Source organism: Trachurus japonicus, chromosome 13 (assembly GCF_045865225.1).
Source record: "Trachurus japonicus isolate A0001 chromosome 13, Traja_1.0".
NCBI lineage: Eukaryota > Metazoa > Chordata > Actinopteri > Carangiformes > Carangidae > Trachurus > Trachurus japonicus.
The window spans coordinates 33813693-33874560 of NC_140919.1; the positions used below are offsets into that span (position 1 = coordinate 33813693).

Sequence of the window (60868 nt, forward strand, 5' to 3'; positions counted from 1 at the left end):
GCGTTAGAGGTCTGTTCACCCAGATGACAAAAAGACAAAGAAAAACAAATCACTCATAAGATATTCCTCATGCAGATTTGATTTTGATGATTTTTTTGCACAGATTTCTCCCGCCATCATGGAAGTGAATGGACTGCCATATCTATCTATCTATCTATCTATCTATCTATCTATCTATCTATCTATCTATCTATCTATCTATCTATCTATCTATCTATCTATCTATCTATCTATCTATCTATCTATCTATCTATCTATCTATCTATCTATCTATCTATCTATATATATGAATGACAGTAACTGAATTAAAGAAACTACAGAATAGTCATTACTTTTCAAAACTAGCAATTTCAAAACTTCAAAGTCAGTTCAATAAAGGTATTACTGTAAAGCAAATATTTAAAATCTAGGCTATATAAGCCACCCCGTTGTAGCTGTCTTTTATACAGATTATCTGAATTTCAATATCTTCTATCAGATTACAGTAAAACCATTTTACTACAATCCTTTTACAGAAAAAAACTCCACCTACAGAAATATGCGCCGTCACAAAGGAAAAGGCGAAGGATTGACTCCAAGTCTCTAGAAACTAGCTTTGGGAGGTTCATACAGATACAACTGATCAATCCAGGCACCCTGTGTCAAAAGGTGGTGACAAATTAGGCAGTAACACTGTAATAGCCTTGAGTGGGTATAAATCTGGATCAGCTGAGAGGACGAAGGACCTGATGTTGGAAGGTCACAAACTGTCTTTATAAGTTTTGTGATGACAGATGTAAAGACAGATGACAGGTAGAGCTGGTGACTCACTCCTCATTCTATCTGCTGTTATTACTGTATCATCAAAACACACTCAGTTTTCTTTGTTAGCCATGTGCACAAGTTTTAGTTTAGTTTATTTAAAGTGTAAAATCACCATGGTGCAACATGGTCTCGGTACACTTTACAAAATTAATTACAATAATAGAAATAGCAAGTCACTTTACACAACAGTTTACAATAGCTAAATGATCAGAAAAAATACAGGCCAAATAGGCGAACATAGCCTACTGTGGAGGACAAGCAAAGAACATACAGGGAGATAAATAGGACACTCAAATTTTGCCAAAACATTGTGTAAGAAGGTGCTTCTTAAGAAGTGTTTTAAAAGTTACGGTGGAAGTGGATTGTTTGATATGTAATGGGAGACTATTCCATAAGTAGGGTGCACGGTAGGAGAAGGCCCTATAACCAAATTATTTTTTATTGACTGGGGGAACAACCAGAAGATGAGAGTTTACAGAGCGGAGAGGACGGGGTGGAGTATAGGGTATGAGTAATTCAGACAGGTATGATGGAGCCAGGCCATTCAATGCCTTATATGTAAGGAGAAGGACCTTGAAATCAGCTCTGGCCTGGACCGGTAACCAGTGGAGAGATTTCAGGACTGGAGTTATATGGCTGTATCTATGGGTTTTGGTCAGTATTCTAGCGGCTGAGTTCTGTACAAGTTGATATGAGTTGTAGAGGCGGGAAGACCGGAGAGGAGAACGTTGCAGTAACCTAATCTGGAGGATACTAGAGCATGAAGGACAATTTCAGCGTTGTGACGGGACAGAACGGGGCGGATTTTGGCGATGTTACGAAGGTGAAAGAAAGCTGATTTGGTGATTTCCCTGATATGGGGCTGAAATGATAGGGAGGGGTCCAAAGTAACTCCTAGATTTTTTACAAGTGGACTTTCCGTAATCGTGCAACCATCAACAGTACAACAGAAGGATGAAGACATCTGCTTATTATTATATGGTTTGAACACAACTAAATCGGTCTTGGCAGTGTTTAACATGAGGAGGTTTTGACTCATCCATGTTTTAATTTTGCAAATACAAGCCTCAAAATTACGGGACTGGGAGGTGTCATTGGGCCGTAAAGGCATGTACAGCTGAATATCATCCGCGTAACATTGATATTTAATGCCGCATTCTGAAATGATCCTTCCTAAAGGAAGCAGGTAAATACAAAACAAAAGAGGGCCAAGGACAGAACCCTGGGGTACCCCAGACCTTACGCTAGAGCATTTGGAGAGAGAATTATTATAGTTAACACACTGGGTTCTGTGGTAGCGGTAGTGAAAGCGCCGTCCCCTGGACACCAGCACAGTGTTCCAATCGATGTAGAAGGATGGTGTGGTCTATGGTGTCAAACGCTTCGCTTAAATCAAGCGTAAGAAGTATAGATGCTGACCCAGTGTCCGCTGTGATTAGCAGATCGTTAACGACTCTGGTCAATGCTGTTTCGGTGGAGTGACAGGAGCGGAAGCCAGATTGAAATTTATCAAAAAGATTGTTAGTGGAAAGGTGATCAGTCAGCTGGCCGGCAACAACTCTCTCAAGTAATTTAGATGCAAAGGGAAGAGTGGAGATGGGTCGATAACTGGCAAGAACCAGTGGGTCAGAGTTGGGTTTTTTGAGTAGTGGCTTAATGACTGCAGAGAGAGACTGGTTCAGGATGGTGCGTATGGGACCATTTATAAAATATGAAAGAGTTCCTTAAAGAGGGGAGATGGGATAGGGTCAGTGGGCTTGGAGGCTGCCACAAGAGAAGCTAAAGTCTCGGAGGAGATTGGTCGGAACTGTGGAAGAGAGTAGGAGAGCTGGGTCTCAGGACCAGGACTGACAGTGTTGCTGGGGGCCTGCTGAGCAATGATTACATTTCGGATTGATGATATTTTATCGGTGAAAGATTTTAGAAAATCGTCTGCTGTAAGAGATGAGGTGAAAACAGGGGGGGACTGAGTCAGCTTAGCCACAATGTTAAACAAGACCCGTGGATTGTTCTTATTCATTTTAATTAAATTGGAGAAATAAGCAGCCCTGGCAGTGGAGAGTGCTTGTTTGTACACTTTAAAACTGCTGGACCAGGCAAGCTGCGAAGACTCAGATTTGGTGACACATCACCTGTGTTCAAGCCTGCGGCACGTCCGCTTAAAGCAGAAGTAAGCGTGTCATGTGTTAATATAAGTCTTAAATAGTTATATCTTCCGACAGCAATCACTTACATAGAGTGTTTGGACCGAAACACGGGTCTCTCAGTCACTCTGCTCTGCTCTGAGCCGAGGAGAAAACTTTTCTCGTATCCTACAAGTTTTATCCAATGAGGAGAGAGAACGGCATGAAGGGCTGTGTGTGCAGCCAAGGGATGCGTGTGAATGTGGTGACGTAGGGACGAGGACCAATAGATCCATGACGAGGGCGGGGGCTGCTAACTCCATCGGCTGACAAGACGTTATGGTGCGTTCAAGGCAACCCGTAACTCATGTATTTCCGACCTGTGAAGTCGTACCAGTTCGATCTGGTATGAGTTCACGGGTCGGAAGTTACGAGTGGCCCTTATAGTGCACTTTCACAGGTAAAACAGGTCGGAAAAACACGAGTGGGTTGCCTGGAACGCTACAAAGTCGTAAGTTGTGACTTGAAGCTGTAATTTACGGTTTCAAAAGCCTGCCTGGAACGCAGCATTAGCCAAAACGACCGGATCGCTTACTTCTGCTTTAAGGGAGCAAGTGTGGTTTGAGAACCAGGGGACAGATTTAGATCGCGTGCCTTTACTAGTTTTAAGAGGGGCTAGAGACTCGAGTTATTCTAGCAATGCACTGTTTATGTTATCGGTAAGGCAGTTGAGAGACACGCTCATAGAGGAGGCAGATTCAAGTTTGTCAGGCAGGCAGTTAGTCAGAAGGGACTTAACGCGATCATCTATGTGGCAAAAGGAGCGGGGGTTTGGTTCACAGCGGACACCCAGCCCACTGGAAGCAACACAAGAAGGGTCAGAGACAGGGACCTGTAAAATGGATGAGATGCCTGCAGTGATGCCTTTTGTGAAAACCAAATCCAATGTGTTCCCAAGATTGTGGGTGGCGCTTTTAACATGTTGGATGAAATCAAAACTGGACATGAGATCTAAAAATTCATTTGCTTTTGAATCAGAGCTATCGTTAACATGGAAGTTCAGGTCACCAAGAAGAACAATATTGTCATATCTAGTCAAGGCAGTTGACAGAAGGTCAGAAAATTCAGAGAGGAAACTGGGATTATGCCTAGGCGGCCTGTAAATATTCAGCGCCAAGACATGTTGGTGGGTTCCAATAACCATAGCTAAGTATTCAAAAGATGTAACAGCACCAAGAGGACATACAGAACATGGAAATGAATTGGAGTAGATGACTGCAAGACCACCACCTGATCTGTCTTGCCTAGCAGAAAATGAGAAACTGTAGTCAGAGGGGGATGCTTCAGTAAGGACAGCATTTGCAGTGGAGGATAACCAGCACTCGGTGAGAAAGAGGAAATGCAAGCGATATTTAGTTAGTTATTACCAACACCAAGCCTCTTAGCAGGAAACATTTGAAAAACTCACCCAGCTGCTCACGCTGTAAACATGCAGCCACGTTTGAACAATAGAGGCCAGGGAGAGAGGATGGAGAGTCGTAACCTAAGATGTTGGTTTGACTTCTGCCTACAGATGGACACAGCCCTCTGTAACACTTCTCTCCTCTGACTGGTAGGGAGGGCGCTGACCTTTCACCCCAGCTGGATGCCTATTCCTGGGGAGGGGTTCCTCCCTGCTGCTGCTTTGCTGCTGTTTTGACAACATAAGGAAAAAGTCTTTCGTCAGGGGAAACAACCTTATGTCTCTATCCCTAGCAAAATGGGGAATACCTCACACCTCCATCTGCTCTTCTCAGAACAGTATTGATTCTCCCTGAGGAGATTTACATCATTTTTACATCATTTACATAAATACATTTCACAGAAAGACTCACATGAGTTGAGGGTCTCTGTAATCTGCAGGTGAAGTATTGAACAAAAGGGTTGGGATTGAGGAGATAATGCTTCGACCTCAGTTTTAATCCCCACCTGCAATTTTTAAATCCACTCAACTCCTGATAATCCTGGTTTAAATGCAGAACTGAGGGGTCATGTAAGCACATACAATATTGGCATCGGCTTTATGTGTTGCATCATGTAGCCTGTCCTGAACAAAGATCAAAGCTCCTATAACATTTTTTTTATCTGAGATTGTCAGTTAGATTTATTAACTTTCATTTTTATTTTTTTCTTTCTGAGAAAAAATCTTCAACAGATTCAAATATCTTTGTAAAAGAGACTTGCCAAATCCGGAACATTACAACATTTTTACAACAATAAATACAAAACAACAGAGAGACAACAATCAGACACTAAAAAAGGGGCGCAAACAGCTATGATTTGTCCAAACTACAAGCCAAAACAATGATGTGAAAAGCAAATCCACACAGCAGTTACTTTTGAGAACGAGTTTGCGATTAAATTCATCTGAATGATGCCACTTTCCTTGGATATTGTTTGAGGATGGGGCACACAGACATATTATCACATTTAAAGTTAATATATGGATAAATTGTTTTAAAAAGTTGCTTATTTACATATTCAGCACATATGGAGCAACATTATCACTCATTTGGACTCATGGCCAAATAGAGAATAAGTCCAATATTATGTTCTTTTTGTCTCCACCACATCCTGAAGGAAATATCTTGGTCTTTTTTTTTCTTTTTTTCTGTTTTACCACCTATTGCCAAGAGACAACACAGTAAAATAATTTATGGCTAAACATGATTAACAGGCGACCTGTCCAGGGCAGGGTCTGCCCTTGCCCAATGTCAGCTTGGATTGGCTCCAGCACCCCTGGAAATGCAGTTCGAAAATTGATGGATGGATGGATGGATGGATGAATGGATGGATGGATGGATGGATGGATGGATGGATGGATGGATGGATGGATGGATGGATGGATGGATGGATGGATGGATGGATGGATGGATTTTAAAAATACATTATAATTGCTTTGAAAATTAAAATATCATAAATGATGATCATGATGGTTACCTGATTACTAATCCAATGATTTCCAAACTGAATGCCATCCCAGGATGTGTTTTCATAATCTCTCTGTTAGTTTTCTGAGGGCCTGGAGCTGCCACATGAGCTCTCTCCCTCTCTGTGAAGCACCACTTGCACACATGCACTCAGGCCAAGTGCAGAAGGTGTCACTGAATACCATCACCATTCATGGACGGCAGCAGAAAGAGCAGACAAGTAAGCTTTCACACAAAAACCCACAAGCTCCATGTCAGCAGCTGCCAACCTAACATGTATCTTTTTTCCCTTCTTTTTTTTTGGGGTGAGTGCTTTTTTTTTACTGTGCACTTATGTCATCGACTCTTCAGTGAATAATTGAGGCGAACATACTTTGGCATGTAGTATGGGAGTTGCTTTTTCTCTGATACATTTAACGTGAGCATCGAAGCATAGACGGGAATTGTGGCCTCTTTGTGAATTAAACATTGTGCCATCAAATCCCTGAGGGGGTGTTACCTTACTCTCTGCAGCAGTACAGGATCAGCTGGGTCTGTCTCTACAAGAGTCCCTCAACTTTAAAGATGGAGATAGCACTTAAGTTGCATCATCTCACCAGCTTTAGTATTTATAAACCGCTCTAGAGCATCCTAAGGCTGATTTGAAACATTAGGCATTAAGAGCTAACTCAGCATTTCTTCCCCCTTGATTAAGACACAAGATCAGCACTTTTATACCACACACTAAGTTTTGGCAATGTTTCTTTCTTTCTTTGTTCTTGCAGAGAGTTTGAGAGACTATAGCTAAGTGTGCTCTGGTGGAGGTGCCGCTGGTGGTCCTGGTAGACCTGCAGCCTTTTCCGGATGGCCCAAAACCACACGGTCCCGATGATAGCGATTGCTGCGAGGCTAAAGAGGAAGAAGTAAACAAAGACATGACACACAATGGGAATGTGTATTCACATCATAGGGGAGCATGGACACAGACAGATAAAGGTCCCTTGTGCCTCCTACAGGACCTTCAGACCATAGTCATTTTGTGTTTTGTTTTTGGAGGGTTTTTTTTGCATTTCTTCGCAGTAGTTTTGTGTCTCTAATTCCCTGTGGACTCTTTGGTAATTTGTGTTTCTGTGCTTGTTTTATGTCAATTTGTGGTTGCTCTGCATCTCTCTGCAGTTGTTGTGTGTGTTTTTGTGGTTGTTTGTTTGGCATTTCTTTGGGATAGTTCTTCCTTGTGTTCATTTTGTGTCTTTAACTGACTTTTAAGCAAGAAAAAGCAGGTTGACCGAGGCTCTGGTCTGTACGGTAACACATTCATGTGTGGTAGAATGACAAGAGCACAAGATAGTATGATAGAAAGGTTTAAAAAACAGTTGGGTAGAAGAGTAAACAAAGTACATGTCATGACTCATTGCTAGCTCAGCACTGGTGAGAGTTATTGCTTTACTGTAAGTTAGTGAGTATGTCTGCAAATTATGCACCCTTTGAAGTTTCAGTCATCTTTGAACATTTCTGTGTCTCAACCCTATATTATATTCTTATTTTTTCTCATCAGACGCCCGCAGCATAAGGTTTGGTACAATTGGGGACAATAGTTTTTGCGTTTCACAGCAGAGTGAAAATCTCGGATGCCCCAAATTTGAATATGTCGTTAGGCACACAATGAGGTGCCCTCTGCAGAAAGTTTGGCTCAGTTCGCACCGCTAGTTTTTGCGTAAAATGCCGACAACCCATGAAAAATCTCTCAACGCCAGGGGTCAAAAAAATCACCTTTCAGGTGACCCACCGGGATCACACCCACATTTTACTGTAATGTTACGTATTAGGTGCGCCATGAGACATATTTTGAGCAAGTTTTTTTTTTTTTGCCTAAAATGCCATCAACCCAACCACCAAGGACAGAGAGAAACTTGACCCTGGGCGTCAAAAAATCATCTTTCAGGTGACCTGCCCCGGATCTGTCCCAAACTTTACGTAATATGTTGTAAGGTGCATGATGAGAAGCCCTTTCACTGTGTTTGGTTAAATTCACACCGGTCGTTTTTGTGTAAACTGCTGACCCAACCGCAGATGGCGGAGTAAAAACATGGACCTCAGACCCAGCGGTCCAAAAAAAAATCACATTTACTGTAACAGTTACATCAGTCAGACAACTTTGAAATTCTATGACAACATGAAAGTGTGAACTGCATGAAATGTGTGTAAATACTACAGATAGGACAATCTGATCTGAAAACAGCTTCTTGATATAAGGAATATGAGTGTGTGTGTGTGTGTGTGTGTGTGTGTGTGTGTGTGTGAGACCGTTAAAGCTTGAGTCAATATTTGTGTCACATTGTGCTGAGCAGATAAGAAGGCTGTTGAAAGGTTCAGTTCATCCAGACAGTTGTGAGGGAAGTCCTTTGGCCCATACAGGAAGCATGTAAACGGAGCTGGAGTACAAACAGGAAGTGAGTGATGGATTGTAAGTTTTGTTGCAGCGCCGGGAGGAAAAACTTGAGAGTTCCTCAATCGCTTCAGCACATGGCCGTATTGTTAGAAAGCTGTTAAGTTGTTGCAATGCAGGAAAAGGAGTTTCTGTGGTTGACTGAGGGAGTCACAGGGTCATGTGTCATGTCATTCAGCTTTTTTGTCTGATCAGACTTTGGCATTTAATTGTGATTCAAAACCAACTAAATCACAGAATTAATCTCTTTTTTTTTAAAGCAGTACATAATGCAATTATTATGTTTACTATTGATTAATCTATAATCTATCAATTCATCTTTAATTGCTCAAAGGTTGTGTTTATTGCATTATTTAATTATCAAAATAGATTCTGATTAATTACAACTAATCAATTAAATTAAGTAACTGTTGCAGTTCTTGCTGAATAAAGTATAGAAGAAAATGCATTCCCCTGTACTTCTGCTAGAGTGGTGTTTGCAGTTCTTGGTGGTCTCTGGGTCGTGACCTCTGTACTGCAGGAGCGACAGGTGCTGTCAAAGTTCTCTCATCCCGCTCTCATCTGCTGCAGACATTCGTCCTCAAATTCAAGCAATGTGCCTGTTGTGTGAGGAAGAAAAATTGACAAATAAAACCACAGATTTGTGACGGAAAGTGTGATAGATTATTTTTAGTTTGACAGTGAAGTAGACTAAGAGAAGTGAAGTAAAATGCAACATAAGGTCACAGAGGTTAGATGCCAAGGCACCACAAAATCTGCATGGAAAGAATTTGTAGAAAAATAACCTGGTGTTTTCATACACTGACAGATATGTATTTCATGTATTTCTCATTAGGTCATAGCTGCATTATGCTGCCCTACTGACCTGCACTGTACATGACTCCTCAATATACAAAGTGCTGGGAATAGTTGCCTTCTTTAGATGTTAATCCGACCTCTTAGTTGTATTGAATATAAATTGATGTACCCCATTCACCCCCACCTCCTTTTTGGTGAAATCAATACAACCATTTTATCTTGACTCAACTCCAAATAATATATTTTTTGCACCAGACAGCTTCCTTTCGGTTTCAAGGAGGTGATTGTTAGTAATAATACAATAAATGTTGCTTCCTGTGAGCCTGAACAGAGAGCAGGAGTTTTATGGGAGGGCTGATGGTGTCTCTTTACTGTCAGTGAATGAAAATGCGTGAGCTCTGTTTCATAGGATCAACAACTGAGCCAAACCTGCTGATGAGACAAGCAGGGAGCCCGGAGGTGGCTGGAGGCTCTCGATAACAGCAGCGCTCTCATTCTGTGTAGTGGTAAATGCATGCATTGTATTCCTACACATTTCCATATCCCTTGACATTTATTGTACTTCTGTATTTACCCTTTTGCACCGGTAATCCATCTGGAAGAGAAAGGCACATGTACTGCACAGTCTCACTTTCTCAGGCCTGCAGGCAGACACCTGTGTGTCCATGTAGTAGGCTACATTAACTCTTTGAGTGGTGCTCCTCTACTCTCAGCCACAGAGCGAGTTCATAGGTCAGATTCATACCTCTCTTTTACTTGCCTGCTTCTGATGTCACATTCCCCTGAAACAGATACAGCCGTCACAAAAGACAGACTCACTTTCCTGCCACTTTTCTGCCAGCAGCTGCAGAAGCTCAGAAATAGCACTCCCAGTCTCAACTGACACACTGACGCCAAAGTGGAAACCACTGATTCGGATTCTTTGGGCTTTTGATGCCATTGGCTTCGGTATGGAGTTTCTTTCCTATCTTTATTCAAGAGTGTGGTCTTTTATTTTGAGAGCAGCATTTCTTCACTTCACCTTCAGATTGTGTAATGCATTCCTCCAAATCTCTGCCCTCTCTCTCAGTTAGACCCTTCTTAAGCACAAATTTACTCTGCTCCTGCTTCCAACTGTTTGTCCACACTCTGATAAACTGTTGCTGCACAAATGCACTGTAATGCACTTCAGTTGGACCATTTCACTTTGCTTATGTGCACTTGCGAAACTTCTGCACTTATCAGATTGCCCTCAGATTTCTGCTTTTTTGAGAAATAGCATAAAGTATGTGGACTTTTTTGTATTCTTGCATTGTGCTCATTCCAGTTCAAAATAAAGTGATGATCATAAAGCTGCAGCAAGGTAAGAGGTTTATTTAAAAGATGGAGATGTTTAAATTTCTCCATGTTTTTATGTACTGAAATGAGAACCCCCTCAAAATGGAGTATAACATAGATTATCTCCGATGAGAGATATTACTAAATAGTCCGCTCAGCCACTTATTGTGAAAAACGTATCATTTTAAAACAACATTAAAGTATTAGTATTTCATTTATTTATTTCGTAAGTGACCATGCCTGACGAGGTGTCCATTATCAGCCTCCGCGTCATCCATTCATTTCTGATAATGGACACCTCGTCGGGCATTATCCCTTACTTCATTTACAGCTCTAGAAATTCTAGAAATGAACTGTTTCTATTTTTCTGCTGACTTGTTGTTTTTAGTTAAGCTCTACAGCAACAAACAAACAGCTGACTGCACAAACTTAGGGCAAAAAAGAGTCAGTATCACAGCGGCTTTTTCAATGTTTGAAATCATTTTGATCATTTGACCTGTTCCCATCACAATCCAAGAAAGGAGTATGCAGCAACAACACTTCAGCATGCCTCTGCCCACTATCCTATTACACTGAGTGGCATAATAATGACTTTGAGCATATCTGCGGTGCAGTGGAGGCAGATGCACAGCCATGCTGTCTCTGACACAGAGCAGGATGTATGTGCATGCCTGTGCAGCCTCCCTGTAATCAGCATCCTGGCTGCTGGAGATAAGACACGGTGTCTCAGTGTGAGGCTTTCTGCCAGGAGACTTCAGGGCAGAACTTCCAAACCAGCAACACCACCATGAACCAAACCCCTATTTTACCACCATCATTATCCAACACAATATACCACCTTAGCATCTACTGTGCTGACTACAAAAGAGCCTTGCAAAAGATAACAAAAAGTTGTTGTTTTTTAAATCAACCATACAGGGATCTATCTACTTGTGTAGTTTCTAAAGGCACATGGAAAGACTCTTTGGTAAAACGTCAAAATTCTGATTGAAAAGTCAAGAGCTGGAAATACTAAATGGTTAAAACTCAGCAGTCAAACAGAAAAATGCTGAATTAATGGATAAAAGGTTGAAACTTAGCTCTAAATAGTAAAGTAGATACAAAGCTGATACAGCTAAAATGACTGGTAAAGAGGATGAAAAAGACAAATTAACAGTAGCAACATCAATTCATTGCTAAAACTAAACAGTTCAATGAAAGGTTGAAACTCGTTCTAAACATTAATTTTGCTGTACAGTAAGACGTCCACAAACAGTTAGCCTACACATACTGGTTGGAGATGGAGATAATTGTTATCTGAATGGATTGACAGCAGCCAAAAGATTTGGGGGAACTTTGGATGTAGGTTGCTCTTCTCCCTTTAATAATCCCCACTTGTATCTGCACACAGACACAGTCAATACAACCTGGAGATATTGGGATCTGTTTGCCCTGTTTATATCAAGGGAATCAATTTCATTATTTTTTTTAAAGTAAGAACATTCAGCAGCAGAGGCATGAAGGCTTAATTAAATTTTGTCAGTTTCTGTCAGCAGTGGTACGTGGGTTTTGTGTTTTCATGTCAGTGTGCACATTATGTTATGCTGAGTTTTCTGTCAATCACCTGACAGCCTGAGGCAGAAAGACAGTCCCACTGCCAGAAGTGAATCCCTCAAAAACATGCCATCTTATAAACCTTTGTCTTGTGGCGTTCTTACAGGGCATTTGGAAAATTGTGGAAATACAAACCAGATGCAGACAGTTGGCCTATTACAGAAGATTAGCTAAAACAGTTCAATTCAATTAGTTCTCAGGACAAAGTTTTGAAAACTTTTTAAAACTAATAATGCCTCTTTACAGAATCCTTTAGCACTTCTAAACAGTCATCTTTCTATATCTTTCTATATAGCCTGGACCATAATTTACTTTTAATAACTTCCATTCTTCTGTGATTGCTGCTGGAATGTCAACTCAAAGATGGCTTTTAGAAAACAAAGCCCTGCTCCTCTATATTCATTTCAACAGCAGCGCTGTACTATAAATCAGCTCCCAAACCTCTTACTCAGGGAAAATACACTCCATGTGGAAGTTGTACTACGTTGCATCAGCCAAGCGAGTGGGGGAAAAAAATGTTTTTAACATGCAAAGAGGTCTCTGTGTGGCTGTGTGAGCCAGGGGCAGCTCTTCAGCCAGAACTCCATCTTTATGAGCCCACAGACACAATCACACTGGAACATGTGGTTTTGATCGGCTCACGTGCAAGGCCGAGGCCAGTTAAAGCACTAGTACACAGTGATCACTCACTATGCTGCGGCAATGAGAACCACATGCCAGTTTAAACCCAAATGCCCTGATCCTAGTCCCTGTTTTCAGTCATGTCCTGTCCCGTGAGAGCCCTGTTCCCAAGCTTGCAAACAATGGCTCTGTATTCATTCAACTTTTGCAGCCAGTCGTGAGACTATGGAGCCCCTCCCAAACATCATTTATCATTTTACTGTTTTATTGGATGATGAGTTAAATCGTTTGAGTATAAAGGAATTTTGTAATTTGTATACCACATTTTCAGTATCCAGATTCATTAAGACATTATGATAGTACTTAAAGCTTAAAAGCTACATCAGTTTATCTGTTCACAAACGCCTTCCTATCATGTGGAGCAAACTTTTCAAGTCATAGATTGAGAAAAACAGCTTTACTTTGTTTGTCTGTGTTTGTATTTTCATGCTGGCAGTACAAGATCAGACCTGTTGTATGCAGATCTGACAGGCCCAGCAACCTTCTGCTCCTCACGCAAACAAACATGATGAAACCATTGCTCACCTACTTGGCATACATCTAATTCTTTAGTCCACATCCTGTTTTTTGTTTTGTTTTGTTTATGTTCAATTTAACATTTGAAATATTATTTTCATTAAGTGTCAGTTATAGCTAATTTCAACACAGGGAACCTGATATGAAATTCCTTTGGAGATCCCAAAGTTTCCAAAGAAACCAGATATTTGGGGAAATGTTTAGAAAACGATGCACAAAACATCTGGAATAGTTCCAGTGGATGAAAGTGATGGAAACAAGGAATCTTGGCTTGAATATTTATGCTGAGTAACATCATACAGCGTCAAAGAGAAGTTGTAACATACTAAAACCAAATCCACACATGACTCTGGCAGACAGTCTGGAGTAAGATTAGTTTTCCAAACCTAGAGCCACTTAAGGGTAAATAAAAATGGAAAACTGGATGTTAAGGGATTTTAACTCAGGCCCAATGCCAGGTATTCTGTTTCCAGCTTCTCAAATTCGAGGATTTTCTGCTTTTTTGGTTTTAGATGTGCTATTTTCTTCCATATCCTACAGCTGTGTGGATGACCTTTGTGGTTTGGTATCAATGCCAGAAAAAGATCATTGTTGCAGCCCTAAAAGCACACACATACCAATACTGTGTAACAAACTGGTGTAAGACAGCATTTCTTTTTTTTTTTTATTTACAAGTGATTTTAATTAGGTTTCAGTCACTTGTCTAGCCAGACTTATCACACCTTCTCACTGACTGTCCCACTGGTATGTACTTGCAAATTTAACCCATTTGTCCCCTGTCTGGTCTGTGTTGTCTGCAGACTATAGCCTGATGGCTGTGTCGCTCTGCTGTTCGTTGTCATTACACTGCATCCACTGACCATGAGAAGATTGTTAATGTCACACTTTCTACTCTCATGAATGCTCAATTGGGGGAAAACCCAGTGAAACTCCACCACTCAACAGCTGGTTAATCCCCTTCAGTGGTGTGGTCCCACAGTGGACACCCAGACGGAGGTTAGTGATTTCTGCTGTGCAGTGGAAAGTGGCGAAGTGGACAGGTCGTAACCCTTGATGGTAGGATGTGGGAAGACTGGCGACGGCCAAGCAACATGAATGTGTCTGTCTCTGTGTGTCTCTCTTGTGCTGTTGCCACTGCATTCCTGCTCTGACCCTGACAGCCATTCACTGCTCACATGTGCTCCTCCACACAGTCACTTCTAAAGAGCAGGTGACACCCAAGAATACTTTCTCTCTGTTGACAGTCTACATACCACCCTGAGAGAGTACAGTGATGACATGACACATTTAGGCCACATAGCTACAGTGTCGGTGTTGCCAGATTAGCTGATTTTCTGTTTTACAATTTGGGCAACTTTTGTGTTATTACAGCAAGTTCTAGCCATGAAGGAAAGCTGGATGTCCCAGACGTTTTTTAAACTGTAAGCGAGGTGTGAAGGGAGAGGTAGGGGCAGGTACATGCAGGTGTTGTGAAAACAGGAAGTTGGTGTTACTGTACTTTATAAACACAGAATGAGCTGGAACCAGAGACTAATGCACTAAAATATACATGTAATAGCAGCACTGATCAATTTTTTGTGAGATGAAAAACAATTTAAATAGCCAGCACTGTGTCATAGGTGTGACAGAAATAGTAAATACTAAGTAAAATACTAAAAGAATAACTAAAACCATTACCTTGTGCATGTGCTTAAACTCACACAGCATTCAAAACAGAGATTGTTGTTAATTAAACCTCCTGAGGATATCTTTGGAATAAGTGCCATCATGAATAAACGTCCAAAAAGAGCTTATAAATCACCGAGAAAATCCTTATTAATGAAAATAAAACATTAAAAATAATATAATTGGGAAAATGTCCTATTTGTTTATGAAAATTGAAAACTGAACTACTTCTACAACAACAACTTAGGTTACATTATGCACATTGCACTTAGTAGAAAGAAGATAATATAGGTTATTGTGAGGCGCTGTCCAATGAGGTCATCCAGTCACGCTCTGAGGATATTATTCTTCTCACAGGGCAGCAGAGGCTGTAGCTTGAGGGTTCAAGACAATTTATGCTCTGGCTACAACAGCCCAGCCTTTAAAAAAAAACTTTAACATTGTCCCGCATGACCCCCCCTCACTGTTATTTCTGTCCATTCTCCCAAACGCCAGCATAGATAATGCATAATGCACGTCATCGTTCTTTCCCCAGATTAAGCTGAGGGCGTATTGTGTTAGGGAGCCCTCTCCAATGTGTAGGGACCTAGGCGGGCTGAATGGACTGCTGGGAGCAGGACTAAAGCAACAGGCCTGCGGTGTCTCTCCAGGGCGGCACTGGGAGAGCCCGAGTGTGGAAGCCATCAAGGCTCCAGCAGCTGATGTGTTCTGACAGTGTTGTGGTAGATCCACTCTGCTGTAAGAGGTACATAGGAAACACTGTGTGGTTCACATGGGGATATCTCTTTCCATGCACAGTTCGCCCTCAGTGGGGTACATCATCTGTGTGTGAGAGTGTGTGTATGTGTGTGTGTGTGGCCACGTTTCCTGCTTTGGCCACAGAAATCTTCTCACAGTTCTCACAATATGTTCCCACTCCCACTCTGGCTTCATCGTAATTACTCCAGTCGTGGTGGGTACAGTTTTGTGGTACTTGTATTTTGTTTGTGTGTTTTCCTTTTGTGCTACTTTTACTATAGCAGATGTGTTAAACAATCAAATAATGTGATCTGACAGTATAGTTGTGGAATAAATTCCCTTATGCAACCATAGATGCCTCCTGCAACACACCCACAGTTGACCTGTTGGCAGTAAGAGCTGCTTTGTGGGTAATGAAAGTGGCAGGTTTTGACAGTAAAGAGGAATGTGTGTCATAAAAATACGATATCTCTGGTTATGCTATATTTTCTTACCTTTTTATTTGAATTATCTATCCGAGTCTGATAGTTATAAAATACACAGTTATGTTTTATTGACCTCTATATTATATTATTCCTATACAAAAAGAAGCAAAGGATGAAATCAGGTCATGCTGTATACATACCTAGTGTAAAGGTAAATGTAAGGGTCAGTAAAGCAATAGATTTTAACATGAGAGACCTGTTTTAAACTGACAGTCACTGTTTTAACCATGGCCATGATGATAACCTTAACCCTGTATTTATTATTGTTACCATGATGACAAAGCTCCTCTGACCTTGATTACAGTAACTACCCTGGAGATTATTTGATGTTTGCTTGCCAGTCTAGAAAAAAAATATTGCAAGTTCAGAATCTAACTCAATTTCTTTAATCCCTAAAAGCTGCCTATAGAGATGGAACTCTTGTTTCTTTCACACCTTTGCTTCTACTGAAGTTAGCACCCTAACCTTTTAGCCCCAGTTCTTATCAGTCCATCTCATCACTTCCTGATAGGGTCTCACTGCCAATAGCTTTGCTCTTAAGGAGTATCATAACCCCTTGTCCTATGAACACAATGATGGCTGAAGCAGTCGTCAACCCACTATCACACCCACCTGTGCCCAGCAAGAAACAATATTCAGCACCTCAGAATCACAAGCCTTGACTAGGCCTAACCGAATTAAAGCAGTACTAAAGAACTTTCAGTTTTGGTTGAGTTTGGCGGCGCCTGTGGACCAAAGTGGTAGTGTTTTGCCTGAAGGAAGACTCCATTTCCCATGAACACTAGCGTGAAGCCCTGTAAATATCCTGCATTAAAATTAACAGAAGACATCAAAACTAAGTTTCTGTTTCCAGTGGATCATTTCAAAGTGAAAACACAAACATAATCCATTGCTAAAGTGCCATTTTGCCTGTTCCCTCCTTGTTGTGACTCGCAAAAGTTAAAGTGAAACTTAAGTGAGAGCAGGGTTCCTACCATGCTCCTCAAAGCTGCCTAGTGCCAGAGAAAGAGATACAGACCCCCTCAGGCCATGACAGAGGTGTCATTCAACTTGTTGTAAGTCGATGTATCATCACAAAAGTTATGAAAATATTTTATGAAGGTTGAAAAAGTTACTTAGTGCTGGTTTAACCTTTTATATAAAAATATATATGTATTTCTGTTGCTCACATATTTTTACTTAAGGATTGGAATATTACCCCATTCACTGTTTTCCTGTCCCCAAGATCATTTGAAAAACCCTGTGGCCTCTCAGACACTGTGGCCTTTTTGGATAAATCTCAGCAGACCTCACTTGAATTCCAGTTTGCCATGCTGAGGCCTGACACATGTTTTCTCAGGGCTCTTGTGTCGAGGTACTCCGCGTGGGAAACACTTGCATTCCACACCCACTTGTCGACCTCCCTGAACTCTCACAGTGCTGATTCCTCTACGTTACCTTGGCCGTGGGGAAAGGACGACCACGAAGCTCACAGGGAGGAGGAACATATGCACGGGGAAACCTCTCGCTCAGCGAAAATAAACTGATGACACATTTGTGTAGGAGTCATCTGTTTTTATTAATTTATTAACATCTAACAGCGCTTGAGTGCTGCAGTGGGAACTCAGGTTTTGCTCAGTCCTTATGGCATTTATATGACACTTAATCCAGAATCATCATAATTTCTGACGGCTCACAGCCTGGGCTTTGGATATCTAAGCATTGTTAAGTGTTGCATGTCAAAAGCCATTTGAATCCTACTCAAGTCTCTCCACTTAACATAAAGCCTTGATGAAAGCAAACACGTACAACAGGAAAATGAAGTTTAACAGCTGCACACCCACACACAGTGACAAAAACAGGATTCTTATCAGTTTTATGAACACGTGAACTCCGCACAGCTCTGTCCTGAGTCACTTTGAAACCAGGTGAAGCTTTGGTTTGAGCAAAGGCCGGCTCTCTGTGGAGATTTTTGCTCAATGACTGTATGTTAACTTGTGGCCACATTTATGGCTCCATTGATTCTCATTAATTGTGTTTGTTAATTGATTTACAGTAGGCTATATGCACAGTAGCTAGGGTGCGTATTGCAGTCATTGTTTCATAATGCTACAAAAGTCAATCAATAGACCCAGTGAAATGTTTTCCCTGGATATCCTACTGTAAGAATAAAAACAGACATGCTGCATTCAGTCTGTGATGAATTCATTCAGCTCAATAGCAGGAAGAAAGACAAAGTGGACAGTGTGAATAGCTGTATGCTAATTAGCGGTAGGGGCAAGATGGAGGAAGGTAGTTTAATAAATTTGAGTTTAACATCTATGTTATGTTGTCCTTTTCTCACAAATCCAATTTGTGAGGCAAAGCTCTTATGTCCACTCCAAACAAACATTCTCTGACTGTTGGATATCGATGATATCGATGACCGCACAGGTGTCTCTTCATTTTGTCTTTTATACAGAATTATTTAGGGGCCTGTGTCCATTTTACCTCTAAAGATGGTTAATCTTGTTTCAGGACATGTCCATGACTTGAGCAGTTTAACTCTTTTTTTCTTTTTTTTGTCTTAGCCTCTAAGGCGTGTGCCAGATGCCCTCTTTTCTTCTGCGGGGCCCTCATATTCAAATCACAGCAGCTGGGAAGTGCTTTGGTAAGAGGAAAAGGAGTGGGCTGAAACAGGGGGAGTTTGTAATGGGGTTGGGGGTGTGCATTATTTTGGCCAGGCTATAATCTGCCACACGTCTGTAACAGAGAAACCCCAAAGCTTTGGGTCTTTAAGCAGCGTGAGGCCTGCAGGCCGGGGGTTCGCCTGCGTCTTGTGTGAAGATGCAAGCAAAGGAGAGAGAGAGAGGAGGAGCATGGGGTGGGGGGTGGGGGAGTTGTGTAGGTGGGGGGTGGCATGTGGTTGAGAGCCTGCAGGTTCTCTGCCCACAGGCAGTGATGCAGCAGGGGCTGTCATGGAGGAGCACACATGTCACTCTGGAAGGCTGACATTATTTTCTTTGTTAGTCTCCATGTGGATAATGGATTCTGCCTGCATTCACTGCCAAGATGTAATTTTATACAGTATGCTCCCACATATGCTGACCCTGGCATTTCAAATTGGCTTGCACCAAGATTTCTGTTTTTTTTTCAAGTCATATGGTGGCACCAATACTGTCATACAAATTGGGCTACAGAAAACATCAGTGTACCAGCAAATGTTTTCATATCATTTATTTTTATACATAGTTCTACCTTCAGCAGGGGAGGGGTTCTGACAAAGGTCAGACAAAGTTGCCACACCAAAAAACCACCTTCCTTTTCCCTTCTGTGGTGTTATCAATAATTAAAAAAAACACATCTTGCCAGAATTATGTGGACACAATTATGTACATAGACTCCGTAGATCCAGTTCAGAGAAGTTGTAACTGTACGTACATAATAGATTGAAGTGTTACATCTTGGGATGAACCACACATGAACACAATGTTTAGGCCTCATCACCCAACATCAGTGAGCCATGAAGCCTAGATCTTACAGTTAATGATTAGTTCACCAGTTAATTAATTCATTTAGAGAAAATTATCTGGAACTTCTCAGATTTGGCCATCTGCTGTTTTTCTGTTTGTTTTTTATGTGAGGCATTTATTGTAAAGCGTCCCTCTAATGTCATGCTTTTTGAAACAGTAAAATTCCCTCAGGAGCAAAAACTTTTAATTATAAACACAGTTCCTGTGCTACTCGGTTTGACTTAAGGAGAGCATCTTCACCCACACACCAACTGTCACACGGAGAGAAGTTCCTCTTTTTAGATAAATAAATCATAACGATCTCTCACAGGATTGTTAACCAAACAGTGTTCTGCCAGTAAGCTGGAAATTCCTCTGAGAGGGAAAAGTACAACTGTCCCTTTATTGTGTACAGTCTGCCGGGAGGTCGCTTTGTCGTTACTCATGGATCTACATTGCTCGGGGCTCTCTCTCATGCTGACTGAATCCCTCCCCAGAAGTCTGAGGCGTACCCTGAGTCCTGCATGCCCGCAACTGAACGCACTTGTCAGTGTGGATCGTCCTCACAGAAGTGGCCCGGGGTAATGAGAGGAAAGAAGAACACTCAGACTTAACCCCATGTGCCCATGTACCGTGGCCTGCTTTGTGTGTTTACAGCCTTTACCAAACCATAAAATAAACTAAGCAGTAGTAATATAATGCATTTTGGCATCAAGTTGAATTAAATCTGACCATCAGAGGGATAAACTTCTTCCAGAAATGTGGCACTTCAGGTTAAGTGTTCATAATGATGTTACCATTATCGTGGCGCAAGCAGTTGTCATATACTGCAGCTGTACTGAGTCAAAGGGTCATTTCACGAAAAAAACAAAATAAACTTTTAGTGGGTAAGGGGTAGGCTACGCTGCATGCAAGAGTTTAAGTTTTATGTGGCAGGGTTTTCAGATATTTGTCTTGCCAGCTCCCCTGATGTGCAGCCACAGGGATGTCCTTGAGTAGTTAGAGTTGTTTTCAAATCAGGGGCCAAAGCTGGATGCAGACTCTGCAATCTCTAATTACAGATATTTATTGCATCAGAGTGAGCTGTATTTAAGTCATTTGAATGGGCAAGGATGTTACTTTGCATTGGGGTGGATTTTATGGAGACAACAGCTACAGAGAGTGGGCTGTAGTGATGTCCCATGTATTTCTATTATTTAGGCTTATACGTAGTGGCCTGTACAATGCTCAGGTGGTGGTGTGTGCTGAGGGAAAGACAAAGAAAGACTTGCAAGATGTTCATTGTTTTCATTAAGAAAATGGTGCAAGATCGACACCTTGTGGTAGGATAAAGAATTTATATTTTGAAGTATAATATTGGTCTGAAAGAAAGCATATCCTAAATTAATTAAATCCTATTTTATTGAAGGAGCCTCACACTGGGACAGACTACACTCCCTTGACTGAAGCAATCTAAAAAGCACAAATACTGTGGCGTGGCAGGCCTATGAAATTTTATTTAGGCCTAGGCCTATGAAATTGTATTTAGTAAAAGTCGGCTACTACAAATGCAGTGGATTTTTTTTAAGCAAAAGCACAAATTTTCTTCAAAATATAATAATCCATTAATTTAAAATAAATTAGGCCTATCAATTATTTCTTAATTGGGCTATTGGATTGTTTGGCGGCACCTGGAGGTTGATTGGTGTCATCCCAGATCATCTTCAATAATGTTTCCAACTGATAACTTAATCTTTTTGTCCATAGCTACTGTAAATAGGTAGCCTATACGTTTTTTTTCTGTTATGTGCGCATGACTCCCTCTGTATGTCTGTCTATCATGGACATACTACCTTTCCTCGGATCACCTCCATTTATTTACTGGGGAGGTTTTCCTTGACTAATTTAAGGGTATATAGGGACAAAGGTTATGCAAATACAGTGGTGTGGGAAAGTGCATTATTTTCTTCTGAATTAACAAGTTCACGCAACATGAAACTCAACTCAACATGAAAGCCTATTCAAAATTAGCCTTCAGTAAGCTGTTTGCCAGCTCTTGATAATAGGCTACTGTTTGTTTGAGAGCAATGTCTTTTGATTATCCAGTCACTGTTTCACATGAATCCAATACCAGGCATTCCTTTAAATAATCATATAAAACCTAAATCATCATCATCTTTATTGCAGACTCGTGGTCAAAGATCAAAGCAGGTGAAATAACGCTGTGATGTTGGAGCCTTTCCAGTCGAGCGATCTGGGCTCGACTAGCCTAGCCTTCCAATCAGGTTTACTTGCAGGCATTGAAAAATAGATTGATCCAAAACATCTACTTTAGTTTAGCTTTGGAGAAACGTTGACCTATGGACTGCCTCGCATCGTTTGGAAGTGAGTACCAGCACTATCGCACAGATAATTCAACAGGGCATTTTAAGCAAAGACCCCCGTCTTTCATCAGTTTACCCGTGGTTATCCACGTTAGCTCCATCCTGGCTAACACCTCTGTGCTAACGACAACGTTAGCATGCAGCGATACTTCCCTGTGTGTAACCAAAGCGACTCACCTTTATAGAGGGGATGTTTCTGAAATACTGTGTTTTGTGGCTGAATAACTTTCTGTTTCAGGCAAAGTCTAATAAAACCGTTTAAGGTCAGATAACTTAAGCTACGTTAGCTCAGCTAGCTTTGGGGTTACCGTGTGTTTACATTACATTTAGGCTAACGTTACATTAACGTTATATTTGGCTGGTTGGTCGCTGCTCTCTCAAGATGCCCTTTTGTCTTCTTTGTGGACTACTATGTTTTCTGGCTGTGTGGTGTTTCGATATTATCATCATATTCACTTTGTGACTTCAAGTAATGAAATAAATAGGCTACTAACTAATTTTAAATGGCAGTGGAGAAGAAGTATGCAGCACGTAGTTACTGAGTTTCTATCTTGTCACCATTCAGATTGAGATTAAAGAAGGATTTTACCCACTTGTCAATTTCAGATGATCCCTTTGACAAACCACCATGCAGAGGTTGTTCATCTTATCTCACTGAGCCATACATCAAGTGTGCAGAATGTGGACCCTCGCCTATTTTGCTCTGCCTCCAGGTTAGTAGGTGACAAATATCAGAAGCTCTTGCTCGCTGTTGCTCCCAGACCACTCAGTTTAAATTAAATGAAACACATTGAACACATTCAATAAGCATTTGTTTCATTTCAGTGTTTCACCAGAGGATTTGAATACAAAAAACATCAGAGTGATCACAAATATGAAATAATGGTAAGATAAAAATAAAGAAATGAACTACCTGTATGCCATTAGACTTTCACACAGATACACACAGTCAACATTTGTTTTCACTCCTCATCTAGACATCAGACTTCCCCGTACTGGAGCCTGGATGGACGGCACAGGAAGAGATGGCTTTGTTGGAGGCGGTCATGGACTGTGGTTTTGGAAACTGGTTAGTGGTTCATTAGTTTGTTGTTACCCATGAATAGACTCCATCATTATTTTACTGCTCATATCCTCTGACAGAAAATGAGCAAATACATTATTTTTTACCTTAACAGAAGTTTCTCTATCCTTGTTATGTGTTGGGTTGAGTGAATAAAATTTACATTGTCTCATGTACCTATCAAATATTGATATAAGTGAAGCTTTATGGTGATTATTTACATGGAAAATGAGACAAACCACCAGTTTGCAGTATTGTTTGATATGTTAACAACAGTTAAGCAACCTCCTGAGGGGTATTACAGAAAGCGGGTTATGTGAAAACTCAGAGTAAGTGAATGTAGTGGGAATTTTCAAAAACTGAGTAGCCTCAGCCTTTAGTCACCCAGCGACCTCATTCAGAACCAGCTCCTCTGCCTCTGTCAGACGTGGTGGAGGTGGAGGTGGACGACCACCCCTGCCTTCTTCCTGTTGGCTGAATAGAAAGACACATGCTCATCTACTAAGCAGGACATTAGGAGACAGGATTTGTGTAAAACAGCATCTTTTGGTGGGTAAACTTAACTACTACAAGTTGAAATAGACACTGAATAAACTTTTACTTTGTTTAATATGTCAAATGTGAATGAAACCAAAGTGAGGAAGGAATCACAAGACAGTTTTTAAATTTCATTTTCAGCCGACTGCACTTCAGCCACTTTCTCAAAAGCTAATATTAAAGGAAAATGATGTTAATTTCAAAATGAAGACGCAACTGTATCTAAACGTATGCATTAACTCTGTCAGTGATTCTTTCCCACGACAATTATTACGGCCGCAGCCTTCTTACATTTTTTCCCGAAAATGAGTCCTGTTTTCTTCCCTGTTTCCGTGGTGAATCATAGTATCGGAGCTCCATACTATTTTCTAGTCGTCAGACACGAGCTCAACTCAGAGTTAACATACTGAGGGCCGACTGAACTAACTCAGATCATCTGTCCTGGAACTGAAAACCCATAGTTTCTCCTCTCAGAGTGAGTCAACACAGAGTTCAGGGAGAGGCTCAGAGTTTGTTAACCCTCCTTCCTGGAATACCACTGTGGTGGACTCATAAACTGTTATTATTATTCATGAACCTTAGCAAACCTTCCTCTCATCTGTACCCTGACATTTCCATTTGTACCATTTCTCTTCCTCAGGCAAGACGTGGCATATCAGATGCGCACTAAAACCAAAGAGGAATGCGAGAGCCATTACATGAAGAACTTCATCAATAACCCGCTCTTCTCCTCCACCTTGCTCAGCCTGCGGAAAGCAAAGGACTCTCACTTTGCAGAGGGCGCTATTCCTTTCAAACGTGTGTACCTCCTTCATATTTTGTCATGGCAAATATTACAGGAATTAACCCTGTCTGCTGCCATTCTGAAACAATATCCATATCATTATTAAGATTATTGTAGCATTAAGTATTGTTTACCAGAGCAGCCGGTATTTTCACAAAACAAAATGAAGTGTAATGTCACTTTAAGTCTGATGGATACTGTCCTAACAGTTGGGCAGAAGCAGTTGGTGAGTCAGGAACTTGCCTCAGCTCTGAGCTGGCTTCAGGTCTCCATCTGTCGCAGTGTTTGAGTACTTGATGAAAATGTCTCTGTCATGTTCTCGCAGCATTTGGGAAAGTCAAGGAACTCATTACGTATCAGATACTTCTTAGAACTGCTGTAAGTCTCAGATAAGCAAATCACGGAAGAAGCTTATACGTGACAGTTGCGTTATATGTGTTGCACCCTCATGTTTTACTGTGTATTTGACTGTAACCTGATGTTACAGCCACTGATGATCCCCCTCGGCCCACGTTTGACTCTGTGCTGTCTCGAGACATGGCCGGATACATGCCTGCCAGAGCAGACTTCATGGAGGTGAGGTGTCCTGACCGTGCTTCATCATGTGAGCTAACACGGCCTGTCAACACGAATAAATGAATAAATGAAACAGCCGCTAGATGGCTGATGATGAGATGTTTATGAAACGGTGATTCATGCCCTTGTTGCTGTCTCACAGGGAGTGATTCATCCCCACTGTTTGCCTTTACTCATAAACTGTTTTCAAACATAAGCACATATCTAATATCATTGATCAGCTGTATGTGAGCCAGCAGATTATGAAAATCATTTTTCACTGCCCTGCCAGGAGTTTGACAATTATGCCGAATGGGATTTGAAAGACATCGACTTTGTGGATGATGACTCAGACATCCTTCGTGGTGGGTAGAATCTTAATCAACTTTTATTTTTGATTATTATTTCATTGACAAATAGAAGATGCTGCATGTACCTTACCTACCTTTTGTTGTCTTTCAGCACTCAAGCTTTCAGTTGTTGATATATATCACTCAAGATTAAAGGAGAGACAGCGGAGGAAAAAGTAGGTCCTTTCTTTCAAACACTAAATGATGAATGAGTGTTTAATTATTCAGCATCATGTAGTGCCCTAGTCTGTCAGTAGATGGCATAAAAGCCTCTGTATTAACATTTAGGAGTTTTATTTTCCACAGATACGGCTTTGTGCTCTCAGGGCTGAATAAATGCATTTCACGCTGAATTAAAATTTACCACACAAATGTTTTTAAGCCTTTAACTGTATCCTCTTAACATTAATGAACTCTAATAATGCTAATATATTTATAACTTCTAATCTAAAGTTTAATTATTATTTTGTTAAAAGTGCTTTAAAGACGCATTTCCTGGGAGACTGCATTTCCTCCAGAGTCACCAGTGTGACTAAAATTGCATATTTAAGCTGTGTTACAGGCTCATTGAGAACAGGGAGTCGTTCAGGTGCAACTTACAAGCTGCATGAACCTCTTTTCAAACCTTGAATATTTTGGGAAATGTGTCTGTCCCCTTGTGAATGCAATGCATGTCAAACTGTTTGAAACTTTGCCCAGTTAGGGCTGGCAATGAGAGCACTGTCTTCACAGGACACTTATTATCAAAAGCCCATAGAATATGTATGAACATTGTATACATATTGTAAACAAAAACTGTTTGGATAATTGTTTTCATTTTTTTAATAAAAAAATGCCACATATTTACTGCTCATCTTCTCTGTGAGGATGTGATAGCACAGTTACTAAACCCAACTGTCCTGCAATAGAGTTTTTTGTCATGAAATTCAATAGCAGCACAAACCATATAGTTGAACCAATAACTGATGAATTTCACTGCACTAGTTAGTATACCTAATAATACACTGGCAGCAGAGTTTCCTTAATGAGTCTTAATTAGCTGTTTTCAGCATTTTCTGACATTCATAGACTTGAGAAGTAATGTCAGACTAATGATCATGAAAATACTTCCAGCTCTGGTCATTTAATATAAAATAAAGAACTTGTGTTTGCTACCCTTCTCCACTTTTGAAGGCGTCAGTGAGCGCCCCAGGGGGCTTCTCTACTTTCACCCTGTTGGCCGTCACTCTTGGACATACTCAGTCAATCTTTGCTAAATCAACTTTAACGAGTCACAGCTTCCAAAGCATGGAGGAATGGCATGCCTGGCTGGAGAGGCACGTGTGGTTTCTAGTTCCTTTCCTCTCTTCATGCTCCGTGTTTGATCTCTGTCAACTTGCTGCTTGTCGGAGAGGCACCAAGGTTTCTGACCCCGACCCAGGTCCTGTGTTCTGACCCCTGACCCCAGACAGTTTTCAGGAAAGGCCACTCCAGACCTTTCAGGCTTTTTGACTTTGGACAGCCATTGCAAAACCACTTGTTAGCAAATTCCACCTAGCTGCTGAGTGTTGGTTGGCAGTTTATCAGGTATACATGGTCACAACTAATGTAGTCTAATACAACAGTCCTGCAATACATATATCACATACTTATAATTGTTTCAGAGACGTATTGATCGTAGACAAGAGGTGTTTCTGTACACCACCTTCACTGGTGTAACTCGGTTGGAGTGTGTGTATTGGATGTTCAAATGCCACAATGACCGTAGACTGTAACGGCCAAGATGATTTCATATGAATAAATGTCAGGTTTAATTTTGCAGAGTCACAGTAATCAGAAAATTAATTAGCATAGCATTTAATCGACATCTGCATTTCTTTCAGGATTATCCGAGACCATGGCCTGATCAACCTTCGCAAATTCCAGAGTAAGTCTCACCCCACCACCACCCTGAAACTCAGACGGGCTCGGCCACGACAGTATTCATAACTTAGGAAGGCATCTGATGTCCACCAGCCAAATCGCTGCTCTGGGTTTCTATGTACGCACAAACAGCTCCAGTGTAATAACTACGTTAACCTCAGTGGCCTCTCGTGGCAAATGACGGAGCTCGTATTTACGATCGGGGCTACAAATAGTCAATGGGGGCCGTGGGCCAGAGTGTGCCACGGCATAATTTCTTCTCCGTGAATAGATTCGCCCTGCACTGAGTGTTTCTCTCATAAAGACTAAAATGTGGGGGGCTTCATTTATCGATCCACCTGTCACAGGTTAGATTACAGAGGGCTCAGAAAGTCAGAGTTGCATCTCTTGGGTTCTCGCATTAGAAGTCAGACAGACGGCGAGAGGCCACCATGAATGGGTTTGTCCAATTAAATCCTATTTTATTCAAACTACGCCTGACCACCCAGCCTATTGTTATATCTCCACGTGTTGCTCTGTGAAACTGTCTGCGGTTTGGGAGTTGAAGAGTACTCCCCTCATGTTTTATTTATGCATCCTCCAGTTTCCAGTTAGCCCTCCTCCCTTTCTTCTCTCCTTTCCCTTATCTCTCCAGTCTTTCAAGACAAAAGGGAACTCAGAGTAGCTGTAGAGCTGCAGACTGGTTGTCATGGAGACTGTCAAAGATTGTGTGTCTCTACAGTGTGTGTGTGTGTGTGGGTGTGGGTGTGCGCGTTTGGGTGTGTGTTTATGTGTGTGCCACATGCAATAATGGAGGCAGTGTCCAAGCCCAGGAGGCTCTCGGTATCATGTCTCAGTGACTGCTGGAGGCAGATTGACCAGTATTGTTGTTTTAGGCCAGCAGTCTGTCTGAAGTCCTGTAAGGGCTTGTTACTTTAAATGATTCAATGTTTTCTTGCTGTTGCCTTTGTTTGCAGTCAGTGTTTGTACGCTGGTATGAAACCACACACTGGTGTTGATGTCTCCTAAGAGATGAGGACAAAACGGTCTAGTGTGTTCACTGCTTCGTTAAGGGCATGACTTCATGTGGTTCAGCCTGAGATGGCAGCTGCATATTAACACTCACATACACGGGCCTGATGAAGGACCTTGACAGTGACACACACACACTAGTTTGTGTGTGTGTGTGAAGGCTGTTACTCAGCAACATGGGCGGTGCTTTGAGACAAACACAAAAAGCTCTTCAGAGTGTGTATGCTTGTAGAGCGAGTGAAGTGGTGGTCAATACACTCCGGCCGAGCATTTCTGTGACCGATCTCAGGAGCGTTATCTTTGAGATGCAGGAAGGTTTCTAGATCTGATTGTTTTCCTGCTGCTTTTCAACCAGGGTCTGGATTAGAGTAATGGGGAAAAAAATCAACCCATCACAACAAAATGTAGAGCTTTGATTGACACATGCACTAAACTGGCTATTTAAATATAGCTTGTGTTGAATGTTTGATTTATTATAAAATCATTTTATAAATAATGGAAATAAGAGACTGGAGGAAATGGTTTATCTTAGCCTTCCTACTAAACAATACAGTCAGATAAATATAAGACACGGCAAATAAATAATCTGTAAAAACATCAGATTATGATGCTTTATTAAAATAATGTTTCAGTGAATGTGTTATGGCACAGGTGTCAGGACAGCAAATTAAATCTTTAAAAAAAAGTAAATGAGAGAATATTGCTGATTGTGTTGACTATTATTATTATTATAACTACTAATGAGCTGGAAAAAAAGAAGCATAGATGCTCCACAGTCTGGATGTGAAAATGCTTTCTACATCCTGGACGTCGCCAGCTTATGATCTCGTAATCGTTTTGTAATCCTTGATTTCTTGCATTATTTATAAATCCTTTGATAGAAATCTGATACATGCGTGAAAGTGGGCTTTTAGCCAGGAAACATGACAATAAATCAAGGAAGCCAGTAACCATCCATGTGGTCGGTCTTTTGTTGGCATTTTGCTCAAAAATGCATAATGTGTGGACTTAGCAGATAAGAATAAAAGTGGAATGGTTTCAATGGAGCAGAAGCTTGTGGATTTTTTGATTCCTCTTTTTCTTTTTTTTTGTTCAGTCTCAGCTTTGTGATTGAAACGGCTTGTTTTATGTGCAGCTTAGAAAAGACATCTGCAGAAAGTGTCATTTTCTTGCACATTATATTCCATCTTAAATTTGAATGGCATTTGATTGGTTTTATGGACAAGTCTCATTGCCAAAGCCATTTGAATGTGTCATCCTCTATATACCTTTCAGTGTTAAATGCAGGCTTACAAAGAAAAGTGCCTCTGCAGCGATGGCACCACCGCCCCAAATGAGTCTAAGATTTATTGTAATTACAGTTGACATTAATTACGTTGTGATGGCAATGATGAGTGGAAATTTGACTTTTCGATGCAGTGGAAAGGGAATTGAAACCTCTTCAAAGTGGTTGAGTTAAATTTCTGGCTGTGATGGTGGATCACACACACACACACACACACACATACAGACCACATAAAAGCAAACATTTCAGTCAGTTGCGAGACTGTGTGCAATCTTTTAAATCAACCTTCATTACAAAGTTAATACTGTTCCCTCATAGCTATTTATAACACACTGTGCAGGAATATAAAGAAATACATTTAAAACAAATCCAAATCCAATTTTCTTACTTTTGAATTGAGACCCCAAAAACAAACATCGTAAACAAAACTATTAACCAAACAACAAGATACAAATAGTCCACTGACAGCAGCCTCAAGAGATCATAAACGTGGAGCAGCCACAGTAGAACGGCTGTGATAATAGACACAAGATAATGGACACTAGTGGTGATTCAGAGCCACATGCTAATGGCTGTTCTCTGGTGGCCAAAACAGGTAAACAAAAATAAACCAAATTACCGGCACTCCTCCTGGCATGCTTTAAAAATCACAAAATGCTCATGTGTACAAGGGATTGTGGTGGGGTTTTATTTCATACGTCTGTTCTGTTTGTTTGGATCTGCTGCCCACTCTCCCCTCCCTCCCCCTCCCCTCTCTCTCCCTCCCTCTGTCAGTGCTGGAGCGATGCTACCCAAAGGAGGTGCAGGAGCTGTACGATGTCATGAGACGATTCGCCCGAGTGGCCGGACCAATTGAACATGATAAATTCATCGAAAGTCACGCACGTTAGTATTTGTCTGATTACATGTGGCGGGTTTACATGGACAGGCTGTGAGGATTTGTGCAACACAAACACAGAGTATTAATTGTACCAATTCTTGCCTCAACATTGCTCAATATTTATTACAATAAAGGATGTTTAATTCTTGTGGTAAGATAATGCCAGGCTGCAGAGGAGAGTCCCAGCTCCAACTCTACTGGAGGGATGAACACCATCTTAAAGTCAACAGGGGAAACGGTTAAACTGTCTGTGTTTAATGCTATTAAAACCTGCCCAGCTCTGAAGCTCACTAACATTTTACATCTAATTTGTTTATTGTGTACAAAAACCTTTGCATATAGCCAGGCTATCTGCCCCCCCCTCCCCTGTTTCCAGTCTTTATGCTAAGATAAGCTAAATGTATAATGGATTGATAAAAGAAAAATTAAAATCCTCATCAATCAATCAAAAAACACAACGATCTTATTCCAAAATAATGTGGAGTTATTCCTTTCGCACTACGTATACTACATGAATAGATGTTGATGTCTGTATGTATGAGCTCCTTACCAAACTGTTTGAGTAGCACGAAATGTGTTATTCACTGTGTACGAAGTGTTGAAACCACGGAGACCTTGGGGTTTGGTCGTGTCGAGGTTGTAACAGTCTGCACAGATTTGCCTTTGAGTGCCTTCGTCTCCTTTTTCCCCTCAGTGGAGTTTGAGCTGAGGAGAGAGATTCGCAGGCTGCAGGAGTACAGGAAAGCAGGGATCAAGTCCTTCTGCAGTGAGTCTACTCTGACCTTTTCACTTCTCTGTTCAACAAAACTTCATTTTAAAGTTGCATGACTAAGCAGGAAATGTATTTATATCCAGACTTGAGCTGCGCTGAGCTCTTTAGTTTGAGTTTGGCTTTTAAGTGGTTGAATTATTATTATTTGCAGCAGCAGCAGCAGCACCACAGTGTATCTGGTGTTCAAATCACTTTTTTTTATAATTATAATGTTTGGCTTGTTTGTCGATGCGTGGCACGCAAAGCAGAGCACAACAGAATATTTTCTTGAGTTGCATCATCAGCTACTTTTGGAGTAATATCAGAGAATTTCTGGCAAATTAATAAAGAAAGTTGTGTGAATCATTCCAGTAAATGAAGCCCCACTGATTCATTAAAAAACAATGACATGGCCTTCATCATAATCACTTCCACCATTAGTCACTGCTCTCTGGTTGGGCACTGACCTGTTACTTTGTTGACTGCCAGAAAAATGAATTGACAACTAGTTTGAGTAGTAATGGGTCAAATGTGAGCATTTCATCTTTTTCATGGTCACATCATGTAAACTAAAACAGGCAAAACAAGATATTTAAGGAGAGTCATTGGTATAATTCATTGCTTTTTTTTTTTAATTTAAAATTTCATAGATAAAACAATCAATCAAGGCAAATATTTGAAGATTAAAAAAAAAAAAAAAGGCAAAACATGAAAGAATTGCAGCCCTAATTTTGAAATGCATGCTTCTTTTGAATCCTTCCTTAATTCCCCCGTGTCACTCCTCCCAGGTGCCAAGGTGTATGAGCGGGCAAAGCGAATGCGCGAGGACGAGCGTAGGAAGAGGACCATGTTGTGTGACGTGCTGCAGTACATCCAGGATGGCAGAGCTTGCCAGCAGTGGCTCAGCAAACAGGCTGCAATGTGAGACTCCAAACTTCCTGCTTGTTACCCAGTGTGTGTAATAGACAAGCTGGCAAAGTCGTGCTCTCCAGAGACGCTGACCTCTGTCGTCACACTCAGCACCGGGAGAGCTGAGATGAATAGAGCAGACGTTTGTATCACTGTGCATCCCACCTCCACTTCAGTCTCTGCAGTATTTTTAGTCCCTTTGAATGTGCCACCGCTCCTGTGTTTTCCAACCATGGGTGTTATCCAAGTTCTTCTAATTATTCTACCTCGACAAATTTTGAATGCAATGAGTCCTAATCTTTGGATGACGCTCTGGAGTGAGAATAGTGAACAAAGCCCAGAGATGCTGTGTGTAAGTGGGATGTGTGTGTGTGTATAAATAAGGCAGTACAAATGCTCACACTTTTCTTTCTCATTACAGAGATGCCGGCATCACTCCAGCTGTCACAACGATCACAGTGTCAGGTACAGAGCATCTCTCCACCTTCCCCTCTGTACTTCCTCCTCTCTGGCGTCTTGGCCCCAGGCACAGTCACATTAATGCAGACGCTCCTCCATAAATACGCTCACAAAACAGTCCCCTACATGCATATTTATCTTGCTGTTTTTCCTTTCAAATTAGCTGCCTTTCCTTTAACCTCCAGAGCACAAATGGGATGCATACTCCCACATGGCTATATTTACACAATTTGCACACTGTAAATATTTGCCCCTCCCCTCCCTGTCTCTTCCAATTAAAGGAATTAACTGCATGTCGTCAGCCTGCTATTATGTTATCTGTAGCAAGAAAACCAACACTTGGCTGCAGCGCATCTGTGTCACCATTGTTGTTGGAATTTCTGCTCCACAGCCACAGGTAGGCGAAGCGCCCCTCCTCTCAACCTGACCGGACTGCCGGGGACGGAGAAGCTCAACGAGCGAGAGAAAGAGGTACCACTCTTATCTGCACAGAAAGGGTCAGGCCATGTGATTCAAACAATCAAGACTCTCTGATGATGTAACAACAGGCGTTTTGAATACCTGCCCTGAAAGGACACACCGTGAGGCAGGGTGAAAAGCCTACCGTTATAGCATCCTGCTGGCTGCATCTCACCGCCTCTCTGATCTCTGTCCAACTACTCCAGGCTGCTTTACTGAGGCTTTTGTGCCAGTTTTTACTTGGCTAATGTGACACATGCAGCTTCAGACAAATGAAAGTTATTTAGGATACAGCATGTGTCTCTCCTTTTTTGCACATGATGTTTTTAGCTAATATGCTTACATTCACAATGTTAACATGCTGGTGTTTAGGAGCTGTAATGCTTACTACGTTCTCTATCTTAGCATAGCATTTGCTAATTAGCACCACACACAGTACATCTGAAGCTCAGGGGGAAAGTCATTAATTCGATATGGTAGGTATTTGGTCCACAAACAACAAGTTGAGCAAATTAAAATTCTGACCTCATGCTGTGATGCTACAGGAAAAGTCAGAGGATCATCAAAGTCATTTATTATTCAATGTTTATTCATTAGTTTAGTTGTGCATCGTGAATGTTTGTACAAAATTGCATCTAAGAGTTGTAGAGATGATTCACTCCGGACCAAAGTGGTGGCTCAACAAAGCAACTGACCGCATGACCACTGCTAACATAACTGCTGTCATAGTTAATCAGGCAGTCAGAGGAATTTGCAGTGTACTGTACATTGGGCTTCACTGTTTTCCTAGTAGATTTGTCCCAGTGTGTGCTTTTAAATAATGCAGATGTTGTGAATAATGGCTCACGTGTTGACACAATGAAAGTTGCAAAATTATTTTCTACCATATGATCTGATGAGCTGTGTTTGAAGTGTACTCAGGCCTTAAAGCAGAAGTAAGCGATCCGGTCGTTTTGGCTAACTTCTTGTCAGCCGATGGAGTTAGCAGTCCCCGCCCTCGTCCCTACGTCACCACATTCACGCGAATCCCTTGGCTGCACACACAGAGAGGACCGCCCCTTTATGCCGTTCTCTCTCCTCATTGGATAAAGGTTGTAGGATACAAGGAAAGTTTTCTCCTCGGCTTACAGCAGAGCAGAGTGACTGACAGACCCCTGTTTCAGACCAAACACTCTATATAAGTGATTGCCGTAGGAAGATATAACTATTTAAGACTTACTGTATATTAACACAAACATTCCGCTTACTTCTGCTTTAAATGAGACATTATTTATGTTTTGAATGCCACTTCCTGCCTCTAACCCTTATATTTGTTTTGTTCTCCTAGTTATGCCAGGTGGTGCGGCTGGTGCCGGGAGCCTACCTGGAGTACAAGCAGGCGTTACTGAACGAGTGCAGACGGCAGGGTGGGCTGCGGCTGGCACAGGCCCGAGCGCTGATCAAGATTGACGTCAACAAGACGCGCAAAATCTATGATTTCCTCATCAAAGAGGGCTACATCACCAAGGCCTAGGAGCTTTTGATTTGATCCCAGAAGAGATCATGATCAGTGAGATATTTTATTTTAGTCTTGTAACATTGTAAGGTTTTTTTTGTTTGTAAAGAGTTTCAGATTGTTGCTGCTTCTTTGAAGCATTTCTAAGCCCAATGTTGTGTTCAAGTCTTAAATGTATTAAAATTACAAATCTGTTAAATTCTCTGTCAGAGAACAGGGCCTCGTTAACATGAGGATGTATTTATTTCTCCTGTCATAAAATGTTTATGAAAAAATGGTTTGGTGTCTATGTTGGTATCTTCATTTAAACGTAATAGGCACTTGGATTGAAATATTTAGAAATGAAATGAAACAGAATGGATAACTATAAATTCAAATAATTGTATGTAAAGAACTGGACAGACTCTATTTTAATTTAATTAATTCCAGTGAATTGATTAATGGTGTATTCAGTTAATCTTTCAGTAAGTGCTCCAGTATGTGAAAAGAAAATTGACAGGCAAAAAATACCTCAGTTAATAAGTCCTATCTTTATGTACATGTAAATAATGTAATTTCAGTGGGAGGATAGTCTTTGTTTTATGACCTTTTAAAATGAGTGGGTCTTTGGGTTTTGTACCATTGGTTGGAAAAGAAAATATGTCTGAGGATGTCATCTGCATTTTTCACTATTTGTCTTAGACAAATAATCAAAAAAGAATACTGATGGAGTAATAGTATTGAAAATAATGAGTTGCCAGTAACTCCATCCATTATACATCAGCTCATTGCACCCGACAGTCACACCTGTTTCCTACACTGTGCTGATCTAAGATCTCTCTATGAGCTCTGACAACCTGCATTAACCTAAGCCTGTAAATGTAAACAGTATTTGTCTAATGCAGGAGGAGCAAACTCTAAACACTGTAACTTTGTCTCCATTGTATTATAATAAGTGCCAAATTACACAACGCTCTTCAGGAACTTTTATCATGGAGACAGCATCTTGAAACACTACACAAATGATCTCAGTACTGTACAGCTGATTGGAGCAAACAGGCGGTGAATAAGAATCAGTTCTGACACCAGACAACTTTGTGATCTCGCTGCTCGCAATATATTGTTTCTTGATCTTAAAACTCAAGTCACAAACTTGTATCTTCCTGTTTGCAGTACATTATAGTAGATCATCATCAGTGAGTGACCCCTCCCCATATTTCCAGGTGATTGATAATATTGACGCCTCATCTACAGAATCATAAAATGCAGCCGGATTATTGCTGATCTGATCTTGTCAGCGTTTGAGGCATGGGTGACTTTATCCTTTCTGTCTCCATTCGTGGCCGTGTGGGCTCGGTGTGACGTGAGAGCTGTGACGAATGAAATACCAGCAGGAAGCACACCACCGGCTTTCAACAGGCTTATCAGAGCACAGAGCAGCCACCACATCAACCCCAGCTAACAGCCTGATTATAACGGCAGATGCAGCCTTTGATGATAAGGTTGAGGTGGCCACGGAGGAGCGTCTGAACTGAAATGCAGGGACTGGATATGGATTTAAAAGGATGTGAGGGAGAAAAAATTCAGACTTTTTTTTTTCTTGTGCATTGATGTGTCTTACCAAATCAAGTCTCCAAAACAAACAAGAAGCAGCAGAGTGAAATTGCTTCTTTCAGTCCTGCTCATTACACAGGATACTGTTTTTTCTCTTGTCACACTTTACGTCTTTTCCTGAGACCCAATCCCGCCCACTCTTGACAAACTAGCCTTTAATCCGTCCTCTCTCCCATTTATTTTCGGTTTAAAGCTTCAGCTCTTGTGGCTGCAAGGTGGCAAATAGGTGTTCAGTTTGCAGCTCATGTTCACAAACAAATGTGACCTGAATCCATTCATTCAAAAGTGAGGCGCTAAATTCAGAACTTCACACTGACTGAGAGGTCGACCAGAGGAAGCCACTGCTAGGCTTTTATACTTTATGATACTTAATTGTAAAAGCCTTGTAATAGAGAAAACAGCCAAAGCTACAGTGATGCCACAGTGTTGTGATCGTATCCAACAGGGATGTTACAATGTGAGGACAACAACAGGGTCTTTGGTCATGTGTTATTCAACCAGTAGGTTTGTCCTGACACCATGAGCGGTCCATAAAACTAGAGGTAGATGAAGGTTTAGTTGTGTGGTACTCCTTGAAAACAGTGAAAGCTTTGACTACACTTTAAAACAAAGCCCAAATGAACTCATGGGAGAATAATATAAAACCCATTAATTAATAAGTGTAAATAAAGAACAGAAAATTTACATAATGAAAAATATATTATTTTTCTCTGGCAGTAATTGACATTGCGTCTTCTGGCAGGGCTGAGTCACCTCTGATTAAGTGTCAGTCCACAATTAAATTGCTCTTAATAATACAAGTGTTGTTTGTGTTACAGAGTTTGTCGACTCTATTAAGGATTCAAAATTCTCCCAATATGTCGTCTTATCTGCATCTTTCCATTTTGGCTTTGTAATTAAGTTGGGCTATGTTTTTTCATCCAAGGTCTATCATTTATTGTCATATCTGAGTATGTTTTGCAACGGCTCTTGTTTGATTTTCTTTTTTCCCAGTTTAGTTCAGCTACTTTAGCTGCAGAGGCCAAGATCAGGTCAAGTTGATTTAGCTGAGTGTTATATTAGTCTCTACAGTCTTATTTCTGTGTGTGACTTGCTTTGTATTTCCTCTGAATCAAGACGGGGAAAGTGAACGAAGCCGACACAAGAATCAGGTGCAACAAGTCTGTGATTCATCAGATGCCACTAAATAGAGGAAGTAGATTGAGTAAAAAGGTAATAATGTTTTTTCTGTTCTTTTTTTACTCTGCACTAATCATTGATTAAAGAGAATATGTATTTTATGGCCAATCAAGCTGAGCAGACTTGTTTCACCCAGTACATGTCATGGCATGGCCCTCTTTCTGTCACTGTACAGTCTGTGCTGTAGCGGCAGGGGCAGCAGATGGAGCAGATGTTAGTGTCAACGCTCTGCATGTGTGCAGAGATGCAGCATTTCTCAACCCACCCACACACAGTCTCCTCAGACGTGCTGTTTGCCTCTTGCTCTAACTGTCTCGTCTCAGACTCCTCTCAAAGGTAAATTAATGTCGACCTCCTTTAGGAGGAGACTCATGCATTGGTGTTGATCTAATAAATGTCACACACTGAAAGGAAGACTGAGGCACGTTCTGCAAGGACGCAACATCAGATCCACAAAGACGCTTGTGCCCGGTGTGTTGTTTTAAAATCTCTTGACACATTTTAAAGGAAATACCCAATCAGTGGTGGAAGAAGTATTCAGAAGATTACAGTAAAAGTGGCAGTGCGGAAATACTCTGTTATAAGTACAATGTTGTGAATTAGAAATTACAAATTACATTTGTTTATTTGTAAAATACATACTTAATTAAAGGATAAAGATAATTGAAAATATAAAAAGGTCTGTTTTAATGGACTTAGTGAACCTGATGAAATTTGCAGCCACAATACGACCAAATGAGTCATTTTGTTGTCTCAACATACTATAATGGAGTGGTGTATAGGCTAATGTAGAAGTGTGGAAGTTTACGCAATTACTATAACAGAAGGTCCTCAAATCTCTACTTGTAACAGCACTTGCACCTCCACTTCCACCACTGCAGATAATTAGGATGACATGAATGAATCATAATCTACATCAGGGTTCACTATTTCTATCTTACAGAACACAAAGACGAAGTGTAGCAAACAGAAAAGAGAGGAAACAATGAGATCTCCACTCCAGATATCTTGATTTACTGTCAATTACACGTCTTGTCTGATGGTTTGCACAGTTACAGCAATGAGATAGACATATTCTCTCCTAAACTTGGAGCTATTTTCTCTTATTAGACCAGTGAAAGTAGGCTGCCATGTTTGGAAAATTAAAAAGAAAACACAGCTCTCCTGAGAGGAATCGATCCATTGGCTTTAGAGCTTCTCCTCTGCCTGTGTCTTATTGATTTTTAACTTTGCTGCTATTCAGAGAAAAAGGAAAAAGATGTCTCCTGCATCTTTGCTCTGCATTGTTTTAACCGTCTTTACAAGGACATACTCACACACACACACACACACACACACACACACACATTGGTCTTTCTATAGCTGGGAGACAATCTGACATAAAGCACCCCCTGCCGCCCTCACATTAATCCTAACCATCGCAACTAAATACCCACATCACCCCCAATCCCTCAGTCTGACCTCAACCCCAAAACTAGCTCTTCACTCTCAACATCTCTTTGTAAAACAGACTACATATAGATACTGTATTGTACATAATCAATCTGCAAGGTGGTTGCTAGGTAGTGATTAACACAGAGGTGAACCCATCAACACAGGAGGTTACCTTGGCAACCAGGTCTATGGCATTGTGAAGTCTGTAAGAAGGAGCAGCGGAGGGGAGGCAGGGGGGTAGCTCTGCACACACACACACACACACACACACACACATAGATGCACACACACATTCATCTAGTTGCTCATGCTCATCTGCTGGGCAGAAGAGTCGTGACTAACCAGAGCAGTGCACAGAATTGAAACCCCCCCCCCTCCTCCCATCCCCTCTGCCCATCTGTGTACGTGCATTTTCTCACTGACTCACTTTCATGGAAGAAAGAGAGTAAGAGAAGCAGTCAGCATTCACTAAGGCATAATGTTGAAAAAAAAGATGCAACACCTCTTCTGTATTTATTTTCCTCAAGAATGGATACCAACAGGATGTGTGTGATGTGTGTGAGGCATCTCAGGTCTCGTTCCTGCTCCGCAGCAGTAAATGTGTGTGTTTGATGTCAGAGCAGCGCTGATCAGAGTGACAGCGAGGCTCCATGCTGCGCTCAGCCACCTTGCTGCTCTCACATGTTGCCACAGCAAACACTTAGATCCCCTGTCTATTTACCGGCGTCACAGCTGGAGCAAAGGGGGGCGCCTGTGGGATCAGCAACAACTTTATTTAGACCCTCATCCCCCTCCACCACCACCACGACCCCACCCCTTCCTGCGCTCCAGATCGAGCATCAACCCCACTGCTGACCACAAAAACACTTTCCATTCTCCTCATCTTACCACCTCTTGGCCCACTGGTCACGCACATCAGCACGGACCGAAATAAACATCTCATAGTGTTACAAGCCCTGCTGGGATCGTCTGGGAGATTTACAGCACATCTTTACACACTTGGGTTTGCTTTCTCAGGGGGATAATCATTCATCAACTTATTAGCACATGACAGATACTTTGATAATCTGCTGACGATTTGTTGATCACACACTCTTCATGCTGGACTCTTTCCTCCTGCCGTGAGGAGAAGAAACTGAGGATGCTGTCTGAAAGACACAGAGCAGTACAAATGCCTGGGGACAGCCTGGTCCCTCTCAGCCTGTGCCAATATTTCCACACACCACGCATGTTTTTCTGCTTCAGCTCCCTCACCGGGACTCTAAAATGCATTCGCCGTCATCTTCAGCATTCTCCCTGAATGATTTTCAGCAGCCTGAATGGGATCACTAGACTCATAATTCACTATTTGGATTGACAGATCTCTGCTGGTTCTCAGAAAGTGTAAATAAGTAGCTGTAACTGAACAGCACAGGTTATTGAGTGTCCACACATTTGAGGGATGTGCAAAAGATTTTACGGTTAAATCACTGTGGCACCCTGCGCACTGTCAAGCCCATCAGTTATCTCGTGTCACAGGCGGTCAGGGTTAATCAATGTCACTACCCGCTCATTCAGAGCAGACAGCTCCTTCACAACGTGGCTGCAGGTGCTTGTTATTACAGTGATGGTGTCATTGTAAATTTTCAGCCTCCACCGTGCGGACCGTGCAGCCATATTAAACAGGAGCATCCTCGCAGACTGCCTCTGACTCATCTGACATTTCAGTCTGAACCCCAGTCCCCATCTCTGCAGCCTGAAGCTCTATCTTCCTCCCTCTATCTCTCTATCCATCTTTCCCTCGCTTTTCACTGTTCTAATTCAAGGTTAGCACTTCTTAAACATCTGTCATGCCTTCTTTTTTTTTTTCTTTTTACTGTTTCACATCTCGCTCTTTCCATTCCCAGACATTTTCCGTCACCATTTCCTCATCTCTTTAAACATTCATCAGGTGAATTTCAATCAACATGAGCTCTCATCTCTCCTCTGTACTTATCCTATGAAAAGATGCATAGCATTTCAAGTGTGGGGTCAAAAAAAGTGTCAACCAATGTCAACTCCTCTCTCTCTTTTTTCCACAGAGTGCAGAAACAGTTGCCCTTGCACCAGTTTTTTTTTTTAGTTGGTGCTGCTGCTGTTTGTTTCCAGTTGATTGAATTTGGAATGTAATTAGGAGTGACTCTGAGGCAGGGGCCATGAGTTTATGGATAGCATAATATCTCCCCCAGGAGCCCTCTGAAATAGGATTGACTTTGGAAGGCATGTCAAATTATGGTTTTGTACACGGATATATTCACTAAGGGATGCATAGAAAGCCCTGCAGATGTGGCTCCAAACTTGAAGGTCTCCAATTTACAGCCGTAGTTGGTCAAACGTCCACTGACTCCGGCTCTGCAAGGACATCAGAGCTATTTCTTCCAGGAAAAATATAATGAGATTTGAAATAACAGACCTACTGTAAAGAACAGACAGTATATTTGCTTCTCATGCAGAAGCTCGTAGGCCACAAGTCTGGGGCAACATTTAAATTGGTATTGTTTGCATTTGCATGTGTGTGCGTGTGTGTTAAACAAGAGTATAAAATTAGATTTCAAGTCAGCTGCAAACTGAAATGGAAACATATTGTATTGCCTGAGCCACTGTGGAGTGTGATCCTGCATTGTTTACTGCATCGTCAACTCGGCTCTGTTTGCTCTCTGGGTTTTATAAGTTCAAGACCTGCAACATGATCACACATGTCTCTGCAGGCGTCCAAATAAACAGTTCACGGTGTGTTTGAAGTTCCTGCATCGGGTCTTCTTCTTAAGTCACTTCGGAATGGTGCCTGTGCATTGCAAGGTGCAGTTTTCAAGAAAAAAAAAAGCTTTAGGTGATATTAGCAAATATAACACAGCAGTGTCAGTGAGGTTTAGCGTCGTAATGCTAAACAGCTTGGCAGGACCATGAATTACACAGTGAGGTGATGGATGCCATTTGAATAATCCACTGCATTTATTTCACTTTTTAAAGTTTCTGCATACCATAGATTTACAAACCTGCCTAATCAGTCAGTGTCTTTTATGAACAGGTCTAGGTTCTCCACAAAGTATAGAGATTGCAGAGAGCCTGTTTTCAAAAACTCAGTTTCTGATTAAAATGCATCATTATTGGCCCTGAGAGCTCAGTGCACTATGATTGAAAAACATGTGCAAATACACAAACATGCTGCAAATTCAGAAAACAACTTCATTGGTTTGACAACACATGAGCACATGAGGAACAAACAGTATAAAATATACCAAGATCAGGTCCTCTGCCAAACAGCATGAAAAGGAATTGACATTCTAAGTTTATGCACCTAAATGTTGGGGTTTTTAAGGCTAGTTTGGATGTGTTCAGACTATTTGATGTCGAAATAGTAAATACATTTAAAGGGATTCAGTATTATCCAGCAGTTATACATGTCAGTGTAAAAATGGCTTTGATAATGTCAAAAGATGTTAAACTCATAGAAAATACAGATGTTACATGAAACTGTGAAACTGTGTGGTTGCTTAAAATATTCCAGAGTTTGGTTTGGTAGCCATTCAGAAATTATTTAGGTGGGTGGGTTTCAGCAGGGGGAATTTGGAATTTTAAAATACTGACTAGAGCTCTACTGATAAGCCGGCTTCGACATTTTATGCTCCAATAGCCTCTGAGAAAAAGCATCAGAAACATTTTGGGGAAAATAAATGAGCTCTTGCTTAGAAAGAATCTGGACTGCAGAAGCCATCAAAATTGCATTTCAGTCTGGCTTTGATGATTCCACTTGTTATCAAGAGGTTTTCTTGTTCTGTTGCATCTCACCAATAGTTTTCAGCATTGTGGTCTCCGAGGTGCTTGGTCCTCCTACTGTTTTGTATGAGAAGTGATTGGTGCCAGAGGAAAAAGGTGAAACAGGGCATGGCTCTCTGTCATGATTTGAATTTATTTAAAGGGACAACGAGGAGTTTTGGAAAAGCGAAGCGTTTTCACACTACATTTATGAACCTCCACGCGCATCGTACATTTCTTTGGCCGGCGCAAGACGGACTCATGTTTTCATTCATCAAGAATTAAAGTCAGAGGTTCAAAGAGGTTCACATACCACCGTAGTTCCGACCATAAACGGTGATTCGGCTGCGTTATTCTCATGACTCACCACGAAACCGAAAGTAAGGAAACGCTGGTCGGCTCGCCCAGCACTTCCACCATTAATTAAAATAACAAAATAACGATAGAGACAAAACAATATATTTATCGTAAATGGAGCCATTAACAAGTGTGGGTAGCGTAGATTCATCCACATTAACGTGAGACTTTTTTATAACCAAATAGAAACTCCTCATTGTCCCTTTAAACTCACCATTACATTGTCCCTTTTTTTTTTTTTTTTTTACAAAAGCCTTCCTGTGTGCATCCATCAGAGTTGAAGACAATGTGCATTTGCAAACCACTATTCACTCTCTCCTGTCCTACATGTGTAAAGCACAAATTGTTTCTGTTGCAATCTGGTCGTTGGTATCTCTTACCTGCTAACAAACCGCTTCCTTAAATCTTTTATCCCCTCTGCCATTCATCTTGTAATCATTGTAATCATTAATTCCTCTAGTCTTCATTGCTTTTTTGTTGTTGTTGTTGTTGTTGTTGTTGTTGTTGCTGCTTTTTTTTTTTACTATCTTTCTTAGACCCTTGATCCCACAATACTCCCTGGTATTTTACACAATTTTATTCTATTTCATTGTTATGTTATTCTTTATATTGTTTATATCAGCTGCTCGAACCAATTGTCCCTGGTGGGATTCATAAAATTGTATTGATTGATTGATTGATTGATTAAAGGTCCAGTGTGTAATATTTGTCAAGGTTTATTGGCAAAATCTGAATCTGAATATGCATGAATATATTTGTGTATAATCGCTATTAAATAAAAAAAATTGTTTCGGTTTCATAGTCTTATAATTATTATTTTATATCCACCTTTTTCTGAACGTCAAAAATGTAAGCCGGTTTTGCTCTTCCGGTGGAATTTTATGTTTACGTTTCGGTAGTCGTGGTAAATGCATGGATCTTTTGTTTTTCAATGAAAATCTGTAAAACGCATGGATCATCACACCAGCTCTTAACAATGGATATCACAAAAATTGACATCCGTGTTAAAAGCCATGGAAACGTAAATGTACAAAACCACCGGAAATGCAAAACCAGACAAACAAACAACAAAACAAAATCTTGTGCCGCCATGTTTGCACAGCAGCCCGAATCGAAAATCCAGCCCGCCAGAGAGCGAATTTCACAAGTTCTGCGTTCATAAACAAACCAACGAAGAAAGAGGCGGAAGGAAAGAAGAAGGAGTAGGAAACAGCAGACATATCGTAAAATGGTTTAGATTTTCACCTCATCACTTAATGCTCCTGAAATTCCCAGCCGTGGTAAACACTTTTTTTGTCCTCAGAGGCCACCGTGACTTTGCCGACGGGAGGGGTGAGTGCGAGAGAGAGAGAGTCTGGAATTTGAACACTGTCAGTTACGGTTGTTTTTACACACTGGACCTTTAAAGCAAGAATTCACACCTTGGGGTGACTTTTCAGTGTCTGTTTTTGACTGTGGATAGTCTCAGTGTAATGGGGCTGATTGGATTAAAAAACAACGACAACAACAAACACCCACAACAACTGCAGTTTTCAGCAGAGTAGCAGTGTTTCCTGCTCTGCAGCCACAGAAGACAATAATAAGCCCATTAGGACCTGGCACATCAGCACAGAGGGAGGGTAGAGACAAAAAAAACTTGCATTCTCCAATAGGAAAGCCCCCAGTCATGTCAGTCATCCAGCTCTCACTCTTGCCTCCTCCTTTGTGGGGCACTGATCACTCCTCATCCATAGGCAGCTCTGCACTGTAGCTACACGCCGCCGCTGCTGCCAGAGACCGGGCGGATGCACTGATGGCTCGTATTTCTGTTGACTTTCACATTATGTTGTTGCGTGTCGCGGTTTGTCTCCCAGCAGCTGGCCTCTCGCCATCCCCTTGTCCGTCCGTATGATCGGACTGACTGAGTCAGGAGTGTGACAGCAGCGGATCCGTGTCCGGAGGATTGGTGCAGGCGGTGAAGGCGCTTTGAAAACCACCATCTGTGCCCCGGTGAGAGTCGACTGGTAAGTTGACTTTTACATCTGGTGCAGTTTATCCACATAATGTTGAGCTAGCCTATATGAGATGTTTTTTTTTAATGTTAAGTCAAACAAAGCATTGATATAGGCATGTTGGATAGGCGTTTACCTGCGGGGTTTATTATTATCAGCTCAGGATGAACTGGGAGAAACCAGCGCACCTTCCTCACTTCTGATGACAGTAAGGGGACATGAATGTGGTCGTGTTGTGTTAATTGATTCCTAACATGATACGGTTTTACATTAGGTAGCTATAGGCTACACTTATTACGGTCAAGGCTGTGACAGAGGAGCAGTGCCCTTTTACGTCCCAGTCATAAAACAGTAAAGTTGTGGAGTCATTCATTCAAAGCTCCACATTTTCACACAGCGTGTCTCTGAAAGGCAGAAGAGGCAGTCTAACAATTGAGCCAATAAGAGCCATCTTGTAAAGTTTCTGAAACAGTAGCAAATTTACTAGATTTAGGGACTGTACACAAATTATTAGAGGAGAGAGGATTATTCTTTTGCTAAAGGGATGAATAATAACATTTATCATTTTTGCAAAGGACAACAGTCCTAACTCTGTTCCATACGTAAACTATATTTTTTAAATATTTTTTTCTGCATCAAAACAAAATTATTTGATATGCCTATTAAAGCTCCAGTTGGTAAGTTGACGAAAGTGAAAGTAAACTCCGCGACTTGGTCGGAAATTTCAAGACAATACTCCGTCAGGTCCCTTTATGAACCTCTGCCAAGCGCCCCACACACACACAGACACACACAAAGTAGCCATGAACGCACCCACAGAGGAAAAAAAAAAAAAAAAAAAAGATGTACCGTATCCATAGCACGACGTGTAGGAGCGGCGATTGGCTGCTCCTCCTGCTCCCTCTACCTGACTGGTGGAGAATCGTCGGGCGCGGTGGATTTTGGCAAATACGATTACAGGCTGTAGGTGGAGCCAGAGGAGTTGGATTTTGTCCTAAATTACTCATTTAATATCTGACCATCAGAATATAGTGACAGTTCCAGCAAATATGACTGAATAATTGTTACCAACTGAAGCTTTAAAGTTAACTTAAGTAGGCTATCGCTAAATCCACGCCACATTCACATGGCTACTGTGAAAATGATTAGCCCATAAATAGGCTACATAAGGTGTACAGAAAAGAAAAAATGAATTTGATTCCACTATGGGTCATAAAATTAATGTAATAACTCATCTATCAGACGATGTAGCCCAAACTCTATTTCGAGTAAATCCGGGATGAAAGTGGGATAGTTTTTTTTCGCATTGGATATTGCAGGCACACGAATTATGCGTCACGTTGCTCACGATTCATCAGCCACTGATATTGGATCCGTCATCCATCAGTTAAACGTCTGAGACACACACACACACCGAGCTCCAAACATTGAATATCCGGCCTGCTCGATAACGACCAATCAAATTTGTTTTCCTTAGCTACTTGGGTAAACTTGTGCGACAACTCGTGGAAACACGTAAAAGGAGGCGCGACAAACAGGACAAACGGCCATTTCTGAACACCTTTAATATTTAAATTGCATTACACATCAGCAGTTTTTGCCAAGTTAAGGGTAAAATTAGATATTAATGATGCTAGGGAGGGTCATGCAGTTTAAAAATGTGAAAGTTAAGAACAGAAAGTTAATCCTCACATTTAACAAGTTGAGAAATAATTTTGTTTGAAAACCAGAAATACATTTTCAAAAATGTTGCTGCTTTCATGAATCAACTACTTGATTACGCTCTCATCCATCCCAGACTCTAAGGGGATGTCTTCAAATGTCTTGTTATGTTAAATAACATAACTTAAAGATCTCCAGTTTCTTTGGAACTAGAAAATGTTTTTTTTTGCCATTTTAGCTTGAAAAATTATTGAGATGATTAATGGCTGATGAATATAGTTGCTGATTATCTTTGTGTCTATAGTGTCTAAACGATTAATTGACTTATTGTTTCAGCTCTAATTTGATGTTCACTGCTGGTGGCAGCAGTTTTGAATAATGGAAACTCTGCCTCATTAGAGTCTGATCAGTGTGTCATTTTTTTCATTGTTTCAAAGTAGAGTCACTCCAGTTATTTGTCTCTTTGCTGCAGTGATGGATACAAACTTAGACTCATAATGTCACAGTGTCACCACAGTGTCTTTTCGGCCCTGCAGCACATATAATACCTGCACTCCCCATGTCTCTCTACATGACAGGTGGCCTCATCGTGGCCCCTTTTGTTTTGACTGTTTACAAGTGTCATTGTGCGACATGGTGAGGTGTAACATTGTGGACTGAGTCAGCGGCATCCAGCTGCTGCTGTTGCATCAAGGCGCCAGAGCCGAACCCTCACGTCTTCATGTGGAATTTGTCCCTGTATTTTCTCTGCTGAGTCGACTCTCCCTCTTTTCAACCCTCTGCCGTTGACATACAAGTGTTCTTTGTGTGTAGCAGCTTAATTTGCGGGTTGTGAGGCTGCACCCAGTTGTGTCTGGGAGATTTTCAGCAGCCGTGTCCTGCCTCAGAAAAAACCATCCTTTTCATTGCTCCTCATTCTCTGCTGATTATTATCTGGACTGCGGTCACTTTCAGAAATCACTCAGACTGAATAAATAGCTTGCCTTTGATTGAGAGACAGTGCTGAGAGCAGCACGTCTGCCTCTACCTTTTCCAGTTGTTCCACTCATTTCATTAATCTCATTATCTGGCACGAGGAAGTGTCAGCCAGGAATTTGACGTTAACCAAGTCAAGAAATGATCCGGTGTCAGAGAGGTTTCACTATCAAGGTTGCCGCTCTAGTTTTCCTGTAGGTGGGTCACGTTTCCAATTTGTGTTAGCGGAGGTGTAACCGGACCCCTGAGGAATCTCCCCACCGAGAGTATCAGAGATGTGTCTAAGGAGATTTGTTAGGTGGGACCACCTGTTGACAAATCCACCATGAATGATTGAGCGTGAGACTGGGTGGCGGTGGTTGTGTGATATCAAGACAAGAATATAAGAGGAGGAAATATGAAGTCTGGGTTCATATTTGCAAGTCAGGATGTGCAGTACGTCTGTAGCTCTGTGCTCCAGACACTGTCCTGTGAATGCCACTGACCCTCTTCAGGTATTTTTTTCATTATTTTTTTTTTCATAATTAATCCTCACAGTAAATCTGATTGACAGCGGGCTGCAGTATCCCCAGTATCTCCAACGTATAGTAGAGTTTCCTGTGGCAACAGCCTCTGCATAATTCTCCCTCCTCCGCTCCTTGCAACCTCATTCCTGCCCAGCCTGGGGTATAAATAACCATGTGGATGGAGCAAATCTGTGGTACATCAGCACTTTGGTGAGAGCCAGGGATTATTGGGTTCTCTTATTGCCCTTCTCTCCGCGTTGATGTGGCTGCCACTGTCTTGTACTGTCGGTCAGTAGGTTGCTGCAGCAAAAGAGTATGTACTTGCTGCCACAGCTGATGGTGCTGTTTCTTATCTCCATGCATTGATTCAACAGAGTGTGTCTCAGTAGAGCTGCAATAATTACTTAATCGATCGACAGAGGAGTAATCAGCAGCTATTTTAGTAATCACTCCATCATTCAAGAAATTTTCAAGCACAAAATTTAAAATATTTGCCTCTCAAATGTGATGATTTGATGAATATTTTTTGGGATTTGAATATTACATACATATACATTTGAATACATTATAGTGAGCTTTGAGACGTAATGGCAGACACCTTTATCTACATTTATACATTCTCCGACATAGCAGTTCATCTTCATCATCATCATCATCACCATCATCTTTAAAGAAAATTATTGCCGCTAACGAGCAAGATGTCTGTAGTTGAGTCTTCCCATTTATAATTAGAGCAAGGTTTCACATGCCATGTTTCAGACCTCTGAATTGCTGCCCACATACTGTATGTCTGCTGTTGTGCTCATTGATAGCTAAAGGAAAAAAACGCAGACTGAAATCAGAGCTTTCTTAGGTGGGATTAAGAATGAGGATGTCATCCTTCTGTACTATAGAGCCAGGAAAATGGTGAGAAAGAAGAGACCAATACAGCCGTATAAGTTGTTGTCAATATATCAACTCTCAACTCTCAAATTAACTTATTTCTACAGTTCAACATGACAAATGTTGAACCTGCACTTATTGATTTTTGGTCATTTGTTTGCAGTGTAACAAGCTGTAAACCCACTGTACTTATGTGCTTGGCAGGTTACCATACACTGGGTTTTCAGAGCGTTTTTTTCCCCTATGCTGCTTCATTTGGAAACAAGATCATTGACAAGAGCAAACAGCAAAACTGTTACGTTATTTTCTGAAAAACCAAAACACTGAGCTGAAAAACACTAAAATGCTGCAAAGGGATTAGGGTGATAATTATCTGCTCACTGGTATTTTATCTCTGCTCTTAATAATGAGAGTTATTCTCATTATTAAATTACAGTTTTCTTAATTTCTTCTTAACTATCCAACTCTTCAAAACACAAATAATAAATTAACTCATATGCGACAAAGACAAGGAGCGAATCTTCACAACTGAGAAGCTAAAACCAGACAATTGTGAAATGTTTGGATGCAAAATGATTTTCAGTTAATTAAATCAATTAAAAATCATTACAGATTATTTTTCTTCTCATCTGTGTCATCTATTGACAAATGGTTTCAGTTGGTATTAAGTTGCACACAAGCTGAGTCTGTGAAATACTATCGAGTGAAATGCCTGAACCCATCAACAACAGGCCACACAGACACTTAGTTTTCCACTTAGTTATTATTTGTTTGATTGTTCTTGTAGAAAGAGTCACTCCCAATGTGTCTCAGTGCTTCTCTGAAGTAACGCTGACAATGTCCTGATGTGGTTTGAGGGTAAACACTCGTTTTCCAGAGTCAGAATCACATTATTTGTTGTCTCATCATCACCAGTGGCGACAGTGCGGAGGAAGGTGGAATCAGCTGCACCACGGCTCAATCATGACCATGGCAACGGTTTCAGAGGCAAATAGCAGGGCGACTGGCAACCGGGAGCAAACCAGGGAGAGAGACTGTTTGAACAGGGGAGGGAGGAGAGTGTTATTTTAGCCTTTTGATCCCTTTATTTTTTTTCCAGAAAGAGAAATAGACCATGCTGAGATTGATAGTAGTAGAGGGGTTTTTACAGCTTGAGGCTAATGATGAAGCAGGGCAGTTCCAACAATTTGATTGTAAAAGCAGCATTGCTTTTCTACTGGATACATGTTTTGCTATTTTATGCAAACCTTAGGCAATAAAACCCGTAAAAGGGTGGGTTACGACTTTAATATCTTGTAAGAAAAAACAGAAGGTTTCACTGCCTTATTTTGGCCTTTGTGAGCTAACATCAAATGCAATAGCCCCCATTTCTGTCTCATGACCTGTTACAATAAATGCAGTTCCTTATCACTAGTTGCAACCATCTGGACAAGGTTAGTTTTATTTTTTAGAGGCCTGGAGATATCAAATTATTGAGTAATTCGGTAGAAAGTCAGGAAAAGGGATCATTTTTCATATCAGAAATATTTCTCTGATTCATATACTGTTAAAGAATATGCTTTGAATGTGCACCATCAAGGCTTTGTCCAAAACACTGGCCCTTTGCCGTCATCCTCTCTCCCTTCCTGCCTTTCCTGTCTCATTATCACTATCACACTTGGGATGAAGGCAACCAAAATGAAAAAATACCTCTCAGAATAATATTGTGACTCATTGTGTGGTTCCTGAGAAGGATGTTGTCATCCATAGTTTTAACATTGTAAGTATGTAAAAACCTTAGGGATGCAGTTGATCAGCCTCAGGACTTCATTTTTTTTATCTAACGATATATGATCAGTAGCATCTACTACTCATTGATCAGCTGTGGTTAATATTCTGTGTCTGTGTAGTGTAGTATCACCTCCCACCTTATTCAATGCACTGGCACACGACAGGCCACCAAAAAAAACCTGTCAGCTAGGTGTAACTTTTATAAAGATGGGAGACTGATGTAATGTGCACCATCAGCAGTGCATACCAAAAATGTCTGGTATCAGTAGTGAAAAAGCCAAACAGTCATAGATGAGCAAAAAGAAAGACAAAAAAAAGCTGAAGAATGGCTCATTGAGTAATTCTGAATTAGGCCTCTTGCCCTGCCCACCAGCACCACTGCTACTTGTGTTTATGTGTTGACCAATGAAAACACAGTGGGCTTAAAGATGGCTACTGTAGCATGTGAGGAAACGAAAATCAACTATATTGAAGCCTCAATCAGAATCACACTCAGATGAGGACTTATTTGTGACCATGTATCAGAATAGTAAACTGAGGTAAATGTTAGCTGGATTAGGGTATTACTGTATGAGACTGTCATACACAGCTCAGGAAGTGAGTGCTTATTTCACTCATGATTTGTTTATGATATAAAAAGCATCACGTTCAGGCGGTTAAAAATTTGATTGTCATTGCAGGAGGTCGTTAAAGGATAAAGTGGTAGGATTGGATTTCATCACAAAGCTTCCATCAGACTTCCATTGTGCTGTCAGTCATGCAGATGTATTTAAATTCATGTCTTTCTGCTCGAGTTTTTGATTTAAATTTAATCAATGAGAAGAATCCTCCATCTGTTCATGTGCGGTCTTTGCGGGTGACAGCGGGTGATCGGGTGTTTTTTCTCCCCTTGCGGGTTGAATTCCACTTTAAAGCAGTTGACCCATGCGTCTTGTTAACCAGACTGTAGCTGAACATGAAAGAAAAAGACCTGGCGGCCAGACTGCTGCACAAGGTGTGGATGACGCACAACAAGTGCAACAGTGTGTGAAGTAACGCCTGGAGCTGTGGGCTCTCTGCTGATAACTTAAGTATTAGTACAGGAGGCTGTTTTTATCATATACAGCAGAGCTAAGAATGGCACATTAGAGTTCTTCTAATGTCTTTTTCTTCATGCCATGTCTTGTGCATCTTGATGTTCAGGTTACAGCCCATAAGATCAGGCATGGGAGGTCATTGTAATGATCCTTTTTGGAAAAACCAAATGAATTTGGAATAATTAACTTGAGCAAATTTGATGCTTAAATGAAGTGTATTATCGGCACACTTTGGTAGGATACAGTATATGATTACTTTCCACCCCACCATTTGCTGCCATCCAAAATGACATTAAAAGCAGCAATAGCCAGAGACGAGAGATGTAATCTGTATGTGGGGGCTGTGGATGGATGAACATGAGATGAGGTGAGTGTATGCCTCCAGGGGGTCTGCGCTCACATGGCAGAGGGAGGCACGTCTCAGTGTGCAGCATGGAGGCTATTGGACCAGAATGTCGAGGCACAAACAGTAACAGTAGCAGAGACACAGCAGCGTCTCAGAGCTCAGATATTAACACGATGAATTCATGAAAAAACACTTCGATATTATAGTAATTTGAAGACTGGATCAGTAGGTCGCAGCCTCGCAGCAGCATGTGTCTGTCTGGGCTTTTAACGTTAAAAGACAGAATCAGACTGAAGGAATCGTTTCCTGAAAACGCCGTTCTCATCACCGTGCCATCCAAGATGAAAAAAAAAGGAAAAAGGATTATAGTGGCTTTGTTTTGTCTTTACAAACAGCAGTGATGTTGTTTGTCCTTGTGAAGTGTTTGAATGTTTGTCAGTCTGAGTGCTCAGCCTTCATCGAAATAGAAAAGTGTTTAATTTAGATTGAAAGTGAAATCTGTTTGTGTTACAGGAACTGTCTGGTTGGACCCAATTCCAACTGCTATGACTCGGAGCTGCTGAAGATTTTTCTCTTTTTTTTTCCCAATTCACTGTCCTTCTCGAAGCCCTCTTCATTCCTCGATGGGGTCCCGCAGCCAAGGCTTCTTCCACAACCACCACCACCACCACCACCATCGTAGCTCCATGGTGCCCACAGCGGTGCCGAGGCTGCTGCCTGAGAATGGCAGCCTGCTGGGGGGCATCGCGCAAATCACCCCCAACCTCTTCCTCAGCAGAGGAAACGTGGCCTCCAACCGCAGCCTGTTGCTGTCGAAAGGCATCACCTGCGTGGTCAACGCCACCATCGAGCTCCCAAACTTCAACTGGCCTCACATGGAGTACGTGAAGGTCCCGCTGGCAGATATGCCCCATTCCCCTATTTCCTTATATTTCGACAGCGTGGCCGATAAGATCCACAGCGTGGGACGTAAACGAGGGGCGGTCCTGGTGCACTGCGCGGCGGGGGTGAGCCGCTCGGCCTCTCTGTGCCTGGCCTACCTCATGAAGTATCACCGCGTGTCTCTGGCTGAGGCCCACGCCTGGGTCAAAGCCCGCCGCCCCGTCATAAGGCCCAACGGCGGCTTCTGGCGCCAACTCATCGAGTACGAGAGAAAGCTGTTCGGTAGAAACTCTGTTAAGATGGTGCAGACGCCCTACGGGGTCATACCAGATGTTTATGAGAGGGACCGCAGGAGCCTGGCTCCATACTGGGGCCTGTGAGCGAGGCTGTGCCAACTGTCCACAGCAATGGATGGAGGAGGGGAAGCGAAGATGAGCCCCTTTGCCCTTCTGGACTGCAGGTTCGCGCCTCTTCTGGACAGGCGAAGTGAGATATGTGTGTGTAGATCTGTGTGAAGCTTATTTAATGAATATTGATGCGCTTGGACAGGGGGAGTCTAACCAAACACTGGTTGTTGATGGTGCTGTCACTCATCTAACCAGTTGCTTCTATTTAGTCTTTGAGTGGGAGCAAGGCTACTTCAAACCCAGAATCCTTCGGACCGAAGGATCGATTGGGACCATGATTATGTCAGACACCAAAATGAAGAAGAAACGTTCGATATCGGGAAGCCGGTGCCGTCTGTCTCCTGGTCTGTCTTTCCAGTTCCAGCGGAGGAGGATGAGAGCTCTTTGAAGGTGTTAGCTGTGTTCAAGACCCTGCAGCTCTGACAGTGATGTGACTGAAGTCCTTTCCCTGACGTGGTGTCATGTGGTGGTATTGTGCCAGTTTTGCAGTAATATTTGGTGTCAGGGCAGCAGCATGCTCTCAATTTACGGTAGCATTTAAGATAAGTGTACAGAAAAAAAAAAGTATATAGACAAAATTATTTTATTGGAATGTACTGATAGTGAGGAAACACTCGTAATGGCACACTTTAACTTTAAAGATGCTATTATATCTACCTTTTTGAAGGTAATAATCTAAAAGATGTACACTAAAATCAAGATTTAGGGGAAGCTCCTGTGTACCACAGGGTTGACTGTTCTGTCCTGTGACCACACTATGTTATTGTAGTGCTATTTGATGCTGTATTAAAAAAAAATCTGCTGCCTCAAGGGATTGGTAGCTCTATGATAGATGCTTGGAGGAATATTTTCTATCACACTGTTTCCGCCTTGTGTCCATATTCGAGTGAGGTTCCGGAGAGATCAGTGCAGTTCAGAAAACACATTTTATTTCTGTCAGTAAAATGGCCTTCTTATGTGGTTCAGCGCTTTTCAGAAGAGCCATGTCACACAGGCTGACAATCCTACTCCTTTTGTCGTCTAGTGGTTGGAATTTTCACTTCGCTGCACATTCTGTCTATGCTTTAAAAGTAGTGTTTAGTGCTAAATAGAGTTGTAGGGGTGAGACAAAAAATGATACCACAGTAAATCACAATACACATGATCATCAAGACGTTACCACCAATACCGAAAACATGATCCTTATCCAACTGTATGTAGTGAACAAAAGCAACTTATGGATTTCTGCTCATTAAAACTGTCTTTTTCTATTTTAGAGGTATATTTTCCTATTAAATGTACCCTCTGGAGTTTTCATGTAAGCAAACATCATTGTGTGTATAATAACCTATTGAGTGTATTCTTGTGATCTAATAAATGTTTTGTGTGTTTTTTTTTCTTCCTCATAAAACATTTGCAAGGCAAATTATTTTGATAATCTTAAATCCAATATTGTGTATGTTTATTACCTACAGTAGCAGCCTCATTTTTATTTTTTGGTGCATTGTTGCATTTTATTCATTGCATTCACTGCCTTCCCCAGATGCACACATCACGAGGATGCATGTGTGCTAGATTAAAAGAATGGGGATTAAAAAAAATAAAAAAAAACAAGCACTATGAAAGGTCAAAAACTCCACAGGGTACTTTTTAACGTTTATTGTGATGTATTCAGGGTTTCAACTAACAATGAACAATTTTTTTTTCTGTCAAATGTTTAAATGTTTAACTGTAAAATAAAAAATATAAAATGAACCTACCCAACACTCAACTCTTAACTTACATCAAAAGAAACACACTATATTGCAATCTTTGCAATCTACCAGCCAGACTCAACATAAGTACTGCTTCATGGAACAAAAATGGGAAACATGTGTCACAAATGATCTTTTTATCCTGACAACCAATCCCACATCATAAATATTTTTGCCTTCTTTAGTTATTTGCCCCAGGTGTAGCCTGATGTTGACCATTTACTACAGGCATGTCCAAACTATTCCACGAAGGGCCGGTGTGTGGCTGCAGGTTCTTGTTTCAACCAAGCAGCAGCACATCAGACTTGACTCATTTAATCATCTCAGTCTTCAGAGAGTTGATTGGTCAAACTGCTCTTGGTTTGTTGGAACAAAAACCTGCTGCCACAGCGACCCTTCATGGAATAGTTTGGAGATGCCTGATCTAGTATTTTACTGCTTCAGTCGCTATTGTCTCTTTAAATCATTACTCCTTGAAGTCTGTCACCTTTCTGATGACATTATAAAGCTTGTGAAAAATGGCAAATTGTGATTGGTCAAAGCCAGAGTCTGTTGCAATTCAATTAAAATCTTCAAGTTGCTTATTTTGTCTGGGAAACGATATAAAGGCAATTACAGTGATGTAAACCAGAGAATCGTCCGCAAATTATGACATTAAAAAAAAGATGGAACCAGAAACAAACGACTAATAAAAGTGCCCGTGATCTTCAAATACCACCTTATCAGATGACTCTGTCCTGTCCTTCTTTATCATGGTCAGGGAAGGTATCATGATTTTGTGTTGTGATTTACCTTCTTTACTCTCACCCCTACACAACAGTGCAGTATAGTATCACCTTTGGCTGTGGTCAGATATCCAAGACCAGTTGCAGTGGTGATGCTGATTGTTGTCAAGAGTGCAGCAGAGTTGACATTTTCCACCCACAGAGATCAGTGCAATGATGCTTTTATGCCATAAAAGATTGATATTTCAGTTTTAAAGGGATAGTTTAACATTTTGGCAAATTTGCCCATTGCCATAATCCCTATAGTCATAGGGGTAGATTAATTACATGTAATGTTACATAATTATACATTATTATCTCATAGCGTGGTGAATGTGCAGGTCACAACCTCTCCACCAGAGTGTTTTGGAGTTGTTGGATTGTGTATTTTATGAGTTTGATGAGGGACAGGGGACTACTGTATGTACCGTTACCTGAGCAGCTCGCGTCTCCGCCCCATGGTTCTCAAAACAGCTTGCACCGACAATTAAAGGTAATTAACCTAAGTCTATGACAATAGGGATTATGGCAATGGACGAATTTGCCAAAATGTTGAACTGTCCCTTTAAGAAAAAGAATTAAAGTTCAGGGGGAAATGATTATAGGGAGAGAAAGGTGTAATTAATCTGTCACGTGACTTTTGAAATAATTTCCCCTGGGACCGTGATATTAAAATAAAAGAGCTCATGTTACTGTTTGTATTGAAATTTGATACACACAACATTCCAGCCTTTTGCCAAAGTGATCATGCATTTACTTTGAAAGCTGATAAACCTTTCTCATCAAAATCTGTTTTTCTAATTCTGCCTGGAGACGTCTCCAGAGATGTTTTCACATGAACAAGCTGCAGCGTTTCCTCCCCCAAATGCTTCTTGATGTTCACTCTGCACAGCTATTTTCCCCCAAGAGATGTCCTCAGATGTCAAAGAAATGTTCTGTCATTCATTCTCATTTACTGTGGCTACAGAGCAGCAGGCAGATATTGATGAGCACTATTTGTCTTGTGCCCACACTTCTGAGGGACCTCCAGAGTGGTCCCCACCATGAATTCCATTACCCACAGGCACGATGACAGGCCAACCACTGCAGAGATGCATAAGTGATGGCTCAAAATTATAGACTGCACACACTATTTTCTCCCAGCAAAAGATAAAAAAAATTCTTCTCCTGCCCCCCCCTCCTCACTCTCACTGTGTTAATGTGAGTACAAATGCACATGATTTCCAGCGCTAAAAGTAAACACATCCCTCACCAGCGTCAATATTATTATCATCTATCATTAAAGCAGTAAGCAGAGCCATTTGCATCATCCTGAGCATCGGAGCAGGCCAGTGGTGCAGGCCATGCAGAACGAACAGCGCTGATGAAGTTGGAAGAGATGACACTCAGATGATGCCAACTCAACAGGAAGCATCTGACACTGGTGAGCTTCCACAACTGTGTTTTAGTCAGACTCACAATTCAAATGTTTATTTCAGCTTCAGTATACATTTAGGTTTGGCATTTAGGCTCTAGACTCGTTACTCCCTGAATAGGATTACAACGAATATACAAGGGAGTGATGGGGAAATTAAATATCTTAACCCTGCAGGTGGGGCTGAAACACGTGTCATGGGCAAACAGGAAGATGGGAAATTTTGCAGTATGACTGAGTGAGGCACGTCATGTGAGTAAAGCAATGCAGCTCAAGTTTTCTGGCAGGCTTTGCTCCCTTTTTGTGTATTTGTTTGTGTGTGTATTATATTAGAAATTAGTGACAACGTTTATTGCAAGCCCAATGTGGATTTTATTGGCGAAAAAAACATTTAATGCATTTGAGAACCAGCTAATGTAGGCTATGTGTTGCCAAGCTAACAATATGTGTTGATCTGTTGATGGGAATGTTTTTCTTTGTCAAACCATTCACAGCTTCATTTTGCAGCAGAATATTTTACAAATTGTACATTTTGGAGAGGTGATCTCAGATGACTTGATTTTGAGTTAATTTACTACAGATAACCAAGAATCCTTTAAATTTGCCTCGAGCACCATCATCAAATCCAAATGTCGACCTTCAGACCTCGTATTAACCTGTGTCTTCATCCCGGGTTGTCGGCTTTAAGCATGTCTGTTTAGACCTGGCTCTTCTCAACTCACCACTTGGTTCCCACAGCGATCAGATCACAAATGCATTCTGGTTGCCTCTAGGGTGCGTTCACAGCTGTATTTAGAGCAGACCACTTGTGATCAGGTAACCTGATGGATGTTAATACAAGGTCTGAAACAGGTTGAATTAACCCTCTTCAGCAGATTCCTGCAGATCTAAGACCTTTTGCATCTGACTCAGAAGGACTTAGTGTTTGGTGTTAATTAGCAAATGTTTGCATGCTCAACCTTATACAGTCCCAAAGAGCTGCTTGCAGCTGTAGTTTTAGACATGTTTCCTGTTTTACAGCTGACTTTTTCTAAATTGAGTGTTATTTGCCTACACATGCAGGATTTGCTGATTCTGATTTTATTTTACACTTATATTTTTATATTTGTCTATTTTTCAGACACAATGTATCAAATTGATGGGATTAAGTATTCCTCCCTCCTAGACTATATTCTGACAGTGTGTAAAATAATTTAGAAACACATGAAATCTACTAATAAAATGGCTCACAAGTTAGATGAATAAATAAACCACACCAAAAAAGATAATCTCAGATTTTAGTAATAATTTAATATCTTTTAATGAGTTTGGGTGGCTCTCTGGGACTTTGTACTTGTGACCTTCCTATTTCTAAAATCCCGGCCATGGCCTTGTAATTATTTCTAAATGCAATCTCAGTTGTCAGTTGATCTGTCTGGGCAGGTTTTTATTTCAGCCACACAAAGCTAATATGAACATCTGCTGTATAGCAGCAATGAATCACGGAATCATGGCTTCTCTGGGCTTCAAATTATACAGCCTTTAATAATTCACCATAATCAGCATGAGCTACAGCACTATTCCTGTATGACTAGTTGTAGATCCTCATCCTGCATTTCCATTTTAACAAGGCCATATGCAAAAGGCCAGTTATTAATATAAACATTCTGCTTTGACTGCTGTTGCATATTTAGACTCACCACCCTTATAGAATTTGACATCCTGATTTAGCCACACAGAAACATATGCTTCAACTGCTGGATGTGATTCATGGAAGGTTTTTTTCTTTTTTCTTCTTTGTCTCACAACAGTTGCAAACAACTCAGAACATTTACACAAGCATTGTATACAAGCACAGCTTCTGATGCTTTCTACATTCAAAGATAAACATTGCACATACTGCAGATTATTTTCATACATGTGTTTTTTTCTTTCTTTTTCTTTTTAAAACAAATGCGTGGAAATGCAGAAAAAAATATTTCAACCAGATGGAAAGCAATTGAGTACATAAAATTGAAAATCAGCTTTAAATAATACCAGTGCAGGAACCTAGATTATTTTGTATTATTTCAAGATATACAGTACATGTTTGTTTCAGAACAATTTTATAATAATATTTAAGAATCTGAGATAAAGACGTCTTTCCAAGTCTGGAATATTAAATCACCCGAAATTTTAAATCAACTGAAATAAACTTAACCAACATAACAAAGATGCTGCTCACGCATTAATGCATCAACTACAATAATCCTGGTTATAGTGTAAAATGGGCCATTCAGCAAAATGAATGTTTTTACTTTCGAGGCTGTTGATGCATATATTTATTAATAATTACACACTTGTACATATGGTTTTGAATGTAGGACCTTTACTTATAACAGAGATTTTTTACTTATACTTATAGGCATACATCTTCATTGACAACAGCATAAAAACAGAAATAAGAGGGTGAAAGCAGTCCCACAGCAGACCGAGGATCATCTGAAGCACAATAGGAGACCTTGGCTGATATGATTTAGACTGTAGTGAAACGACTCATTGTTCCTCAGTGAACGGCTGACTGAGTGTGTCGTCTCGGTGGTGTGGTGTGTGGTAACACTGGAACAGTGACTCATCTGTCCGTCGCCTTTGAAGCCTCAGCTGTCTGAACTGATTGATAGAACAGACACTGAGGCAAAGGACTGCAAGTCATGAAGCTGTATTCAATTTTTACACAACATCTCAGCAGTGAAAGCGAATAATGGAGAAAATGAGGCATTGCAAATCTAGCCTACTTAACTGTCAGATGTTGGTCATTTGTTTTAACTAATGGTTGAACTATGGCAAGTTAGTGCTAAAGGATAACTCTGTTGTTGTTCCATAATTTTGTTGTTCATGGATCAAATGAAAAGACCAAAATCAATAGCTGTGAAACTGGATTACCAACTGGGCAACTGCCCAAGGTCTAAAAGCCTCAGGTGTAAAAATGCTTCCATTTTTTCTGAGTAAAGAAACGGCCTATTTTCGTGGCCTAAAAGAGGTTTTACCTGAAAAAAAAATACACAGTTCCATTGTTCGCTATAATATAATTTTTTCCAGCCCCTCAAAGTGCAGGAAAAACGCAGTTTTTATTTGGAGCTAACCAACTGCTGATCGGCGGGCGCTAACCCTGGGCGGAGGGGTATGTGAGTTGGTTAGTTGGCCGCGAAAATAGGCCGTTTCTTTGGGTCCATTCACAACAATGTATGTTGTAAATCTCTGGGCAGGGCTATTATGGGCTGGCGTTGCTAACGGGAGGAGTGCAGAGAGTCTTCTACTGCAATCAAAGTACTTAGGGGCTATTTGTAGATCATACAACCCCACTTTAAAAAAAATGCTACTATCCCTTTAACACATAGGCAAGCTCATATTATTCTATCATTGTAGTTTAGGGATCAATATCTGTCTGAGTCATGGCTGCCATATTTTTAAGGCACTTATGTGACTGAATTAATTTGCATATGTGGCTAACGTCACGTAACAGTAACAGTTGTTTAGTTGCAAGTCTAGAACAATGACTGTATGAATGTATAAAGAGGGACGTCTCTATAACAACTGCATTATAAACAGTGAAAACCCCAAAAAGTCTACTAATGTGGAAAACTATTGAATATTCACATTTCAGAATGATTTTTGTTTAAAAGATATTAATCAGTTATCATGTTGCAAGAAATATTTGATTTCAGTTCAGTTACTCTATTGATTCTTCTAAAAAAAATCATCTATTAGTCAGAAAACT

At 41.0% G+C, this 60868-nt stretch overlaps 2 protein-coding genes across 2 annotated transcripts; both read left to right on the top strand.

Annotated features, from left to right (window-relative positions):
• The first annotated feature begins 21803 nt into the window (after nt 1–21803).
• tada2a (transcriptional adaptor 2A) lies at nt 21804–34719 on the top strand. Its single transcript, XM_085796105.1, has 15 exons — nt 21804–21948; nt 22554–22660; nt 22773–22832; nt 22925–23016; nt 24188–24345; nt 24819–24907; nt 25179–25251; nt 25349–25412; nt 27099–27142; nt 30209–30319; nt 31009–31080; nt 31854–31986; nt 32396–32439; nt 32825–32904; nt 34220–34719. The coding sequence occupies exons 1-15, from the start codon at nt 21924–21926 to the stop codon at nt 34403–34405; spliced, it is 1338 nt and encodes a 445-aa protein (XP_085652231.1). The 5' UTR covers nt 21804–21923; the 3' UTR covers nt 34406–34719.
• Nucleotides 34720–44456: 9737 nt separating this feature from the next.
• dusp14 (dual specificity phosphatase 14) lies at nt 44457–54933 on the top strand. The gene is made up of 2 exons (XM_085796106.1): nt 44457–44727; nt 52446–54933. Exon 2 carries the CDS (start codon nt 52556–52558, stop codon nt 53192–53194), a length of 639 nt encoding a protein of 212 aa, XP_085652232.1. The 5' UTR covers nt 44457–44727; nt 52446–52555; the 3' UTR covers nt 53195–54933.
• The last annotated feature ends 5935 nt before the right edge of the window (nt 54934–60868 follow it).

Bases quoted from the DNA above. Each gene is read 5' to 3' on its own strand.
- tada2a (XM_085796105.1), top strand. From the start codon at position 21,924: ATGGACTGCCTCGCATCGTTTGGAA. The intron at 22,833-22,924 runs GTAAGATAAAAA...CTCCTCATCTAG, and splicing joins ATCACAAATATGAAATAATG to ACATCAGACTTCCCCGTACT. The intron at 23,017-24,187 runs GTTAGTGGTTCA...TCTCTTCCTCAG, and splicing joins GACTGTGGTTTTGGAAACTG to GCAAGACGTGGCATATCAGA.
- dusp14 (XM_085796106.1), top strand. From the start codon at position 52,556: ATGGGGTCCCGCAGCCAAGGCTTCTTCCACAACCACCACCACCACCAC.